Genomic DNA, 72,089 nt, shown 5'->3' with positions numbered 1-72,089 from the left:
ATTGCTCAACACAAGAATTTTTTGAGGTCATTTTTATAGTTTCTTTACTTGTTGGATATTCTGATTTTGTTCATGAATCATTTTCTTGATTTAATTTGTGTCTTTCTATGTTCTGATGTAGCATGTTGAACTTCTTTAAGGCAATTATTTTGAATTTTTTGTCAGGCAATTCATAGATCCCTGTTTCTTTAGGATCAGTTTCTGGAGATTTATTTTATTACTTTAATTGGGCTTTTTCCTGCAGCCAAACCTGGACACAGTTCACAAGCAGAAGCCTTGTGCTCTCTTTAACAGTTGGGGGCAAAGGAGGGAATGTGGAATTGTAGGGTTTCCACTTCAGCTGTCTGTCTGTGCTGGCCCTTCATCCTTGGCAGGTTCCTAGGTGTGATTTATGGTCTCTGAGAGAGGGTGGGACAGAGCTTCAGGAGTGGGTTCTGGAGCCAGACTGCCTGCCAGACTTCCAAATCCTGGCCCCACCCATTAGAGCATTGTGACCATGCATAAACTTACTCATCATCTAGGAACCTTGCAAATAGTTGTGCTACCTCAAAGAGGAAACAATACTACTTGGCAGATGGTAATCCTTTCTGATTCATTCATTCAAAGCTATTCACTCATTGAGCAAGCAATATGAGGATAAAGAGATGTCTCCGTAGGACTGCTGTGACAAGCTCACAGTCACTGGAGCCACAGACACAGACATGTAGACTCCAGAGGGTGTGAAAAGATTATAGGAGAAACACAAATAATGAGGAAGGAGAGGCAGGGTGGTGGATGAGAGGCAGGAGGTAACTCAACTGCAGATGGGACATTTGGGCTGAGGTCAGTAGGATGGTAGGATTGCTACAGTTAGAGATGAGGAGAGAGCCCCCACTGTGCAGATGAAGACAGGAAGGCAGGGCATGTTAGAAGAAGAGAGGGTATCTAATATGGTGGCCATGTAGTGGCCTTAGATGATCAGGGGCAGGGAGTGGGCACAAAGCAACAAGGCCAGATCGGCCTCTCTGTAAGAGGACCCATAAACTAAGGACAAAATTTGGGCTTTTATCCCATAGGCAACAGGATACCATGTGATCAGGTGGTCATTTGGGAAGTTTCCTCTGGAGGACTTGAGCAGTTCCAGCTGGGGGCAGGTCACTGTTACAACACACAGTGGGAAAGCCACAGTCTTTATGATAACAACAAAACCAGCTGTAACCACGTGAGATTTCTTATTGTACAAGAAACTTCAAAACCCAAGGATCCCAAGATATGTTACAGTCCCTGCTAACATTTGTCCTGCTTAGCACCCTCTACACTGTGTCTGAGTCGGTCCTCACACCAGTGCTGTGAGGTGGGGACAATCAGCTCCTGCTTAGAGCACGAGGTCACACAGCTAGGATATGGGACAGTTAGGATTTGAGCACTAGTCTGGGGAGGTCCTGAGCCGGCCTGCCTCGCCGTCTTCTCATAAGAAAGGGTGCTGTCCCTTCACAGGAAAGTGTTCCACAGCTGCAACTACTTCACATTCTACAGTGTGCTGCTGTGCCTGGGGGCCTGCCTCTCCAGGCTGCTCATCAGCTGCATCGAGGGCACATGGCTGACTGCCCTCGTAGACAAGGCCATCATGCAGAATGGCTATGAGGGAGCAGACATGGGTAAGTGGCCCATCCCAACTGGCCACAAACCTGGGGAGGGCTGGTCTTGCACCTTTGTAGAAGCTTCCTGGAGGTCAGGTATCAGCAGTTCACAGTTCATACTCTTCACTTGTGCTCAGAGCTTATCTTCCCGTGGAGGCTATAAAGCTGAGTGGGAAAAACATTCAACCCAGTGGTTAGAAGGGAGTTTAAGTCTACTAAGTAACCAGCACTTTTGACAGACCTTTGAAGTGTAATGGAGGGCAGAAACAGGTAGCGGGATTCGAGCTGAACAATTAGAAGTTTAATTTATGGATGCATGGCTTAGACATTTTTGAGAAAGAATGCCTCTTAGATTTAATGGTGTCAGTTGGAAACTTATTTAGTCAAGAAAATGGTCTGTTCAGTTGAAATACTTCAAAATCAGCCATTTCTGTGCAGCAAAGGTAGTTTTTCTACTTCGGGCCCACGTCTATTCATGCAGTCATCCATTCGTTATGTGACTGATGCCTTCTCTCTATTAGCCACAGCAGCTCCCAGCCCCTTTGAGATTCAAATTCCTCACAAGATGGATGGACTAGAATGTGATCTCTATGAACCCTTGCAGCTTTTTGTACCTCATTTTCTAGATTCTCAGCAAAGACACAGGCACCATTTAGGAACAAATTGATGCTGGGCCAGCCTGTGACCTACTGCCTGGCTTGATTGCCTTTGGGATTTTGGGGGCTCTATGTGGACCATTATCACACCAACCCATGCTCATCAGCTTTTCTCGCATCCTGATTGCAGGCCACAGGCTGTCAAATACTGGGGCCTAAATCAGTCAGCAGATAATGCCTGCTGTTTGAATCCACACTGGGGTTGAACTCCAGGACACAAGTACGCTGACTTCCCTGGTATCCCTGAGATGCTTCAGGTTCCCCCTCCCCTGCCCCCTTTCTCCACACTCCATGCCCTGGGAGCCCTTCTACCTGGGAGATCAGGAGGCTTAGCCCCCTGTCAGCCTGGCCATGGGACCCCTGAAGCCTCGTGTCCTTGCCCTTCCAAATAGGCTCCTCTCTTTTTCCTGGAAATGAACTCTACCTCTGCTAGCTGAGTCCTCCGTCCCCCATTTCTTGGAGTCTCTGTCCATATTCCAGGCTGCAGGCCTGCTGCCCTCCACGATGGGGCTCAGTTTTGCCTAATCTGCCCTGTTGCTCACCAGAAGCTCTCTAGGTCACCAACTCCTGCCCCCTCAAGGCTCTATACTGTCTACTCCCACCCCTTCCACCCCTATTCCTCTGCTCTGACTTCTCCTTGGAAGCTCATAGCCATGTCTTATCTGTGGACATTCAGTGCCAGTCAGGACTCGGCTCATTTCTGTTCCTAACACTGTAGATACCCAGCTCTGTGGGACAACCTCAGATCCCTCCAGCCATCTTCATGTCCCCGGGAGTCCTGGTCCAGCTCCTCCTTTCACATGTCACACCACCCAGAAAGCTTTTCCAACAGGCTCTGAGAAGAACAGAGACAAGCTGCCCCTTCCCCTGGCCCATCTACTCTGATTCTATCTTAGGTTCCTGCCTCTCAGCTAGGTCCAGGATGAGGTGGCTCCTGTTGCAGACTTTGATCCATAACCCTAGACTGGTCATCCTCAGAAAATCAAAACCAGGCCATGGTTCCTGTGAATTTACCCAGATTCTGCAGACATGGTTCAAGAGTTGACACTGTCCTCCAGCATCTGCTCCAAGGCCACTCCAGGATGTCTGCCCCCTAGAGAAGATGCAGACTACCCAGAAGTTGTCCCCTGCAGTGTGATAGCCGGCACAACCACTGTCCATGCAGATAGCATACAGCACTGACTACTCGGGGCTGGCCACGAGCTGAGCTCAGCTGGGCTGAGTGATCAAGTCGTAGGTCTATTTCACTCCCTCGGCAAAAAGATCAGTACTAGTTTAGAGTTCTGTTGATCAAACTTTGCCCAATGATTTCCACCATTCATGGGTAGGAATAGCCTCAGGGAGTTGCATGTTAAGAAGCACTTAGTTTGACTATATGACAGAACTTTGTTTTACTGAAGCAGATGATAAATTATCTACATCAGGGCCTTTTAACTGTGTGGCTCTATTTTTCTCTGGAAGAAGTATGGCCTCAACCCAACAAGATTCCCATTGCTTCCTCCTTTCTATGTCTTATAGTGCATGGGATAGAACATAATTTATGATCCCTTCCTCCAATCTGTTAGGGCAAGCAGGAATACACTGAGCTCTCTCTCCCTTGGCCCTTGGGATGAGGAAAGGATCAGAAGTGACCTGACCTTGGTCACGTGGAAGACACACAGATTCCCTCTGACAGGGTGGAGTCACCTAGGAAATCCACCTGTCTGAGGAGGCAGAGATGGGGTGGATAGGCATTCTATGTGGGGGACAAGAAGAGCAGAGGTGTGGGAGGAGAAAAGCCCTGGGCATGTTTGAGGAGCGTGATCCATCTGGTGTGTTGAGTTTAAGAGTGTTGGAGGCTGGTTAGGCCATTCTGAGGAGGCCAGAATGCCAGGCTGGGAGGCCCAGGGCTTACCCAAATTCTTCACATTTCAAGCATAAGGTCTGTGATGTCCTGGGACCTGCTCAAAGTCTGACCATTCAAAGTCACTCACAAAGCTTGTGCAAAAGCTATGAGGACCCACCAACACGATGAGGGAAGTCCTGTCCACCTCGTGAGTCCCACAGCCACTGAAATTCAGTAATCATTAGTGAGCACCTATTGTAAACTCAGTCGTGTTGCTAGGTGTGTTTTCCTCTTTTAACTTAATCCGCACAACTAAGCTTTGTCATTCTGCTTTCAGAAACTGAGGAAACTGGGACTCAGAGTGTTGGGATCCCCACACCACCAATTTCTAGTTGTGTGACATCCGCCAAACTACTTTGCCTTTCTGTGCTCCTTTTACCGTATATATAAATAGGGAGTGATACCTACCACATCCAAAATTCTTCTGAGGACAAAACGAGTTTATGCATTCAAACACTGTCAATCTAGTATGTGACATGTCCTACACTCCCCATAAATATCAGTTATTGTTTTTTGTAATGTGACACTTTGTGGTGATCTGATGACTGTCTTCCCACCTCTCACTGTTCTCCCAGATCCATGAAGAAAGAGGCCTTCTCCAGTTTTACTCACCATTACCAAGTACGTGCCTGTAACGTGGTAAGATCTTGGAATGAGTAAAAGAACAAGGCTATGATGAATGAATCTTTCAGCCATGAATTCAATACTGAAATCACTACTGGCATCATGGACAAGTGGGAACGAGAAGAAGATCAGGAACACGGGGTTCTGGTTTGAGCTCTGCCACTAGCACAAATCTCAGTTTCCCTGAATGAGAGCTAGTGCTGCCATCACAGTCAGTGCTCCTCACTTGCAACCAGCCAGTGCTTACTGAGCACGTGCTACATGCATTTGCCATCCCAGGGACAGAGGACACCTAAGGAGATGAGGTCCTGCTGCAGCATGTGGCACAGGCCTCTCTTGCAGCTCTTGCTGTGATGGTCTGTCAGTCTCTTCCCTGGACTCCTTGTGAGTTCCTCAAGGGAAGCAATCAGGTGTCTTTCATTCATGATGGCATTATGTATTGATAAAAAGTACAATCCATCAAGACGATGTCACAATTTTAAACACACATATCTAACAGCAGAGATCCCAAAACATATTAAGCAAAATCGACAGAATTGAAAGGAGAAATAGACAGTTCTCCAAAATAATGGAGATTTCAATACTCCACTTTCAAAAAAGGATATTACAACCAGACAGAAAATCACTAAGGAAATAAAGAACTTGAACAACACCATAACCAATTAGACTTAACCTTCCACCCAAAACAGCAGAATATGTATTCTTCTCAAGTGTATATGGAACATTCCCCAGGATAGACCATATTTTAGGCCCCCAAACAAGTCTTAGCAAATTTTTAAAAAAATTGAAATCAAATAAAGTATAATTTCTCATCACAATGGAGTGAAATTAGAAATCAAGAACAGGAAGAAAACTGGAAAAGATCATAAATACATAAAAATTAAACAATACAGCATTAACACCCAGTTGATGAAAGTTGAAAATATGAGGGACACTAGAAAACACCTTGAATAAAATGAAAATGAAAATACAACCTACCAAACTCTTGGAATGCAGAAAAAGAGATGCTCACAGGGAAATTTATAGTTGTAAACACCTACATTAGAAGAAGAAAGATCTCAAAACCATAACCTAACTTTACACCTTGAAGAGTAGAAAATGAAGAGTAAACCAAACCTGAAACCAGCAAAAAGTTATAATAAATATAAGAGCAGAGGTGAAATAAAGAACAGGAAAACAAGAGGGAAAATCAGTCAAATCAAAAGTGTTTTCTCGGAAAAAAGCAATAAAATTGGCAAACTTTTAGCTAGACTAACCAGCAAAAAAGAAAATGGATAAAATTATTATAACCAGAAATGAAAGTTGGATATTACTACAGACTCTACAGGAATAAAAATGATTATAAGATTGTACAGTCTTCTTTGCCAATGAAGAAGCCCTCCCAGCCCTGCATGAGGGGGTGAACTCTGCTTTTCCTAAGGACTCTGTAATGGTCTCCCCCAGGAAGCTGCCTTGCAAGTACTGCTGATTCTCCTGAGGACCTACACCCACCAGCCCCATTTGCTACTAGGCCTAGTAGCCTCAATTCCCAGCATGTCCCAGAGACTGAAGTGTAAAATATGACCCATGAGGAGTTGTGCTATGTTCCAAAATAGCTGCATCCTTTCCCCAGTGTATACAGAAACAAATCTAGGAAAACTGTGTGCAAATGGCTATTAAGGGGTTTGGATAATGGTGGAAGGAACATAAAGTTGGATCCGGTCAAATTTATTGATATGGGCCAACTAGGCAGAGATTCTCTACTCTTTGCTGTGTCTTGAGAGAATACAAAGAGTTCCAGCAGTTTGATTGGTTGCCTGGAATACACTAAGTGAGGCTGACCTTCCTTGGTCTCCTATAGAAGAAGGTATCCAAGGCTTAGGTGATTGGAATGTTAGAATGTATTTATCATGAAAGACATGCCTACCCACCCCAACAGGGTCCAGAGGACACACTTGCACTACTACTGTGGAAATAAATTCATGAGGGCAGCCCCAGAGTCCGTGAAGAGCTCTGTGGCCACTCTCCTCTTTAGGGCAGACATTACAGTGGAATTGCTGCCAGTGACCTGGGATCTTGATATGCAGTGAGGACACCTGGATCCCGGGGCAGCAGAGACCAAGCAGAGGCACTGAATCTCAAGAGACAAGGTGGTTATGGTTTCTGTAATGGATAGTGGAGTCAAGGCAATAATGAGAATCCATTTGACTCACAGAAACCTATGGTGGTAGCTAGTTGATCAGAGTGTCTGTAGAGGGAAAGAGAAGGCAGTTGATGAAATTCTTGATCTGTGTAAGAATAGTTCTAGATCAAGTGAACAGAATCACTGCAACAGTCATGGCCCTTCAAGCATTTCCCAGCCTTGAGCCACTTGAGAGATACAGGAGCCCTGGTGTGAAGGGGAGGCTGAGTCCCTTGAGTAAGGATCTAGATATACTATTTAAAATTAAAACGTTTAGGGGCCGGCCGGGTGGCGCAAGTGGTTAAGTGCGCGCGCTCCGCTGCGGTGGCCCGGGGTTCGCTGGTTCGGATCCCGGGCGCGCACCGAAGTACTGCTTGGTAAGCCATGCTATGGCGGCGTCCCATATAAAGTGGAGGAAAATGGGCATGGATGTTAGCCCAGGGCCGTCTTCCTCAGCAAAAAAAGAGGAGGATTGGCGGATGTTAGCTCAGGGCTGATCTCCTCACAAAAAAAAAAAAAAAAAAAAAAAAAAAAATTAAAACGTTTAATCTTTTCCCAACCTTCCCCTAAAGGATATACATCCTTTTGTGATGGTGACCATAATTAGGGAAAAGGAAATAATCAGAATTATAGGGATTATTGAATACAGGCTCTGAAGTGACACACTAATTCCAGGAGACCCAAAACATCACTGTGCTCCATGAATCAGAGTAAGGCTTATAGGATCAGGTGATCAATGTAGGTTAGCCGAGATCTGTCTCATAGTGGGTCTAGTGGGTCCCTGAGCCCATCCTATAGCTTTTCCCCCAGTCCCAGAATGCTTAGTGGTAACTGACATACTCAGCAAATGGCAGAATGGGGTTCCCTGACCTGTGGAGTGAGGGCAATTATGGTAGGGACGGCCAAATGGAACCCACTAGAACTGCCTCTACTTAGGAGAATAGTAAAATAAGAGAAATACTGCATTCCTGGAGGGACTGCAGAGATTAGGACCACCATCGAGGACTGAAGGATGCAGAGGTGATGAATCCCACTACATCTGCATTCAGGTCATCTCATGGCCTGTGTATAAAACAGATGGATCTTGGAGAAGGATGGAGGATTGTCATAAACTTAACCAGATGGTGACTACAACTACACCTGCTTTCCCACATATAGTTCCATTAATTGAGTCCTGATACCTCGTATACAGCTTTTGATCTGGTAAATGGTATTTTCTTTATCTGTTATAAGAGACACTAGAAATAGTTTGCTTTGGCCTGTCAAGGCCAGCAATAAACTTTCAATGTCCCACCTCAAGGTGTAGCAGCTCTCAAGCTCTATGTCATAACTTAGTCTACAGGGACCTTGATCACCTTTCTCTTCCATGAGGCATAACACTGTTCCATTACTTTTCTGTTTTTTGGGGGGTTTTTTGGTGAGGAAGATTGGCCTTGAGCTAATATCTGCGTTCATCTTCCTCTATTTCATATGTAGGATGCCGTGACAGCATGGCTTGATGACCAGTGCGTAGGTCCACACCCGGGATCCGAACCCGCAAACCCCAGACCAGCAAAACGGTGAGTGAACTTAACCACTCACCACCACGCCAGCGCCTGTTCCGTGACATTTTTGACATCATGCTCATTCAACCTAGTCAGCAAAAGTAGCAGCTGTTTTATTGGAAGACACTTGCATGTCAGAAGGTGGGAAATAAATGAAATGAATCAGGGGCCTCTCACCTCTGTGACACGTCTGCGAGTCTAGTGGTGTCAGGCCTTTTGAGGTGTCACTTTTATGGTTAAAGATAAGTTGCGGCATCTGGCCCTTCCTACAAATGAAAAAGAGGCATACTGCCTAGCGCGCCTTTGTGTATTCTGGAGGCAACATATTCCTTATTTTGGTGGGTAACTCCGGCTCTTTTACCGCAAGATCCAAAAAGCTGCTAGTTTTGAACGGGGCCCAGAGCAAAGAAGGCCCTGGGGCAGGTGCAGGCTGCTATGTAAGCTACTCTGGCATTAGGGCCATGTGATCAAGCAGATCCAATGGTGATTGAAGTGTTGGTGGCATTTGGAGATGTTGTTTTGTGGCTTTAACAGCCTCCTAAGATGAATCACAGCACAGACCCTTAGGATTTTGGAGCAAAGCCCTACTATCCACTGAAGACAACTGCTCAGCTTTTGGCTTGCTGCTGAGCCCTAGGAGAACTGAATGCATAACCATGGGCCACCAACTTAGCCCGTGACCTGGGATGCCCGTCATGAACTAGGTGAGGCAGCACCCCACCGTCCCATGAAGTGGTGTCTACGAGGTCAGTCTGGAGCAGGGCCTCAGGCACAATCAAGTCACATGAGTGTGTATACCCAATGTCTGTGACCCCCAGCCCTGACACATTCCCTTCACTCTCCCAGACCACATCTATGGCCTCATGGAGGATACCTACAATAAGTTGACTGAGGAAAAGAAGACTCAGGTCTGCTTTATATATAGTTCTATGTGATAGGCAGGCGCCACGCAAAACCACACCAGCTGAAGCATTACAGTGTCTGTGTGGGACATCCCTGAAAGAAAGTGACAAGCTACAATACTCCCAGGGGGCCCAGACTTAAGCAATGCACCTGGTTGTTTATTTTGCTTGGAGGGAGAAATGGCCAGAGATAACGAGTCAAGTTCAGTTCACAGAGGCACGATTTGGCTGGCTGGTCAAGAGCTTGGAAGGAATGTGAGAGGAACATTGGTGGCAAGGAGGTGTGGAGAAGAGGCATGTGCCTATACTTCTCTGAATGGGCAAAAAAGGTGAATTTCTTTGTTTCCTATAAGAATGCGCACCAAAGGGTAACCTCAGCAGAGGAGGATTCTAATAGTCAAGTGGACAAGATGACCTGTTGTGTGGGCACTACCCAGCTTCTCTTCCCAGCCACTCCTGTCGAGGCCCAAGGGGGCCATGAACAAAGTGGCTGAGAGGCAGGAATGGGGGTTATGCATGGGTTTAGCATCGTGGACTTCCACTCATCGAGGTTGATCTGTCCACAGCCACTGCTGAGTGCCAAATCTGCCAGGAGCCTAGACCAAAACAGGGTCCCTGATAGGGCACTATTCCCCAGGGTGATCAGGAAGCAACCAGGTGGCAGGTGATTACAATGCACCTCTTCTACCATGGAAGGGGCAGTGTTTTGCTCTTAGTGGGTTAGACACCTACGCTGGATACAGATTTGCCTTCCCTTCACACAATGTTCCTGTTAGCTACCATCTGTAGACTCACAGAATGCCTTATTCACCATAATGGTATTCCACTCAGCATGGCTTCTGATTAAGGAACTCACTGCCCATAAATGAAGTGCAGCAATGGACCCATGCTCATGGAATTCACTGGTCTTTTCCTGTTCCCCACCATCTGAAGCCGCTGACTTGAGAGAAGAATAGGTGTGTGAAGACGCAGTTACAGTACTACTACCTAGGTGGCAATACCTTGCAGGTTTGGGGCGGTGTTCCCCAGGAAGCTGCTTATGCTCTAAATCAGCGTCCATTATATAGCACTGATTTTCCCATAGCTGGGATTCACAAGTCCAGCAATCAAGGGTGGAAATGCGAGGGGCACCATTCACTACTACCACTGTTACCCCTCATGATCCACTAGCATAATTTTTTTTCATGTTCATGTGACCTTATGCTCTACTGGTTTAGGGATCTTCATTCCAAAGGGAGAAAACACATTGATTTCTTTGGACTGGAAATTAAGACTGCCACCCAGCCCCTTACGGCTCCTCTTGCCTCTGACTCTACAGGCAAAAGGAAGAGAGTTTCCATGCAGGCCGCGGTGATTGATCCTGATTACCAAGAGGAAACTGGACTGCTGCTCCACAATGGAGGTAAGGAATACAGGAGATTCCTTAGGGTTTTCTTAGTATCACGTGCCCTGTGATTAACGTCAATGGAAAACTACAAGAAACCAGTCCAGGCAGGACTACGAATGGCTGTGACCCTTCAGGAATGAAGGTCAGGTTCTACTACTGAAATTGAAAAGGGTTTGCAAAGAACCACAACCAGCTGAGGTGCTTGCTGAGGCAAAGGGAATATGAAGTGGGTAATGGAAGAAGGTAGTTATAAATACCAGCTATGAAAGGGTGACTACCTGCAAAAACATGGAGTGACTGTTATATTTCTTCCTTATTCAGGTATGAATAAGTTTGAGTATTTTGTGTATTTTGTACATTAGTTAAATTTACATAAGTTTAAAAAAGCAGTAATACATCTGATAAGGGCTTAATCTCCAAAATATATAAAGAACTCATGCATCTCAACAACAAAAAAACTACCAACCCAATTAAAAAATGGGCAAAAGACCTGAACAGACATTTCTCCAAAGAAGATATACAGATGGCCAACAGACACATGAAAAGATGTTCAAAATCACTAACTATCAGGGAAATGCAAATTAAAACTACAATGAGATATCACCTCACGCCCGTCAGAATGGCTATAATTAACAAGACAGGAAACAATATGTGTTGGAGAGGATGTGGAGAAAAGGGAACTCTCATACACTGCTGATGGGAGTGCACTGGTGCAGCCACTATGGAAAACAGTATGGAGATTCCTCAAAAAATCAAGGATAGAACTACCATATGATCCAGCTATTCCACTGTTGGGTATTTATCCAAAGAACTTGAAAACACCAATTTGCAAAGGTACATGCACCCCTGTGTTCACTGCAGCGTTATTCACAATAGCCAAGACTTGGAAGCAACCTAAGTGCCCATCAAGGGACGAATGGATAAAGAAGATGTGGTATATATACACAATGGAATACTACTCAGCCATAAGAAACGATGAAATCCAGGCATTTGTGACAACATGGATGGACATTGAGGGTATAATGCAAAGTGAAATAACTCAGAGGGAGAAGATCAAATACCGTATGATTTCCTTCATTAAGTAGTAGATAATAACAACAATAAACAAACACATAGGGACAGAGATTGGATTGGTGGTTACCAGAGGGGAAGGGGGGAGGGAGGAGGGTGAAAGGGATAATTTGGTACATGTGTGTGGTGATGGGTTGTAATTAGTATTTTGGTGGTGAACATGATGTAGTCCATGCAGAAATAGAAGCACAATGATGTACACCTGAAATTTTTACAATGTTATAAACCAATAAAAAAATAAATAAATAAAAAAATAAAAAAGCAGTAAAAGATTGAGTGATATGTACCGTTGTGCAAACGTGATTCTCTTATGGATGACTGTAAGTGCACTTTTGACAAATGGATGCCCAAAGGTGCAATAAATTGTCGCCCTTCTGCTATATCATTGGGCACAAGGGTTATTAAATGTTGCCACACGCAGGATCAGTTCTCAGGAGCCTCATAGTCCTACAGTAGAAACCCTGCGGGCACCCTTGACTACCTCCTCGTCCTGATTAGACATGGGAGCTGGCGCTTCTCTTTCTATTTGGAGCTAAAGTATAGTCTTCCCTATCTTTCCTTTAGCAAATCACTTTCCTGGATGGCTGTGCCATGTCAGGAAGGGCCTGGGCTGCTGGGAACCAGGATGTATGCTCAACACCAGCTTGCACTGTAAAGGCCTCCCTGGCAGAGTCCAGCCTGCTGTGTGTCTGAAGGACACTTGCAGCCTTCTGATGGAGGAGGATAGCTCAGAACTGCCAAGCAATTCATCTGGGCCTTGACTTACAGGGTGTTTCCAGACGTGATGTTCAAAAAGCCACGTGGGAACCCTTTAGTTCCTGGTCATGGGGTGGGTTCTCAGGGTGAGCTCAGAGCAGTGTCTGTTCACCACCAGATGGGAAGCACTTCAGTATTTTGATTGGTAAGACTGTGTCCATTCATGGCCATGGATCATCAGTGTGGTGGCATTCCCTCAATGGACCTGCCTACACCCTCCCCTCTCATGCCTCATCTTTCAAAGCTCCCAACAGGAAAGGTTCACAGCCCCCATGACACATAACCACAGCACAAGGCTGTGGCAAATAACACAGCCATCCCAGGGGGCTACAAAATCTATGGGTTCAGGCCCATCTAGCCCTTTAGGACACGTCAGTAAAATCATGACTGAATGTGTAAACTGGCGAATGTCAGAGACCATGGACTTCAGAACCACACAAACCCAGAAGTCACCTTGGTATGCAACGGAGAGGGTGGTGGTTTTCTGTGGCCAAATAGAGGGACCCATAGCCTGGGAAATGAAAACCCATCCCTGATCCACCAGATCAACTCCCTCAGGGAAGAGTGGCCACAATGTACCTGACAGAGGCTGGGGCCTCCAGGACATTTCCTCCTGAAACAGCATTACATAAGTACGTGAAGGGATGCTGGAGAGCCTAGTGTGTAGGCAGCATAGACATGACGGAAGGAGGCCCAGATGTAGCCTTAAAAGCTGCATCACAAATCTTCGCCTGTGGATAGAAAACAAGCAGGAAAAGGAAGTCAGAGACCTGGACAAGGATCCCAGGAGGATTCAAATCTAGGTCAGGGGTGAACACGGAGCCCCTAGAGGGGCCTGAGGAAGGAAAGTCCTGCCTGCCTTTAGACCATTTACAAGTGACCTTCCTCGGGCCTTGTCCTCTCCCTGTGCACGTTTTGATATTTTTACCTCGTTTTCCCCACTTACAGCTGATGCAATTCCAGAGGTTGAACTAGAAAACTACAAGTTCCTAAAATGTGATCAAAAGAAACCTCAACAAGATAAGCAGAATGTAGAAAGGCAGCCCCTGCCTGTAGCACGACATGGTCCTGGGTAGTGCTGTTTTAAAGACACCCACATTTCAGTGGTTGTTGCTCTGCCTGTGAAAGTACCTTCAACCTTTAAATCCCAACAGAATGGGCACCGGGCCGTGTCTGCTCCTGGAGCAGCTGAATGATACTGAAATGAACTTGTCCTCTGACTTAGGAGTGACCCCACTGGCCAGGGAAGGGGCTGGCCCTTCTCCCTTCTCCTACATACAATAAGCTGATGACCCAGAAGAGTTCTTGATTCAAGGAGAAATGTGAGATTCTATGTCTCCCTTACATGCCGACAGAAAGCGACAGAACCACACCACAACTCCCAGGCTATAAAGGGAACAGGACTTTAATATAATATTCAAATATGGCATTTATTATTTACAACACATAACTACTGTCACTCCCCAATGGGTGAATAGGCGCTGGGGTAGACATGTCAGGGAACTGGGGTGGGGTCGTCCCCGCTCTCTTGGGGTTCACGGGGCCCCAGGAATCAGCTTGCAATGCTCCCCTACCCATCAGGTGGGAGGAGCCGGCCCGGTGCATCGCAAGCGTCCCAGCTGTGTCCCCGCTGCTGAGGATGCGGCTGTGATTGGCCACTGGTATGGGGCTCGGTGTTGGGGCCTGGGGGCTGAGTAGAAGAGTCGGGTTATCTTGGGGGCCCTCCCTCAGAACCATGGCGCCACACCCTGTCCCCACTGCACTGGGTGCTCCAGTCCCTGTGCTCAGTGCTGTCAGCCACCAGTACCCCATTTGTCCCTGTCACATGAGCGATCATTTAGTATCACCTATTTTACAGAGGAGGAAACAGAGTCTCAGGAAGCTGGAGAGAGTCACCCCAGTCACAGGACTGCTCAGTAGTGGAGCTGGGATTCCAGTGCCAGCTGTCCGACTCCCAAAGGCCACGCTTAGCCCGAAGCTTTACTGAACCCCTAGGAGTCAGTCACCCCGGCCCAGACACTCACTCACCCCTGACCTTGATGATGGCCGGTTCTCCTTGGCCTTGAGTATTCTGCTGGCCAACTAGGCCTGGGGCCCTAGCTGGCAGGACAGGCTGTAGCTACAGGACACAGAAGCACCTGTGAGCCTACCAGGAGCCACACCTCAGGTGCCCCCCCACTGCCTGCCCAGCAGCTGGAGTCTGGGTGTCCCAGAGGTCGCAACACGGTAAGGCCTGGGGCTGACCAGGGGGCCACGGAGACAGGCTCTCTGGACTGGCCAACAAGGAGGGTCCACCTCTGCCCTCAGCCAACTCCTGCCTGGCCTCACCTATCATTCTCCTTGAGCAGCTCCATGTCCTGGAACCAGGCCCCAAATCGCTCCTCGGGCTCTGGTTCTAATTCTTTGCAGCCACCTGGAGCAACAGGATCTCCCTCATGACTCGGTATTCCTGGGGCCAGAGGGAAGGAGAGGATGGAGACAGGGCCTGGGTGGGGGATGCTGCAGCGGCCTTGTGGGGGGTGAGGAGTGGGGCAGGGGACCAGTCCTGGGAACTATCCTTCCCTCCAGTCACATGCAGGCTCTACCTGTTCTCAGAAGGGGAATAATCAGCCCCTCCTCCAGGAAGTTTTCCTTAACGCCATCCTCCCCTCAACTCACCTGCCAATTGGATGGATCTCCCTCTTCTCTGTTATCAAACTCTTCCTCTCAATCTAAGATACTGGGGGTGGAGCCAGGGACTGTTCTGCCCAGAGGGTCTCTGATTTCCACCTCCTTCCCCTCCCCTGCAGGGAGGGCCACAGCTGCTCACCTCAGTCCTTTTCTCAAGGTTGATCTCATTCCCCTGGAAGGCAGACAGCCAGAGTCCATCAGAGCCCCCCAGCCTGACTGGCCCTCTATGCCCACCCCTTCTCATGGTGCACGACTGCCAGGTCCCCAGAGGGGGCCGGGCATGCAGAGAAAACAGGACTTGGACCTAGGCTGGGCTCTGGGCTCCAGAGGAGGAGGACAGGGGGGTGAGGCTGAGGGATCCTCTCTGATGACAGACATGGAGGCTGAGGCCTCAGGCAGAGGGGACTGCTCAGCCACTTATGTGCTGCCTGACTTGGGGGGACCCGACATCTCTCTCCCCCATGGGCAGCATGGGACGGAGAGGCTGAGTCCAGCTTAGATAAAACCTCACGCAGCTGTGCCATCAGGCAGCTCTGAGCTTCCCCAGCCTGGGGATAGTTTCTCAAGTGAGAAACTATCAAAACCACAGCCTGCCCAGTCCCCCTTTCCCCCTCGCCCCTCCTCTCTTTCCAGACCTCCAGCCTCCACTCTACCTTGGTCATCAATTCTCTTCTCAAGGACTTGTCATGGCTATAGAGCTCCTTAAGTTTTTCTGAGCTGTCCCTGAGGGGAGTGGAAAGAAGGAAGGATAAATTGGGGGATAATGAGAGGGGTCTGAGTGCAAATCCCTTTTCTTTGCAAACCCAAGAGATGCAACCTGCCTGGAGGAGTGTTCTCACTGGGCTCCTCTGAGCGCTAAAGTCTCGTGGGACTGGGCGGGGGCTCTCCTGTTGGTCACTGGGGTCTCCATTCCCCAGCTCTACAGAGCACCTCTGTTTGACCACTTTGAGTTTCAACTGGGCATAGAGTTCTGTTGCCATAAACACTTGAAAATCTCCAATGTGGCTCAACCCTGGCATTTAGGGAAACTGAGTCCTGAAGCAGAACTGGTGCACTAAGGACCCCGGGAGGCTTAGAGACCCCCCCACCGAGGCCCAGGCCCTGTCCCCAGCATTTGCTGCCTCCCAGGAGTTCCCACGTGACTGAGGGGGCAATGGCAGACATACGAGAGATCCCCCATCCACCCTGGTCCTCCTATGGAGAGGGGCCTACCCACTGGGAAACATCCACCCACTTGTTCTTCAGGTGGCTTATGGAGGTTTTCTGCAGAGCAGAGATGACAGCACGGAGTGAGGAGAAGTTCTTCAGGATCTCGCACTCCTGGGGAAGGAAAGAGAATGAGCTGTGAGGTGGGGTGCTGGAGACCCGCTTGCTCTAGCTTCAGTCCCCTTCTATTTAAATCTCTCCTCCTGGATGAGACAGATGCTCAGGGAGCCCCAGAAGGGCACATTTAGGACCCAGAGAGTAACACTCACAGGGAGGAGGATTTTAGCTCAACCCAGGGAAGGAGCCAGGGAGGAAGCGAGCATCCTCCCACTGGGACCTGGAGTCAAGGTCAGCGGGCCCCTGGAAGGAAAGGCCTAGGGACTGTGCAGGGGCTTAGACCACACACTGCAATCCTGGGAGCTGATAAAGGTGGAGAGGCCGTTCCCAAGGCTCCAGAGAGGGGCTCCACTGGGCCTCCCGCAGCACACCTGGGCCACTTGGATGCAGTGTTCCACCACCCTCGCCCTGTCCTGGGCCGTCATGCTCGGGTCCCCGAGGCAGGTGGTGACGACGAGGCTGACCACCCTTCTGAAGTGGTCAACGGTGGCTCGGACGGTGGGTGCCAGGTGCTCATTGCCGGGCTTGTTCCTCTTGCCCCAGGTGGATCCCAGGCACTGAGAGGGTACCACCTTCCGGAAGAGCTCCTGGGGAACAGGGGGAGTGTCACCCAGCCCTGCCACACCCCAGCTCCGTGTCTACCACCCCCAAAGTGCCGCACAGGGGTCACGGTTTAGAGCTGGAGCTCAGGAAGCTCAGGATGTGGTCTGAGCCTTGTGAGAGTCCCTGGGTTTTCTTCTCTGTCCACTGCAGGCACCCAGCACAGGATGACCCAGGACCCAATACTGGCAGGGAAGGGAGGGGGCATTTGCACCCAGCCCGTCCTGGCTAACTCCAAGCTCCAGACGGTGGCTCAACTAGGCTCATCCCAAGGGGGCATCTTCCACCACCCTGATGCCCCCTCTGGTCCCACTCCGATTCTGATGCACATTCCCCTGCGGCAGCTACAACCACAGGCTCTGTCTGTCTCCCTTGTAGTGAAGTACACATCAGGTCTCTAATAAATGCTGAGGCTGTTGAGCCTCCTGAGCAGCCGGTTGGGTCACCAGTGACCTGGCTGCACACAGTGAGTTCCCCTCCCCCACTGATGGGCCAGGCCCCGCGCAGCTTTCCGTCTCTTCTACCTCATGGAGCCGGCACAGCCACTCTGTGCAGCAGGTCCTGTTAGTGTCCACCTCTACGGTCTGCAGGTGGACAGCAAAGCCTTGGGGGTTCAGAAAGTTGCCCAGGTCGTACGGTTGGTAAGGGGGAGCACCAGGATTTGGGCCCAGGTCATAGGAGTCCGGATCAGGTCTGGGGCACTGATGGCAGAGGGAAGGCCTGCCCCTCCGCCCTGAGAGCCCAGCTGCTCACCACATCCATCACGGTCAACAGCTCCGCCACCAGCTTAGGAGGGAAGGCCGTGAAGTTAGGCTTCTTCTCATCCTCCTTAATGGCCACAGGTGGAGATGGACTTCCCACTAGAAATGATGGTCCAGGTGACTCCAGCTCAGCAGCTCCCACTCCTGCTGGAGCCGACGTGGGCCCTTGCTCCAGCTCCAACACTGCTGATGGAGGGGACGCTGGCTCCAGCGCTAGAGGGGGTGGTATTGACGGAGCTGGAGCCAGCTCTACCTCCACCACTGTCCACTGCCCTGCTTCTGCCGCCGGCTGGAGCTCTGCAGCTGGCGCTGCAGCGGGATAAAGAGAAAGGTTCACCCACATAGCTGACTTTCCACGTGTCCTTCCAAACACAGGAAAGATCCCACTTCCCTTCCGGGAATACCCAGCCTGCAGGCCGCCTTACCCTCTGGCTCTGCCTCAGTGGCCTCCAGAAGCTCACACCGGGCAAGGGAAAGAGGGTCACGGCAGCTCATCTCCTAAGCAGGCAAGGTGACCTGCATGTACATCCCCTTTAGCTTGAAAAAGGGACAGCCCCAGTCTGGTCCCTCCCTAGTTCTGGTCCAAGCCCGGCATCTCAAGGTCCTGAGTGTGGAGACCCTCTGCTCCTGCTCTCATCTCAGAGCAGCACTGGATGGTGCGGGTGGCCTCGTGCACCTGCCCCTTGTCTAGTGAGTTGGTGGAGTCGAAACCATTGGGCAGCTCCTCGACGACCTCCTGAGTGGAGTTCTGCAAAGACTGCCCGGAAGCTGGGCCAGAAGGAATCAGGGGCTGCTTGCACACTGCCACTGGGGCCGACCCCCAAGAGAAAGTCTGCTCCTCAGTTCAGGCACAGGGGGCATCCCTGCAAAGAACTGTGGTCAGGGAGGGAAAGAGATGAAACCTCTAGGGCTCGGTAACATATGAGAAGAGGAGCTCACCTTGTCACGCTGCCAGCCATGACCCTGTATGAACATGACAGACCCACCAGGCTTCCGACACCGAACTACCAGCTCCTGCCTAGGAATGACCCACCCCTCATGCCCTGCCTTCCCCCCTCCACACAGACACATGCACACACACACACACACACACACACACACGAAGAGGGGCAAGGAGTGTGGGGCTGATCAGGTGGGATCACAGTTGTGTCCTGGCCTGCACTAGCCTTTCCTGGGCTGCCCTGTTGTTATCTTTCGCTGCCTCCTGCCAGATGCCCAGAGGCATCGGGGATGAGGGCTGAGCCAACGTCGGCAACGACGAAAAAGATTCTCTTTCTGGGCTTTTTTGAGCCAGATCTTCCAAAAATCGGGACACAACAACTAAACATCTTTGTCTGTTGACCGTCGCCAGTCAAGTGAGCTGGATGGGGGTCTGTGGGTGCCTGGTTACCAGAGTTCTAAGATCTGTTGAGGTCTATGACCAAAGAAGTGAGGTCATTTTTCAAGATTCCATTACCTGGGCCCCTTCCCTCAATCAGACTTGCCCAGAGCTGCCCCCTGCCCCCAGGCTGCTCACCCTCCTCCCCCATGTCATCTCCTGAACTGTACACAAGGAGCCCACACAGCCCTAGCCACAGCTCCCTGGAAACCTCACTCGGGTCCTAGCTTTGAGGAGACAGAGATGAAGGCAGACCTCCTTTTTCTTACCAGTTCTGCATCCTGGGAAAGTCACTGTGCCTCTCAGGTCCTCCCCAGTCTCCAAACCTGTACCATGGGGATCAGGCTAGAATCTACTTCCTAGGGACGTCACCCAGTGTATATGAGATAATATCTATTACCCCTGTGGGCTAGTGTCACTTGTACCTAAGGCCCAAACTTAGAGATGGAAGAATAATAATGAGGGGTGACACGCAGCACAGAACACCACTCAAAACAGGCCTGGGTTCCAGGAATGTGATATTGGGACAGTCACATCCAACTTGGCCTCATTTTCAGGTCAGCATCATGAGGGGGTAGAAACTAATGGAAATTCAGATATTGCCATACTGTGGCATAAAACCATTCAATTGTTTGCTGCTTTATGTAGAATCAGATCCAAGAGCCTCATCTTGGCCTATGAGGTGGACAGCCTCCACAGTGGTACCCAGTAAGCCCCACCCATGTTATACACCTCCCCGTGGAACCACTAAGTGGTTAGTCACTGGCTTCTGAACATAATAACAGCCAAAGTGACGGGATGTCTTGTCTAGATTTTAACTAAAAAAGTCTCTCACTTCCACTTACTCCGTGTCTCTCTCTCTCTGTCGAATCCCTGGAACTGCGGAATCAAATACCGGTGTTTTGGGACTGCCCAATGTGGAGGCCCATCGAGGAGAGAAGCAAGGGAGTGCCCAGGCCAACAGACAGAAGGGAACTCAGGCTCTCAGTTCAAACTGAACCCTGAAGGCTGAGAGTGAACTTGGGGGCCAGTCCTCCCCCCGTCGAGCCTCAGTTGAGGCCAAAGCCCCAACCTGTTAAACTCATTGAGGCAGAGGCACCCAGCTAAAACCTGCCTGATTGCTGATCCACACAAATTGTGAGGTAGTCAACATTTGTAGTTTTGAAATGCAAGGTTGCGGCAATGAAGTCAGAGAGGGAAAGGTAACTGACACAGCCCACCAGGCCCTGGCCCTACCTTCCACCCCAGCTCCTGTTCTCTCCTCCCAGGCTCCCTCCAGCCACACTGGCCACCTTTCTAACCTCTTCCGGCCAAACTCACTCTTGCCTGCAAGACTCTGCATCAGTCGCACCTTCTCCCTGACACAATGCTACCAGGCTCATGCAGGGCTGGCTCCCCCCTGTCATTCTGGTCCCAGCAAATGTCACCCCAGTGAGGCCTTTCAGACCCTCCTACCAGTGACCCCCAGCCCTCCCTCACAACCCCCTGCTGTGTTTCTCTACAGCACTTGCTCTTTTCTTTCTCATGTCTTTGCTTTTGTCCCTTTCTCCTCTAGATTGTGAGCTCCTGGCGGGCAGGGACCACTTGGTCATTTTCATCCTGCGCTTCGGCCCACCAGGGCACCCAGCACAGGGTGAGTGCTCAGTGCACAGTTGCTGAATCAGTACATGGGAAGCTCTTGCACCCCTCCCCCTGCTTATGACCAATTTTGATTGTGGAGATGAACACTAGTAAGAGGAGGTACAAGTTGTTTCTGAGGCAGGGGGACAGCCAGAAAGACCTCTGCTTGACTCTTCGCTGCTCCAGGTGCTCAAGAAAAGTTCAGTGGACACTGTGTAAATTCCAGGTTTACAGCAGAATGACTTGATATATATATATTATGTAACGGTTACCAAAATAAGGTTAGTTAACATCCATCACGAAACAGAAATAAAAGCTTTTTTCCTGGTGATGAGAAGTTTTAGGATCTACTCTCTTAGCAACTTTCAAATATACGACACAGCAGTGTTAACTTGCACAGTGCTGTATATCAAGTATGTCTCAGTAGAACTGAAAAAACATAAAAACAAAAACTCACTGGCAACCACTGACACAAGAGGTTGCCTGCCTCCTGGTGGCCAGCACTAGCGCTGCAGCCCTTGCCAAAACTCCACCAAACAGAAAGGAACTTTTCTTCAGGTGTCCTCAAGGCAGAGGCTCTCCAGGGTCCCAGGGGTAAAGGAGCAGGACCTGTCGGCTTCGAGGGAGTGGGAGCAATCTCGGGAGCCTACCTTTCCCCCCATCTTGCTGTCCTGCACCAGGTGTCCTCTTCACTCCTGAGGCATCCAACCTCAACCAGGACAATGAATCTCCCCTCCCTCCAGATGAGGGCCCCGACGGTCCAACAAGGACTGGTCTTCTCCCTGGACTCTGGACTTGGTGTCCAGTGCTCTAGCATCTTCTTCCTTATCCCCAGTTCTCATCCACCCAAGCCCCCAAGCCTCCTCAGTTCTAAAGGATCTCCAGGGGGTGGAAAGCATTTTCTCAGCATTGATGACAGTAGGTCATCGACGGAGAACCCACTCCAACAGACATGTTGCAAGCACATGGAACGCTTGGAGTCACCTGCGGGATGCACTCCACTTTATATAGAAGGACCCTCATTGAGGTCTTCTCTCCTGTTCCCAATGCCTACACTAGGGGAGGATGGGCTCATCACAGTTCTGGGTGCCCGCAGAGGTGGACTGCAGGACCCCAGTCCTGTGCTCCCCAGGCTGGGCCAGGGATGGGTCTGGAACAGGTAGAAACCTAGGAACCTTACACATTCCTCTGCCCATCTCTGCGCCCCTGGACACGTATCTAGGAGAACGGATGTTACTGCCCCGTGGGAGAGCTGCCTGCAACCTCTCTCCCTCTTGCCTCCTGTCACTTCCCCGGTGTCAGCTCTTTCTTGACTGCACCTCCGTGGTCCCCACATGAGAAGTCAGTGAGAGTGGGGGTGCCTGTGCACATGCGATGATGAGGGGAAAATGACCCCATATGGAGAAGGGTGGGCAGCAATCCCCTGGGATCTTAATGCCTCTCATTGCCAAAGGAAACCTGAGGGAAGGGGTGGAGCCTTGGCCAAGGAAGCTGGAGCTCTCTCTAGTCTTCGGGACCCGGACTACCTCCCGTGGTCTGGGCCAGTACCTGCCTCTTCCTGGGCCAGTTTACCAACTGTACAGTGAAGGGTAAGATGTGCAACAGCACAAACATGTGCTCGGCCAGGACAAGTCATCAGGCCCCATAGATACATTAAGTACGCTTTAAGTGTATTGAAGACATTAATATTGCTGTGCAATCATCACCACGATCCATCTTCAGAACTCTTCTCCTCTTGCAAAACTGAAACTCTATACCCATTCATGAATAACCCCCCATTCCTCCTCCTCCCAGCCCCTGGCAAACACCATTCTACTTTCTGTCTCTCTGAATCTAGCGACTTCAGGAACCTCATAGAAGGGAAATCACACAAGGTTGTATTTTTGTGACTAGCTTATTTCATTTAGAGTAATATCATGAAGGTTCATCCATGGTGTGCCATATCTTAGAATTTACTTCCTTTTTTAAGGATGAATAATATGCCATTGTATGTATATACCACATTTTGCATATCCATACATCCCTGGACAGAAACCATAACCGGGCCCAAAAGCAAGCCCAAAATAAAATGGGGCCCCAGCCCGATTTTTATCAACTGTCCCCTGGAGACTCCTTTCTTAAGGCACGTCTCATATGATGTTTACTAAGGATCTAATCTTGAGCCGTGAGTTGTTTTTTTCAGAAACTCCGTTTTTGCTCCTTGAGCAAGTTTCAACTGGTTTGAGCCAACGAGACCACAAGATGGCTGGCAAGACTCAAACCACGAGTGCACAAGTGACTGGAGAATGACCTGGGGGACCAAGAACTCCCCTGTCGATGATGTTAAGGACACCGCCTTTCGAACGGAGGATGTATGACAGAACATGAAAATCTTCTGCGCTTGCAGAAAATGCCTAGGACTGCCCCCAACCTTCCTGCACCTGCTGCTTTGCCCTTAAAAAGCCCTTTTCAACAGCCCATCGGGGAGAAAGATTTAACCTTTGTCTGCTGTCTCCTTGCTGGCCAACCACGTAATACAGCTTTTTCCCTTCTACAAGAGTGGGTATCCCATGTTTGGCTTAAGGGGTGCATTGGGCAGCGAGCCCTTCCTCGGTTACAATACTTGGGTGGCTTCCATGTTTTAGCTGTTGTGAATAATGATGCTATGAACATGGGTGCTGAAATATGTCTTTGAAAACATGCTTTCAACTGTTTTGGGCTGGGGTATATGCCCACAAGTGGAATTGCTGGATCCTATATAATTATATTTTTAATTTTTTTTAGGAATTGTTATACTGATTTTTACAGCAACTATATATTTTATATTCCTGCCACAGTGCACAAGGGTTCCAACTTCTCCACATCTTGGCCAACACTGATTCTACTCTTTTTCTTCTTTTTTTGATAGATGTCATCCTAATGAATGTGAGGTGGTCTCTCACTGTGTTTCTGCTTTGCATTTCCCTTATGATTACTGATGTTGGGCATCTTTTCATAAGCTTATCGGTCACTTGCAGATCTTCTTTGAGGAAATGTCTATTCAAGTACTTTGTTCATTTCTGATTTGGGTTGTTTGTTTTTTATTGTTGAGTTTAGGAGTTCCCTATTTATTCTGGATAGTAAGCCCTTGTCAGATACATGGTTTGCAAATATGGTCTCCCATCCTGTGGGTTGTGCTTTTACTCTGTTGATAATGTTTTTTGAGGCACAAAACTTTTTAATATCCATGAAGTCCAGCTTGTGTATCTTCTTATTTTATTGCCTGCTCCTTGGTGTCATATCCATGAAATCATTGCCAAATCCTATTTTGTCAAGTTTTGTCTTATGTTTTCTTCTAAGGCTATTATAGTCTTACATTTAGGTCTTTGATCCACTGGGAATTAAGCTTTGTATATGGTGTTAGATAAGGGTCCAAGTTGATTCTTTTGCATGTAGATATCCACAATTTCCAGCACAAGTTGTTGAAAAGACTGTCTTTTCCTCATTGAATAATCTTCGCGCCCTTGTCAAACATCATTTGGTCATATGGGTGAGGGTTAATTTCTGGGCTTTCAATTCTGTTTCCATTGGTCAACATGTCTGTCTTTATGCCATGACAATGTTGTTCCGATATTGTAGATTTGTAGTAAGTTTTCAATCAGGAAAGAATGAGTCCTCCAACTTAGTACCTCCTTTCAAGATTGTTTTGGGTATCTGGACTTACTTGAGATTCCATAAGAATTTTTGGATGGGTTTTTTTTCTATTTCAGCACAAAATGTCCTTGAGATTTTGATAAGGACTGCACTGCATTTGTTGATCTCTTTGGATAATATTGACACCATCACAATAAGGAGTCTTCCAATCCATGGTGATGGGATGTCTTTCAGTTCTGGTAGTGCCGGGTGGTTGTTCAGGTTGACGAGTGCTCGAGGTAGTCATGCAGAAACCCACAATTCCTCCTCACTGTGCCTTCACCATTTCCTTAGAACCCATCGACAGTCAACAGAAGGCAAAATGCATGTAAAATGCACGTGGGAAGTTTTCAAGGACTGGGTGTGCATGGAGCACACATTTCTTCCACTCCTCTCCATTAGCAAGAACCACGGACTGAACTAGCAGACCCTAACACAAGGGGCCTGCAGACTCAACCAGCAGACCCCAACAAATGGGGACTGTGGACTAACCAAGGGCTAAGACTGATGCTCTCTTAGAGCATCTTGTCAGTCTAGACTGACCCATTGACCCTGGACTGAAATGCCAGTTAGATCGGGAGCTCAACACAAAGACAGTGGATCTCAGATCCGAGAGGAACTTACCCACGGCCCTCAGAAACAGCGAAAAAGATGGAGACCTCAAAGGTTTTGCAGGTACCAATGCCTGTGTTTCTCATCTCCGAAGCCATCAGATGAGTCCTTTGAATCCCACTGCTGCCACCAAACTGTTACAAAACAAAATTTAACTGAGTAAATTTTAAACATCTTATTGGCTTTATTCAACAATTCATGAATCAGGCAACATCCAGTCTAGCAGAGAGAAAGGAGCGCCAAGGAGCTGGACAACATGAAGGACTTTTATAGGCAGAAGGGAGCAGGAACAAGGAAGTTACACTAGACACAACAGCGGGTTGGTTACTGCAAGGTTACCTTCCTTTAGGGGATGGCAGGGCTCCATCAGGAAGATGACCTACCTGCTGCTCATCAGGCGATTCCCCACTGACTGGTTTAAGATTCCATTCCTGGGAGGGCCAAAAGTCTAATTAAGTCTCAGCTTGTTGACATGGGGCTTAGCCTAAGCGGCTCCATTTGGGCCTGGTGTCTTGTTTTAAACACATGACTTCTGCTGGTCCCTGCTTTCCCCAGTTACCCCCCGGCTGTCCCTTCACTGACCATTGTTGGTCACACACCCACTGCACCTGCCTCCAGTCCTTCCCCCCCAACACCGTAATCTCACACACAGCTCCTCCCGACAGTATCATGACGTCTCCCACCACACGTCCCCTATACTTTCCACACTGCCAGCCAGATGCTTCACAAACACCACCACCATTTATGTCCAATGGGCTGAGAGGGCTGCCCGTGCACTGGGAATCAGGAGTCGCAGGGTCTGTCACTTGGCCTCCAATAACCTATTGTACCCCAGCTGAAGTGCTTACCCTGCGGAGAGACTCAGTTGTAGCCAACTCCATCGAACAACATCATCTTTGCCCCAGGCTTCCTTCAAAATGCTCCCCCCACTTTCTGCCCCAACCGCTCCTTGAGGGGTCATTTTGGGGTAGCCTTCGAGGCCACCCTGGTGATTTTGTGCCCAGGCACAAACATCCCTCGGCCCACAAACACTTTAACCATACCCCCTGAAATCATATAGCACAGGTAACCAGTCAATGGATGCAAATTACTGGTTTTACCTCCAAGACCGCTAATGAATACTTTACACCAGGAGCATCCACATTTGGGTTTTACTGTGGGCTGATATCACAAGGCTCTCACCCAGTGAGCTTCTCTCTTCCCCAGCCCTCTGAGCAGCTTGCTCCAGGATATATTCTGCAATACATCATTGTCTGTCTCTCAGACTGCTTCCCTCAGGTCGCAGGAAACTTCCCCTGAGTTTCCTGCCCTGACTGGCTACCACCAACCCATATAGACACTGTCAGTCCTATAGCACTGGGTGTTCAGTTCTACTAGGACTGACTGACTGGACTGGGCACAGGTGCGGTGGCCCTACCCACACAAAATCAGGAAACTGAGGCAACCAAGAAGTATCGACAACCTTAACCCAACATGGACAACAACTCCGTAAGACCCTATCCTAGCCCTTTTACAACACTCTCATGAGTCTCTTGCCTAAATGGCTTTAGAAAACGGCCTGGCCCTAGAGTGTCTATACCAGCTAAGGAAGGAGGGGTTTGTGCCTTTCCTGGAACCACTTGCTGAATGTACATCAACACACAAGTCCAAACCTACCACCACCAGATGACCCAAGAGGTTAAAATATTGCATAATATTACCCAAATCTTGAACAGATACCCAAGGCCCCTGAGATCACTAACCTACTTTCATGGCTGGTCTCTCCAAGTTGGGGACAATGGAAACGGACTGGATTTTAGACTGTTGCTTGTACAATCACAGGACTTGTTTCTATAGCCCTCATCAGATGTTTACTCTCTTGGCTACAAGATGCCCTACCCCTAATAACTCCATTAATTGCCCTTATTAAATATCCCAACCAACTTAAAATTAACTAAATTAAAATTAATCAATACCCTGATTAATTTAAAAACTGTAAAATTTTTATCCAGGAAAATCTGCTTAACATAGAATACACCGTTGAGAGCATTTTAAAGTATACAGTTCAGTGGCTTTTAGTACAATGATTATGTCGTGTGGCTATCACCACTATCTAATTCCAGAACATTTTCAACACCCCCAAACAAACCCATACTCATTCGCACTATTTTCTCCTAACCCAAGCCCATGGAAACAACACATCTGTTTTCTCCCCCTATGGATTTGCCTATTCTGGACAGTGCATTCAAATGGCATCATGCTATCTGTGGCCTTTGTGGACGGCTTCAGTGAGCACACGTTTCAAGGTTCATCCATGGCTGAGCATGTAGCAGTATCTTATTCCTTTCTATGGCTCTATAATATCCTATATTATGCATAGGCCACATTTGGTTTATGCAGTCGTAACTGGATAGAAATTTGGGTTTGTTTCACCTTTGGACCATTGTGAATAATGTTGCTTTGAATGTCCATGGACAAGTGTTTCTTTGAACATATGTTTCCAATGCTCTTTCGGACATACCTACCATGTGACTCTCCAGGTTAATGGTAATTCTAGGTTTAAGATTTTAAAAAATGCCAAGCTGTTTTCTGCAGTGGCTGCATCATTTTACTTTCCCACCAGTAATGTTATGTGGGTTTCCCGTTCTCCACATCTTTATCAACACTTGTTATTTTCCATTATGTTGAGTATAGCCTTCATTTTGAGTGTGAAATAGTATCACACTATCCTTTGGATTTGCATTTTCCTAATAATTTATGATACTGAGCATCTACCTAGTGCTTATTGGCCATCTGTGTATCTCCTGGAGACATGTCTATTCCAGTTGGTTACCCATTTTCATTGGTTTCTTTGTTTCTTATAATTGACTTCCAGGAGATCTTTATATAGTCTCAATATTAGAGCCTTCTCAGTTACATAACTTGCAAATAGAGGAGACATCAGTACCCCACTTTTAACACTGGATAGAATATCCAGACAGAAAATCAGGAAACAGCAGACATGAAAACATTAATGGACCTATCAGACATACACAGAACATTTTACTGAACAGCAACAAAATGCACTCTCTTCTCAAGGGCACATGGACTATTTTCCAGAACAGATCAAGTGTTAGGTCACAAAACAAGTCTTAACAAAATTAAGAAGACTGAAACCATACCAAGTATCTTTTCCAAATACAATGGCATGAAACTAGAAGTCAATAACAGAAGGAAAACTGGAATATTCATAATACATGGAAATTCAACAACAAACTCTTAAACAGCCACTAGATCAAAGAAGAAATCAAAACGGACATTAGAAAATAGCTCCAGAAATACAAAAACAAAAATAAAAACACCAAAACTTACAGGATGCAGCAAAAGTAGTACTAAGAGCAAAGTTTGTAGTGATAATCTTGTACATTATAAGAGAAGAAAGATGTCAAAGAAACAACCTGACTTACAACGCACAGCATTAGAAAAAGAAAAAATGAAACCCAAAGTTAGCAGAAGGATGGAAGTCACCAAAAAGAGAGAGGGAAAAAATGAAAGAGAGTATGAAAGATCAATAAAAGTAAGACTTGAGTTTTTGGAAAAAAATAAAATTGACAAACCCTTAGATAGAATATCGAGGAAAAAGAAGAGAGATGACTCAAATAAAGTAAATCAGAAATGAAAGAGGAGGCATTACAACTGATGCTTCAGAAAGAAAAAGATCAGAAGAGACTATTCTGAACTACTGTACACTCACAAATTGGGTAACCTAGACAAAATAGATAAATTCCTAGAAACAACCTATGAAGGCTAAATCATGGAGAAACAGAAATCTTGAACAGACCAGTAACAAACAAGCAGACTGAATGAGTAATCAAACACCTCCCAACGAAAGGAGAGTAAAGTGAATGCCCGACTTCACCAGACCCCTGAGCCAGCCTGCCCCAGCCCCAGGCTGACTCCCGTGGACCTAGCTGGCTCCCTGCAGGCTTCTGCAAATCCAGGCCCCTGGCTCACCCTGGAGCATGCCAGCTCTGGTGGCCTCAAGCAGCATCCTTGACACCAGGCTCCCACCATGCTCCTGGGAACCCAGGGCCCCATCTCAGCCTAGGGGCTGCCATCTTAAACAGCCCAAGGTGGCTCCTGTGACCACAAGTGGTGTCCTTGGCACCAGGCTCCTGGTGGGCTCTGGTGAATCCAGACCCTTGCTCACCCAAGTTCCTGCCTACTCCAGGCAGCCACAGGCAGCACCCACAGCCACAGGCAGCTTCCGCAACAGGGCACGCAGTGGGCTCCCACAAACCCAGGACCCCAGATCACTGCAGCACTTACCGGCTCCAGCAACCCCAGGTAGATTCCATGGCATCAGGCTCCCTCAGGGCTACTGGGAAGTCAGGCCCATGGCTCACCACACCACCTGCCAGTTCCAGCAGCTGTAGACAGCTCTCATGGAACCAGGCTCCTGGCAGGCTCCCAAAAACCAGGCCCCCTGCTCACCCAGGTGCTTGCTGACTCAGGCAGCCCTAGGCAGCTCCCACGGCACCAGGCACCAGCAGGCTCCCATGCACCCAGGCTTCCATCTTGACCCAGCACCTGCTGGCTCCTGCAGCCTCAGGCAGCTCCTGTGGCACCAGGCCCCCAGCAGGCTCCCAGGAATCCAGACTTCTGGCCTACCCCAGCACAAGCTGTCTCTCATGGCGCCAGGCTCCTGGCAGGCTCCCGTGAACCAAGGCTCTCAGATCATCCCAGCACTGGCCAACTCCCATGGCCCTGGATGACTCCTGTGGCTGCAGGCTCTCAATCAGGACCTGCCAAACCAGGCTCCAGTGGAGCTACTCATGAACTCAGGGTCCCAGCTGTGCCCAGGGCCAGACACAATACCGTGGACCCAAGCTCTCCACTCACCCCAGTACCAGGCTGCCCAAGGACTCCAGCAGCAAGCCTGCCCCTGGACACCACCAGATGGCCTACCCAGGACCCCTAGATGGGCTGACTGTGAAGGCTTTGGTTTGCTAAAGCCAGTCTGTAAAGAGTGGAAGAGGTGTCTACTTCTTCAAATTTGCAGACACCAATGGAGGCCACAAGGATCATGAATACTCAAAGACCCATGACACCACCAAAGAAAAAGAATAAAACTCCAATGACCGACCAAGAAATGGAGATATAGGAACTATGTGACAAAGGCTTCAGAACAACCCTCTTTGAGAAACTCATAAAACTATAAGGAAACACAGATAGACTACTAAATGAAATAAGGAAACAGCACATGAGCAAGTGAGAAGTTCAACAGAGAAACAGAAATCTTTAAGGAAAAACAAACAGAAATTCTAGAGTTGAAGAACACAATGACTAAACTGAAAAATTCAATAGCAAGCTTCAAAATCAGATTCAACCATGTACAAGAAATAATTAGTGAACTAGAAGATGTGTCATTTGAAATCATCCAGTCAAAGAAGCAAAAAGTAAAAAAAGGAATGGATGGGAACGGGGAAAGGCAGTGTGAATTACGGGATACCGTGAAAAGAAACAGATAAGCATTATTAAAGTACCAGAAGAGAAGACAGGGAGAAAGGAAAAGAAAGTTTACTTAAAAAAATAGCAGGGGCCGACCCGGTGGCGCAAGCGGTTAAGTGCGCGCGCTCCGCCGCGGCGGCCCGGGGTTCGCTGGTTCGGATCCCGGGCGCGCACCGACGCACTGCTTGGTAAGCCATGCTGTGGCGGCGTCCCATATAAAGTGGAGGAAGATGGGCACCGATGTTAGCCCAGGGCCGTCTTCCTCAGCGAAAAAAGAGGAGGATTGGCGGATGTTAGCTCAGGGCTGATCTCCTCACAAAAAAAAAAAAAAAAAAAAAATAGCAGCTGGGCCAGCCCCAGGGCTTAGCAGTTAAATGCGTGTGCTCCGCTACCAGCGGCCCAGGTTAGGATCACGGGTGCGCATCGACACACCATTTGTCCGACCATGCTGAGGCTGCGTCCCACATACAGCAACTAGAGGGATGTGCAACTATGATGTACAACTATCTTCTGGGGCTTTGGGGAGAAAAGGGGAAAAAAAAAACCAAAAAAAAAAAAAAAGTGATGACTAGAAGAAAGAAGTTAATTATGGGAGGGAATGGAGGTGCTAACTCACTGTACTGTGGTAATCCTTTCACAAATCATCATTTTGAACACGAAAACTTACATATGTTATATGTGACTAATATTTCAAGAAATCTAAAAAAAAAATCTCTCAACAAAGTACAACCCAGGACCAGATGACTGCACTGGTGAATTCTACCAAACCTATAAAGAAGTATTAAAAACAAGCCTTCTTACGCTCTGTCAAATGTTGAAAAAGAGGGAACACTTCCAAACTCATTTTACGACGCCAGCATTACCCTGATACCAACACTAGACAAGGACACTAAAAGAAAATAAAATTACAGACCATTACACCAGATGAACATAGATGCAAAAATCCTCAACAAAGTACTAGCAAACTGAATTGAACAGCGTATTAAAAGAATTATACACTACGACCAAGTGAAATTTATTCCTGGTATACAACGGGAGTTCAACATAGAAAAATCGATCAGTGTAATATACCACATCAATAAAATGAAGGGGAAAAAACATGACCATCTCAATGGATGCAGAAAAACCATTTGACATAATTCAACACCCTTTCATGATAAAACACTCAACAAACTAGAATAGGAGGAAAGTGCCTCACCATAACAAAAACCATATATGAAAAACACACAGCAAACATAATACTCAATGACAGAAGGCTGAAAGCTTTTCCTCTAAGATCAGGAACAAGGCAAGGATGCCCACTTTCACCATTTCTATTCAACACAGTACTGAAAGTTCAAGCCAGAACCATGAGGCAATAAAAATAAATAAATAAAAGCCTTCCAAATTGGAAAGAAAGAAGTAAAATGGTCTCTGTTGGAAGACGATATCATCTCATATGTAGAAAACACGAAAGACTCCACAAAAAAGCCGTTTGACCTGCGGCCGGCCCGGTGGCGTAAGCGGTTAAGTGCGCGCGCTCCGCTGCGGCGGCCCGGGGTTCGCTGCTTCGGATCCCGGGCGCGCACCGACGCACTGCTTGGTAGGCCATGCTGTGGCGGCGTCCCATATAAAGTGGAGGAAGATGGGCACCGATGTTAGCCCAGGGCCGTCTTCCTCAGCAAAAAACAGAGGAGGATTGGCGGATGTTAGCTCAGGGCTGATCTCCTCACAAAAAAAAAAAAAAAAAAGCCGTTTGACCTAACACGAATTCAGGAAAGTAGCAGCATACAAAGTCAACACAAAAATCAGTTGCATTTCTATACACGAACCATGAGCTCTCTGAAAAGGAAATTACAAAAACAATTCATTTATAATAGTATCAGAAAGAATAACATGCTTAGGAATTAACTTAACCAAGGAGGTGAAAGGCTTGCACCATAGAAACTACAAAACATTTCAGAAAGAAATTAAAGAAGACATACATAAATGGACACATATCCCATGTTCATGGATTGGAAGGCTTACTATTGGTAAAGTGTCAATATTACCCAAAGCAATCTATAGATTCAATGTAATCCCTATCCAAATCCTAATGATTTTTTTTGCAGAAATAGAAAAACCCATCCTAAAATTCACATGGACTCTCAAGGGACTCATAATAGCCAAAACAATCCTGAAAAAGAACAAAACTGGAGGACTCACACTTCCTGATTTCAAAACTTACCACAAAGCTACAGTAATCAACAGTATGGTATTCGCATAAAGACAGACATAGAGACCAATGGCATAGAATAGGGAGCCGAGAAACAAAGCCTCACATATACGGTCAAGTGATTTTTCACAAGGGTGCCAAGACCACGCAACGGAGAAAGGTTTCTTTTCAACAAATGGTGCTGGGAAAACTGGATATCCGCATGCAAAAGATTGAAGCTGGACCCCATCCAACACCATATACAAAAATTAACTGAAAATGGATCAAGGACATAAATGTAAGACCTCAAACACGAAAACTCTTAGAAGAAAACATAGGACAAAATCTTCACGACAGCGGACTTGGCAATGATTTCTTGGATATGACACCAAAGGTACAGGTAACGAAAGAAAAACAATGGACAAATTGGACTCCATGAAAATTTTATAAGTTGGTACATCAAGAGGCACTGTCCACAGAGTAAAAAGGCAACCCAAGAGAGGGAGAAAATATTTGCAAATCATGTTTCTGACAAGAGACTGATATCCAGAATATACAGAGAAGTCCTAAAACTAAACAACTAAAAAACAAGCCAAGTCAAATATGGGCAAAGGACTTGAAGAGACATTTCTCCAAAGAAGACTTACAAATGTCATATAAGCACATGAAAAGATGCTCAACACCACTAATTATTAGGGAAATGAAAATCAAAACCACAATGAGACACCACCTCACACCCACTAAAATGAGTGCTATGGAAAAGACAGAAAACAACAAGTGTTGGCCAGGGTGCGGCAAAATTAGAACCCTGGTACACTGTTGACAGGAACGTAAAATGGTGCAGCCGCTATGGAAAACAGTATGGATGTTCCTCAAAAAATTGAACATAGAATTATCACGTGATCCAGCAATTCCACTTCTGGAGATACATCCAAAAGATCTGAAAGCACAGCCTTGAAGAGATATTTGTACACCCATGTTCATAGCAGTATTGTTCACAATAGCGAAAACGTGGAAGCAACCCAAGTGTCCACTGACGCATGAATGGATACACAAAATGTAGTATATCCACACAAAGGAACATTATTCAGCCTTAAAAAGGAAGCAAATTCTGCAATATGCCACACATGGATTAACCTCGGGGACATTATGCTAACAGAAATAAGCCAGTCACAAAAAGATAAATACTGTATGATTCCACTTACACGAGGAACTGAGAGTAGTCAAAATCGTAAGAGATACAAAGTGGAATGGTGGCTGCCAAGGGATGGGGGGAGGGGAGAAGGGAGAGTTATTATTTAATAGGTATAGGGTTTCAGATTTATAAGAGTTATGGGGATGAATGGTGGTGATGACTGTACAATAGTGTAAATGTATTTAACGCCACTGAAGTGTACACTTAAAAATGGTTAAGATGGCACACTTTTTTGTTATGTATATTTTAACTCAATATACAAAAAGGGAAAAAAAAAAAGAGAAATGAGCTATTAAGCCACAAAAAGACATAGTGGACCCTTAAATACATATTGATAAGTGAAAGAAGCCAACCTGAAAAGGCTATATACTCTGTTCCATAGTTTTCATGTATTCCAATTACACGACATTCTAGAAAAGGCAAAAGTATAGAAACACTATAAAGATCAGTGTTGCCAGGAGTTGGGAGGCAAGGAACGAAGAGGCAGAGCACACGGACTTTTAGGGCAATCCAACTCTTCTGTGGGATACTGTCGTGGTGGACACATGAGATTATGCATTTGTCAAATTCCAAGTACATGACAGCGAGACAGCGAACCTTAATGTAAACTACGGACTTGGTTACGAACACTGTAGCAGCATCAGCTCCTCACCTGTGAGGAATGAACCGCACTAACACAGGTGGTCATGCAAGATGTTAACAGTAGGGGAAACCGCAGGGGAGGAGGGAGAAATGCTCTGCACTATCTGCTAAATTTCTCTGTCCATCTAAAACTTTCCTAAAAAACAATCTATTAATTAAAAATTAATCAATGGAAGGTAGGGAGTGGGTAGAAATACGCACGAAACAAGAATATCAGAACACTGATAAATGTTGAAGCTGGGTAATGGGGACATGGGGGGCTATCACACTTTTCTGTTTAATTTGTGAATGTTCAAGGTTTTCCACAATAAAACATTTTTAAAGCTCCAGATTAAATCTAGATTATATATACAAGGAATCAAAGAATATGAAGAAAGCAGATATTTTTGAAGCAAGTACTCAAGGGGCACACTGAGGGAACGTGCAATCACACTGGATAGAGAGTGAACGTCCTGGTTCCACCAGGAAGGTTTGGAGCTCAGTGAGCAAGGCAGGCGACAGCACAGTCAGGCAAGTGACTGATAATGAACACGGAAAATGTTCACCCTCACTGGTCACAGAAATGCCAACGATGGGCCCTGACAGAACTGCCCCAGGATTTACAACGTCGAGACACCCAGAGTTAGAGCGGGCTCAGGGACAGAGCACCACGTCCTGTGAGAATGCCAATCAGCACCGGCTTTCTGGAGGGCAAACCCCCCGAACCCTGGAACCCGCAGGCCACTGGCCCGGCTGCTCTGTTGTATGGACTCTGTCCAAAAACAAAGTGATTGGGTAAAGATGATGGACTGAATAAACATATGTAGAGCCCCTCTGACATAAAATCCCTAAAAAATGACCGAAAGATTCCTTCATTGATGAACAAATTCATAATAGCCCTGGGAACCATCAAGAGAGCCAAAATTTGAGGAAGACATCAAAGAGAGACAACAGCTGGTGACCGGGGACCCCAGTGGGGGGCTCTGGGTGGGCCATGGAGACCCAGCCAGGGCGCCCTCTCTTCCTCCCCCTCTTCCCCCTGCCGCTCACCTAACACCTCCTGCATCGCCCCTCCACTCCCAGCCACTGCCCACCTCACGCTCCAGGAATACAGGAGCAGAGGCGCAGGGCACCCTTTCCACTAGCACAGCTGTCCTCTTGCTCTCTGCGCCTCCCCAGGCGGCGGAGCCCAGCCCTGCACCTCCTCAGGGCCCAGCACGCTCCTCCCGGGCCCTCAGCCTCCTCCTCTCCATCTGGTCCTCCCTGCAGCACCTGCTAGCTCATCTCCACCTTACAAACAAACTCTCCCTTGGACCCATGCTCCCTTCTGGCTACTGTCCACTTGCCCGACTCCCCTTCATGGCGAAACCTCTTAAGTAAAGGGCCTCATCCCTACTGCCCTCCCATGGCTCCCCTTCCCCCACTCTAGACCCAGCTTCATTCCCACCCTCTCAAGGAGACTGAGGTCACCAGTGATCCCACGTGGCCAAGTCCAGCCATCTTCTCTCCATTCTGATCAGAGCTGTATCCCACCCAGCTGAGCACCCCTCCTTTCTGCAATACCCTTTTCCCCTCGTGGCTCCTGCAACCTCATGCTCCACCATTTCAGTCCCCTTTCCTGGACCCTCTTCAGCTACACCTCTGCAAACACTGCCTGCTCCTAGGCTGGGCCCGGGGCCCTTCCACAGCTGCAGTGTCTCCAGGAAACCTCATTCAATTCCACGTTTTTAAACATCTCTGACCTCATCCTCACTCTGCAGACACACCGATGCAACTTCAAGAGCTTAGGTGCTAGCTCCCCAGCATCAGCACCTAAGGAGTATCTCAGACTCGACTCCTCTCAAAATTTCACTGTCATATGAGTTCCAAAATAGCATCAAATATTTCCAAAAAGGAGGAAAAATTTGCATACAATAAATAGTGGTGAACAAAGTAACCGATAAAACGTATACTTACACCCAACCATGGTTGCTTGATGGGGAAAATAAGAACACAGAACTGTGATCAGACAGTCTCAAGCTGGGGAGCGGAAGGTGAGGAGCTGAGAGTGTAGAACACAGGAACTGATCAACTCTAACCATTTCCAGAAAGAAAGGCAGAAACTGTTGTTCCTAAAAGCTGAAAGACACCCACTAGAAGAATAGAAAAATCATGAGAAAACCTAACAAATTAAAAATTAAATTAAATGGTAGACTCAACTTCCAGTTTATCAATAATCACGATTGCGAATGGAGGAAATTGCTCTATAAAAAGACGAAGGCTCTCAAGTTGAGTTGAAATATAGTCATAAAATAAAGGGATATAATATGGTTGAAAATGAGGAGATAAAGAAATAAGATTTTAAATGGACAAAAAGGGGTTTTCTGTGTTGCTGTCAGGAACACTTATGCACCCAACAATATGGTCTTGAAACATAAAGCAAAACTGGACAAACAAGAAGACACAGGCACCTCCAGAATCACAGGGAAACCTACCTTACCTCTCTTAGAAATCCACAGGTCATGGGGCGGCCCCATGGCTTAGCGGTTAAGTGCGTGCGCTCCGCTGCTGGCGGCCCAGGTTCGGATCCCGGGCGCGCACCGACGCACCGCTTCTCCGGCCATGTTGAGGCCGTGTCCCACATGCAGCAACTAGAAGGATGTGCAGCTATGACATACAACTATCTACTGGGGCTTTGGGGGAAAAATAAATAAATAAATAAATAAAAATTAAAAAAAAAAAAGAAATCCACAGGTCAAGTGATACAGTAAGTTAGGAAACAGATCTGTTGACGAACACAAAAAAGCTAGATCTGGCCTCAGCCCGAGGGACAACAACGTAAGCAACTAGTGGAGAGGATGCATTCTCCTCAAACCACAATGAAACAATCACCACAATGGACTGTGTGCTAAGCCACAATGAAATCTCTAAATTGTCCACAAAGCAGAAATCTATAAGTGACCATATTACTAGACCTTCAAGCAATAAAAGTAAAAAATAATCACAAAATATTGGCTCCCCTCCCTCAACCTATCCACTTGAAAATCTGTCCACACTCTTCTAAATCTCTCAGGTTAAAGGGCGGATCCAGACAGACAGACAAACTCTTTAGAAATGAACAGCAAGGAGAGCAGCATGAGGCAAATCCATGGCGTGGGGACAAAGGGACAGACGAAGGGACACAGCCTCCACTGCAGGTATCAGGGAATATCACCTGTACACGAAGAAGCTGAGCACTTCCCTCCAGGAGCCAGAACAACACCACAATAAAACCAAAGACAGAAGAACGAAGCGAGGATTCACGAGGCAGGAACAACAACGTAGACCTGAGCAATGGAGTCAAGGGCTGGCTGTCTGGAAAGACCTGTAACAGTGAGAAACCTTGCGCAGTCTGACCAAGAGGAACAGACAAAGGCACCAAACTGTACCATCAGGTATGACAAACTACAGAAACAGCTTTAACGTGATAGGAGAACATAGCAGATAACTCTGACCAGGACATCAGCGGTCCTCAGCTGGAGCTGTCCTTCCCCCAGGATGCATCTGGAAACACGCGGGATGGGTTTTGTTTCTAGCTTTGTGTTGTCCTAATGGTTGTTGCCCCGGGGGTCCAGGAGGTCCTGAACAGCCTGTCACATAGAGCCATTTCCCACCTGACGTGTTACTGACATCTGGAAAGACAAGCACTGATCCAGATTAAATGAACAATGTGGCTGAGCAGCCCAGTGGCGTAGGGGTTAAGTGCATGCACTCTGCTGTGGTGGCCTGGGGTTCGGATCCCGGGCGCGCACCGATGCACTGCTTATCAAGCCATGCTGTGGTGGCGTCCCATATAAAGTGGAGGAAGATGGGCATGGATGTTAGCCCAGGGCCAGTCTTCCTCAGCAAAAAGAGGAGGATTGACAGATGTTAGCAAAAAAACAAAGAAAGAAAGAAACAAACAAATCAATCAATAAATAAATAATGTGGTAGGGAAATGTTTTCCATGGATGTATAACAGGCAAAAGATGGTACCCTCAGTACGTAAGGAATATCGAGAAACCAATGTTTACAACTACTAAACTGTAAAAGAGTGGGAAAATCAGAAACATAGCCAATAAATACATCAAAAATATATCTAACCTATTTGTACAGGTGGAGAAATATGTATGTAAAGCACAGGAAACAGTCTAGGAGATGACACACCAAATTTTACCATGGACAAGGACAAAAGTTGGGAGATAGGTGAGAAATAGGAGTTTTTACACTTCTTAGTTTATATATTTCTGTAGTTTTAATTTTTACAAAAGTGAACGTATTCTACTCAAACAGATGTTTAAAATTTTAAAGAAATTATTAAAATATTCAAAATGACTTCAGTTCAAGGATATTCATTAAAACATGAATGGGAGGAGTGACGTCAGCGTCACGGCGGAGTGAGCTTTCCCGTAAACTCTTCCCCCGATAAGATACAACAAAAGGAACAGTCACAGACCAACAACAGAATCCTAGACAGTGAAAAGCAAGATCAGAAAGATCCACACTGCTGCACATCTCAGAGAGGAACGTGCTAGGCCCCCAGAGGAAGTGAGGAGAGGTAAGGAGAACTCTTCTCCCTCCCCATCAGATCAGCGATCCCAGTCCACATGGCTCCCAGTGAGGGGATAGGGGCAGCCCTCTGCGGGGAAACCATAGCCCTTCTGGCTCTCTCCGCCAGTGGGAAACTCCCACACAGAGTACTCAGAACTGCTACGGGGTACCATCAACATCTGAGCACCCCAGGAGAGCGGATACCGAGGGGCGAACGAGAAGCCCCCCACACCACGGACCCAGCAGGCAAAAGAGAGAGCACCTCCCCCGCCCGCAAGCTGGACCCTGCGGATCAAAGCGAACAGCTAGGGCAGAGTGCAGGGGGCACAGATTACACAGCCCTTTACCCCCACACAGTGGCAGCGGGTGGAAATTGCAACCAGATATTTCCAGGATGAGGAAAAACAAAGCCAATACAGGAACCACAATGCAATGGTACAGGAAATCACCAGACCAGAAGGAAAATGACAAGCACCCAGAAACCAACGCTGAAGACACAGAAATCCATAACCTAAACGACAGAGATTTCAAAATAGCTATCATTAAAAAACTCAATGAAATACAAGACATCACAAACAATTCAATGAGATTAGGAGTTTCTTCACAAAAGAGATTGAAATCATAAAGAAAAACCAATCAGTGCTGATGGAGATGAAGAACACAATGGAGGAGATAAAGGAGAACCTGGAATCTTTAAAGAACAGAGCTGACAACATGGAGGAAAGAATTAGCATTATAGAGGATAGGAATACAGATATGCTCCAGATGGAAGAGGAGAGAGAACTAAGACTAAAAAGAAATGAAGAAAGTCTCCGAGGAATATCTGACTCTATTAGGAAATGTAACATAAGAGTTACAGGTATTCCTGAGAGAGAAAAGAGGGAAAGAGGAACAGAGAGCCTATTCAAGGAAATAATAGCTGAGAACTTCCCAAATCTGGGGAAGAAGCAGGAAATACCAGTAAGCGAAGCCAACAGATTACCTAAATATGTCAACAGGCAAAGGCCCACTCCACGACATCTAGTGGTAAGGCTAGCCAGAGTCAATGACAAAGAAACAATATTAAGGGCAGCTAGACAAAAACCAAAGATAACGTACAAAGGAACTCCCATCAGGCTCTCAGCGGATTTCTCAACAGAAACTTTACAGGCTAGGAGAGACTGGAATGATGTATTCAAAATACTTAAAAACAAAAACTTTCAGCCAAGAATAGTCTTATCCAGCAAAAATATCCTTCAAACATGATGGAGAAACAGTAACTTTCCCAGATAAACAAAAGCTAAGGGAGTTCATGGCCACGAGACCCCCCACTACAAGAAATACTCAAGAAGGCCCTCAGGCCTGAAAAAAAGAAGAGAAAGGGAATACAAAGCTTGGAGCAAGGAGAAAAATAGGTAGACAAACTCAGAAAAATAGTAGATCTTTACCAGAATAGGTTAGCAACCACTTAAATACCAAAATCAAAGATCAAAGGAAGGAATTCACCAAAAATAAATTTAACCTTATCACTGTAAACACACAACCACAACACAAGATAGAATAAGGTATAACAAGAACGACTTAGAAGGCAAAGAGGAAAGTGATTGAATTGACTTAGTATAAGGAAATAGGAGGCCATCAGATAATGGACTATCTCATACACAAGATTTTTTATACAAACCTCAAGGTAACCACTAAACAAATAATCAACACAAAATCACATATGATAAACAATGAGAAAACTAGAAGAGTCATAAGACAGAAGAACCAAAACTGAATTGGCAGTCCGAAACAAATGGGACAAGAAACAAGGGAAATGCAAAAGAACCAGAAAATAAGTGACAAAACAGCAACATTAAGCCCTCATATATCAATAATTACCCTAAATGTAAATAGATTGAACTCTCCAATCAAAATATATAGAGTGGCAGGATGGTTTAAAAAGCAAGACCCAACAATATGCTGCCTCCAGGAAACACATCTCAGCTCTAAAGACAAGCACAGCCTCAGAGTGAAAGGATGGAAGACAATACTCCAAGCTAATGACAAACAAAGAAGGTGTTACCATACTCATATCAGAGAAAGTAGACTTCAAGATAAAACAGGTTAAGAGAGACAAAGCAGGGAAATATATAATGATAAAGGGGACACTCCACCAAGAAGACATATCACTTATAAATATATATGCACCCAACATAGGAGCACCAATGTACATGAAGCAACTATTAACAAACCTAAAAGGAGACATTAACAACAACACAATAATAGGAGGGGATCTTAATACCCCACTTACATCAATGGATAGATCATCCAGACAAAAAGTCAATAAAGAAATAGTAGACTTAAATGAAAAACTGGATGAGATGGACCTAGAAGACATATACAGAGCACTCCATCCAAAAACAGCTGACTACACATTCTACTCAAGCGCGCATGGAACATTCTCAAGGATAGACCATATGTTGGGAAACAAAGCAAGCCTTAATAAATTTAAGAAGATTGAAATCATAACAAGCATCTTTTCAGACAATAATGCTATGAAACTGGAAATCAACCATGAAAAAAAACTGGGAAAGTGACAAAAATGTGGAGATTAAACAACATGCTACTGAACAACCAATGGATCATTGATGAAATTAAAGGAGAAATCAAAAAGTATCTGGAAACAAATGAAAATGAAAATATGCCATACCAAACCACATGGGATGCAGCAAAAGCGGTCCTGAGAGGGAAACACATAGCGATACAAGCCCACCTTAACAAACAAGAAAAAGCCCAAATAGGCAACCTTAAATTGAACTAGAAAAAGAACAAAGCCCAAAGTCAGCAGAAGGAAAGAAATAATAAAAATCAGAGCAGAAATAAATGAAATTGAGACCAAAAAAACAGTAGAAAGGATTAATGAAACAAAGAGTTGGTTCTTTGAGAAGATAAACAAAATTGACAAACCCTTAGCCAGGCTTACTAAGCAAAAAAGAGAAAGGGCTCAAGTAAATAAAATTAGAAATGAAAGAGGAGAAATTACAATGGATACCACGGAAATACAGAGGATTATAAGAGAATACTATGAGAAATTATATGCCAACAAATTGGACAATCCAGAAGAAATGGATAAATTCTTAGACTCATACAACCTCCCAAAACTGAACCAAGAAGAAATGGAGAATCTGAATAGACCAATCACAAGTAAAGAGACTGAAATAGTAATCAAAAACCTCCCAAAAAATAAAAGTCCAGGACCAGATGGCTTCTCCGGTGAATTTTACCAAACATTCAAAGAAGATTTAATACCCATCCTTCTCAAACTATTCCAAAAGATAGAGGAAGATGGAACACTTCCTAAGTCATTCTACGAGGCCAACATCACCCTGATACCAAAGCCAGACAAAGACAATACAAAGAAGGAAAATTACAGGCCAATATCGCTGATGAACATAGATGCAAAAATCTTCAACAAAATATTGGCAAACCGAATACAGCAATACATTGAAAAGATCATACACCATGATCAAGTAGGATTTATACCAGGGACGCAGGGATGGTTCAACAACCGCAAATCAATCAACGTGATACATCACATCAACAAAACAAAGAATAAAAACCACATGGTCACCTCAATAGACACAGAGAAAGCATTTGACAAGATACAACATCCATTTATGATAAAAACTCTCAACAAAATGGGTGTAGAAGGAAAGTACCTCAACATAATAAAGTCTATTTATGACAAACCCACAGTCAACATCATACTCAATGGGGAAAGACTGAAAGCCATTCCTCTGAGAACAGGAACGAGGCAGGGCTGCCCACTCTCACCACTCCTATTCAACATACTGGAGGTTTTGGCCAGAGCAATTAGGCAAGAAAAAGGAATAAAAGGAATCCAAATAGGTTACGAAGAAGTGAAACTCTCACTATTTGCAGATGACATGATTTTATATATAGAAAACCCTAAAGAATCCATTGGAAAACTATTAGAAATAATCAACAACTACAGCAAAGTTGCAGGGTACAAAATCAATCTGCAAAAATCTGTTGCATTTCTGTATGCTAATAATGAACTAACAGAAAGAGAACTCAAAAAGATGATACCATTTACAATTGCATCAAAAAGAATAAAATATCTAGGAATAAATCTTACCAAGGAGATGAAAGACCTATACAATGAGAACTACAAGACATTATTGAAAGAAATCGATGACGACATAAAGAAATGGAAAGATATCCCATGCACGTGGATTGGAAGAATAAACATAGTTAAAATGTCTATATTACCTAAAGCAATCCACAGATTCAATGCAATCCCAATCAGAATCTGAATGACATTCTTCACGGAAATAAAAAAAAGAATACTAAAATTCATATGGGGCAACAAAAGACGCAAATAGCTAAAGCAATCCTAAGAAAAAAGAACAAAGCTGGAGGCATCACAATCCCTGACTTCAAAACATACTCCAAAGCAATAGTAATCAAAACAGCATGGTACTGGTACAAAAACAGACACACAGATCAATGGAACAGAATTGAAAGCACACAAATAAAACCACACATATACGGACAGCTAATTTTTGACAAAGGAGCTAAGAACATACAATGGAGAAAGGAAAGTCTCTTCAATAAATGGTGTTGGGAAAACTGGACAGCCACATGCAAAAGAATGAAAGTGGACCATCTGCTACCGCCATTCACAAAAATTAACTCAAAATGGATCAAAGACCTGAAGGTGAGACCTGAAACTATAAAACTCGCAGAAGAAAATATAAGGAACACACTATTTGACATTGGTCATAGAGGAATCTTTTTGGATGACATGCCTACCCAGACTAGGGAAACTAAGGAAAAAATAAACAAGTGGGACTTGATCAGATTAAAGAGCTTCTACAAGACAAACGAAACCAGAATCAAGATGAACAGACAACCCACCAGCTGGGAGAGAATATTTGCAAAACATACATCTGACAAGAGGTTGATCTCTGTAACATATAAAGAACTCACACAACTGAACACCAAAAAAACAAACAACCTGATCAAAAAATGGGCAGAGGAAACGAACAGACACTTCTCCAAAGACGATATACAGATGGCCAACAGGCACATGAAAAGATGTTCAACATCACTAATCATCAGGGAAATGCAAATCAGAACAACACTAAGATATCACCTCACACCCGTTAGAATGGCTATAATCACCAAGACAAAAACAACAAATGTTGGAGAGGATGTGGAGAAACAGGAACCCTCATACACAGCTGGTGGGAATGCAAAGTGGTGCAGCCTCTATGGAAAACGGTATGGAGATTCCTCAAAGAATTAAAAATAGAGATGCCCTATGATCCAGCCATCCCACTACTGGGAATCTATCCAACGAACCTGAAATCAACAATCCAAAGAGGCTTATGCACCCCTATGTTCACTGCAGCATTATTCACCATAGCCCAGAAGTGGAAGCAACCTAAGTGTCCCTCGACTGACTATTGGATCAAGAAGATGTGGTATATATATACAACGGAATACTACTCAGCCATAAAAAAAGACAAAACCGTCCCATTTGCAACAACATGGATGGACCTGGAGGGTATTATGTTAAGTGAAATAAGCCAGAAAGAGAAAGACAAACACTGTATGATCTCACTCATATGTGGAATGTAAACCAACACATGGTTTACTGTGTTACCAGGGGCAATGGGGGTGGGGGGTGGGCACAAGAGGTGAAGGGAGACATATATATGGTGCTGGACAAACAAAAATGTACAACCCCAAACTTCACAATGTTATAAACTATTAAAACATCAATAAAATAAATTAATTAATTAAAAACATGAATGGAAAGAACCTCCCCATTACTTTAAGAGTCTCCCATAACTTTTCTAATAGTTTATTATGTCGATATTATTTCACATTTAGATCCTAACTCATTGGAATTTACATTTGTGTGAGAGATGCAACAGAAGCTGACTTTCTCCTGTTCAAGTGGAAAACCAACCATCCAGGCACCATTCATTGGGTAGGTCTGGCTTTCACAGCTGACCTGCAATGCCTCCTTTCCCACCTGCTAAACCCTGACAGCTACCGCTGCCTCTCCAGTGCCCTAGAGCAAGCGGGGTGAGCTCTGCAACCTGGGCTCCCTGTCTACGAAGGGCGGCTACCAGCAGAGCCTTCTCCCAAGACAGCAGCAGGCATGCTGCACACAGAAGTGCTCAGGGGCCGTCTGCTGCATAGCAGGAAACCCCTCATGATGAGCAGGCAGTGGGGGAGCCCCGAGCCCCGGGACTGACCTTGGCTGGGGGCAGCAGGCTGCTAAGGCAGGGAGCCCCCTCCCTTCAGCTCATCTAGCTCCTCCTGCAGCGTCTGCACCTGGCTGTCGGCGGCTGCCCCTCTTCAGCTCGCCGTTCTTCTCCACCTGCCCCTGCAGGCGGCACCCGTGCTCCTGTTCCCCCGGGAGCAGAAGCAGTAGGAGTGCAGTGAGTCGAGGAGTTCTTGGGCCCCCAGTGCTGACAGGATGAGCCCGCTGAGGGACGTGGGGCCGGTGTCGCTGTGCTCGCCCTGCACAGCTTCTGCGGCTGGCTTCGGGGTGACGTCTGTTGGAGTGGAGGGGCTCTGGGAGGGTTTCTGAGGCATCATTGTGAATGATGAACTTGGGGGCTCTGGGCCAAGCCCTCGTCAGGCCTCAGGCTGGTCCCGCTGCAGCTGGGCTCCGCGTCTCTCTTCAGCCTCCTTCGCTCGACAGGCTCTGGGGGACAGATGGCCTCTCTCGAGTGTACACTGAGGAGAAACTGTAAGAAGGAAACCAGCCAATAAATCTGCACGCCCCAGATCCTGGGGGTAAAGTCACCCACGGAAATGCCACTCTTACCCAGCAGCCCCTCGCTGGGAAGAGGGGGTTTCATCGCCAGCATCTACAGCAGACGTGTTTGCATCTCCCTGGCTGCCTGATGCTGTGGAGGCCACACTGTCTCCTGGAGTTCCTTCCAGAGACTCTGCGCCCGCTTCTGACTGGCGGCTTCCCGGGCAGCCCTGGCTGCGGGTTCACCCTGCAGAGGGGCTCGCTTCAACTTGCGGGACCCCGGCTAGGCCCTCAGGTTTTCCCTCGAGGACGACGATGAACCTGCAGCTCCTTTCCCATCTGCCTCACTCACATGTTCCCTCAGGCCCCCGGCGGCCTTCCTGGTGTCCTTTCTCCTGGGGCGGCCAGGGCCTTCAGCCCCCTCTTCTCAGTCAGGTGGAAGATGGAGGGCACGGCCGCAGGTTTGTGCACGTAGTACTGATCCTCCAGCCTTTCCGAGAGCTTTTTTTGCTGAAATGTTCGCTACAGATGAAAGAATGCTTAGTGGGGTCCAGTCATCCCTGTGAACAGCTTTTAACCACTGGACCACACATTTTGAGCTCTTTATGCAGAGCCTGCAAGGATAAATGAGAAAGTAATTAGAAAGAAAGAATTAAATGTCTCGCCCTAAAATGATCAACTATGAAAGCAAAACAAGTGTTTCTGCGGACACCCAAATCTGTAGCGACTTTGCCCATTAAACCTTTAGTAAAGATTTAAGGACTCTTTAGTAAAGATTAAGGCACCTTCTGCTTGCAAGTTATTACTGGAATAGAAAGATGAAAGACCCACTGTCTACCTTAAGAAGCTCACCATCTGTAGGGCAGAGAAGAAAGGAAGGGGAGGACCTCCTCCCAGGCTGTGGTAAGTGCCCTGTAGGGACACAGATGCTCGGGCAGATAGCACAGGATGGCATCAAGACAACAAGAAAGGCTTCAGGAAGCCCCGGACATAGTTCCTAGAAGCTCATGGCTGCCCAAACCTCCTGCTGTCCCTGGGATGCAGGACTTGGGCTGCTAAAACAGAGATGGTTGGTCCCCCCATTTCAAAGCCAGGCCAGGGGTCGGCCAGCAGAGCCTCCCAGGCACTCAGCAGGGCGCCTGGCCCCAGCTCTGCGCAAGCAGCTGAGGATGCAAGACCGCCGCCAAGAGGAGGTCAGCCCCAAGAGCTGCAGTTCCGTGTTCCTCCTGTCCTTCCACTACCAGGAGAAAAGCTGCTCCCTGTACAAAGCAAGCAGCCCCTGCAAGACACCGACCAAGACACTTCATCATCTCTTCTCCTCATTAAGGTAAAATCTCTATTTAGACCAAACTATGCACATGGGTGGGGGCGGGGGGTTGGAGGGAGTCTCTCCCGAGGGCTGTCTGCTCCACCTGAGGTCATCTAGCCCCCTGAGGCCGCTGTGGACCAGACCAGGTGGATAGTAGGTCCTCAGGGAGTTTCAAGCAACATGACCTTCTAACCTTTCTCAATGCTTTGTGACTAGTTACCAAAGGACCCCCACCTCCTTTGCCCCCAGACCACGTTAGACCACCACACGTGCCAAGAGCAGCCTTCTCTGCAGTGCTTTGCCTCATTCTCAAAAACAGTAACAAAACTTTTGGGACACAGGCTCTGAAGGAAACTGTCAAGAAAGCATGGTGGCTAACCTCTGAAACAAGCTCATGTTACTAGTTCTTTGGATAGATTGTAACAACTTCCGACTTAGAACAAACCACTGTAAACTTTCAATAAGATTACAGACAACAAGTGCCATTCAGGTCTTTCAAACTTCAATAACAACCTGCAACACGAAACAAAAGGATCTGCCAGGTTTTCAAAGTAGAATGTCTTCAGCGCACTGTTCTGGGACCTCCAGTGTGGAGTCCAAAGGACTCGGTGAACTGGCTGAATTCCAGAAGCCCTCCTGAAGGGAGCCAGGCCAGGAGGAAGGCAAACCCCTCACCCCGCTGTGGGAGCCCAAGGAAGATGGTGGAGAGAGAAGCCCCTTCCCTGAGCCCCCAGGGTAAGTCTCCCTGTGAGGAGTGGGCTGCGCCTGGCTCTACCCAGGATGCTGTCAGATGCCCAGTCTGCAGGGTCAGCCTCCCCGTAAGGAGTGGGCCGCGCCCTCCTCCACCCAGGATGCTGTCAGATGCTGAGTCCGAGTCCGCACCATCAGCCTCCCCGCGAGGAGTGGGCTGCACCCTGCTCCGCCCAGGATGCTGTCACATGCAGAGTCCGAGTCCACAGGGTCAGCCTGGCCCGCAGGGTCAGCCTTCCCGTGAGGAGTGGGCCGTGCCCTCCTCCACCCAGGATGCTGTCACATGCAGAGTCCCAGTCCACAGGGTCAGCCTGGCCAGCAGGGTCAGCCTCCCCGTGAGGAATGGGCTGCGCCCTGCTCCGCCCAGGATGCTGTCAGATGCCTCTCCAGGACTCACCTCCAGCACAGAGCCACCTTTCTGTGCACTGCCAGGACCCTTCTGCACTGCCAGGACCCTTCTAGCAACAGAGCGCCGGGAGGGACGTCCATCAAAGAGGTACAAGCTGCATTTGCTCAGCCGCATTCCTGATCGCAGAGATCAAGGCAGGCTCCATGCCATCAGAAGAGCAGAAAAGTCACAGCAAATGCAAAAAGATAGTGACCTAAGGAAGAGCGTTTCCAGAACACCCTGTTTCTCGACATTGTTGGCCCCAGCCGGAATCAGTGGAGACCAGGGTGGCCGCGGGGTGGGGGTGAGAGGGTGGTGGAGGCCATAAAGTGGGCGCCAGTGGCCGTGGTGGCCCGAGGCGCCCGGACTAGAGACAGTGGCACAGACAAGGCCACACAGCGCCCGGCGCTGACTCACCCGCTGGACCGGCCCGAGGACAAAGTGCCGCACGCCTCGGGCTGGACCGCGCGGGGGTGCTGACTGGGCGGCAGCGGCCGGTTACCTGCGGAAGGAGACGGCGGTTTCTCCTGCTGCCCGGCGATGGGAGCAGTTCGCGGCCGCACAGCGATCACCATCCCGGGCCTCAGGCTATCGGGCCTCAGGCTATCGCGCCGCCATGCTCAGGCCCCCTCCTCACCACCCCACAGCGGGACCGCCACAAGGGTAAGGGCTCGCTGCGACACTCTGTGGGACGTGGAGCTGATCCCCGAGGCCTGCAGGACGGCAAGATGGCGGCGCGCTCCTGCCCGTCGGCCGTAAAGCAAGATGGCTGCGCCCATGAGCCTAGGCAAAATGCCGGCCAACGCGCCCGCCCAGGGTCGCGCTGCCCAAACGCGTCTGTTCCGCTGCCCCGATAGGTCGCTGCTGCGGTGTTCAGAGCAAACGACCCAGACCGCGGGGGAGCTGACTGTGCGGGCAGGCCCTCTACGCAGGGACCTGCCGTACGCCAAGATGGCGACCCACGCACTTCTGCCTGCACTTCCGGCCTGGCCCGCGTTGCTCGGCCGGATTGGCCCCAGCGGCTGCCCGTCGCGTGGCGCTCATTCTCCAGGGCAGCGGAAAGAAGAACGCGGGTGAGGGCGTGCCTGGGCGGGGCGGCCTGGGAGGCTGCGCTCGCCTGGGCCCTCGGCCGCCAGGACTGGCCGGCGCGGTTTGGGGCGGGGCCGCGGGGCGGAGCATGGTCCTCGAGCAGAGCGGGTGGCGGCGCCTGTGGTGAGACCGGCGCCTCTGACAGCCCGCTCCCTGCGGGTCTGGACGCTCTTCCACTCCGCCCGCTGCGCTCGGGCGCCGGCCTGACAGGACAAGGCCGCTGGGGCGGGTGGGGGGCGGCGAGGGGTAGTGGGGCGTTGGGGAGGGGAGGGGAGGGGAGGGGTGCGCCAGCGGGGCTGGGGCGCCGGCCTGACAGGCCAAGGCCGCTGGGGCAGGGGGCAGCGGGGCGTTGGGGAGGGGAGCAGAGGGGAGGGGTGCGCTGGCGGGGCTGGGGCGCCGGCCTGACAGGCCAAGGCCGCTGGGGCGGGTGGGGGGCGGCGAGGGGTAGTGGGGCGTTGGGGAGGGGAGGGGAGGGGTGCGCCAGCGGGGCTGGGGCGCCGGCCTGACAGGCCAAGGCCGCTGGGGCAGGGGGCAGCGGGGCGTTGGGGAGGGAAGCAGAGGGGAGGGGTGCGCTGGCGGGGCTGGGGCGCCGGCCTGACAGGCCAAGGCCGCTGGGGCGGGTGGGGGGCGGCGAGGGGTAGTGGGGCGTTGGGGAGGGGAGGGGAGGGGTGCGCCAGCGGGGCTGGGGCGCCGGCCTGACAGGCCAAGGCCGCTGGGGCAGGGGGCAGCGGGGCGTTGGGGAGGGGAGCAGAGGGGAGGGGTGCGCTGGCGGGGCTGGGGCGCCGGCCTGACAGGCCAAGGCCGCTGGGGCGTGGGCGGGGAGGCGGAGGCAGCGGGGTGTTGGGGAGTCTGTGGCTCTTTTCCACGAGAGGGGAGCAGAAAATGGCTGCCTGGAATCCTTCGTATGAAGTCCCTGTGCCCCTCCCAGGCTCTCTCCTGGCACAGACATCCTACGGGAAGGCCTTGGAGTGGAGGTTCCTCTGTGCAATCTTTCTTGGGTGTTCTGGCCTGTCAGCACTGCTCCTCCCTGGGTTTGTCACCTTGAAAAGATTTACTCACTTAGTGGAGCTTCAGGTTTTCAAAAGTTAAAGTTTATGTAATCAGTGGCCTTGAAAAGCAGTATAAAATATTTCCAAAGAGGCAAGAAATAGGTACTTCAGAAAAAAATAAAAGATTCTAATATTACATTGAATGTGTTAAAAATTCTGGTTTCCCCCTTGAGCGTGTGTAGTCCTGTTCTGAGGTCAGTTATTTTCTTTGGGATGGGGTGTTCCAAATGGAATTCCAGGGCTTACGTTTGAACAGCAAAAGTGTTAAGTATGATTAATTGTTTATAAAACAGTGTTTTGCCATGGAAATAACAATTAATAATATTTTCTGAAACTAATAAATACATGTGGCTTTTCTCATTGTACCAGAAAAATGTTGTATAACTTTCTTCCCTCCTTTCCACATAAACCGTGGGTTTGTGTGACCTTGCTGGATTCTTCAAACACTGGGCTGTGCCATTTACAAGATCACTGTGGTCCAAAGCGACGTGACTGGGAGCAGAAGCCTGGGGTCAGGGTCTCTAAGCTAAGCCCCCCTTGAGCCTGCACAGGGAAGTACTTGAGGGCCCACACGTTCTTCCTGGGTGTCCTCCCTGGTCATACCCACTGCAGAAGGAGCCTTTCTGCTGAGAGAAGCTGCAGAGCCCTGGAAAGCTGGGAAGGCACCTGCACAGGGGGAGGGAGTTGCTGCCCTTCCTGAGGTTGTCCCTGTGCTCCCCTTGGGCCTGTGTCTACACGTAGGGTGGAGTTTTGCACCCACAGTGCAGGTGCCTGCAGAGGGTAATTTATGCACATTGGGAAAGTCTGTGAAGTCAAGAGTTCTGTGTCTGGATTAGGGTTTATGAATTTAGGGTTCATTTGGGTCACAACCTTAAACCGCATCCTGCCGAGAGTCTCCTCACTTGTGAGAGTGGAAGCTGAGAGAGGGAGCCCTTCTCTTCCTCCCCGGGCGGAGGAGGGTGTGTGAGCTCCCAGAGTCCATTCCTGTGGCTGCTCAGGTGTCCCCACCCTCCTGCACCAGGAACTGACCCACTCAGGGCTTCTGTCCCCACCAGGAGAGTTTAGAATGTGTTTAACTTTCTGAATGTGGCTTTCCTTCTGTCCCTGGGAAGCAGGCTGCTTATCTGTCCTGATTCCAATATTTGTGTTTCTTTGCTTTGGATTCCTGTATCGATTGAACAGTGCAGCCCTGTGCCTCTGGTTTCCCTTAGCACCTTGTAATTTTATTTCCTATATAACAAATAACATTTCGAGTTTCTTGGGCTTAAAAATGTGAATTGATGGAGAGATCTAATGTCAGTAAGGCAAGAAAATTGTGGAACTAAATAGAATTTTTGTCCCTTTTAGGCAAGAGACTCTCAAGATGTGAAAAGAATGTGTTGAAGTTTACAGGTGCAGTTTTCGTCTTTACATCAGTGTTTGCGTGTGCATGTCCCTAGAGAACACTGAGATTTAAAAAGCTAAAGCAATGGAATTTCTATTTTAATTGATGTGAAGAAAACTAATCAAACTAATCCTACTATGTTTAAGGAGCTAAACCCAAACCCCTGTTGCGTTATAATATGCCACTGATTCCTGAAAATACTGCCTGTGTGAGATACAGTGGAAGGACAAACTAGGATGCACCTTGCCCTTTTAGTTAGCAAGCGATATGAAAATTTCATTTCCTCTGGTTTACTCTTTTGTAACCGTTAGTGTGCTAAAGGAATTAAATCTTAGAATGGTTTCCTATGTACAAAAGTTAAAATTAAAGAAAAACTATTAAATGGGAAAACATGGTATGTGTAAATTTCTGTTTATATTAGATAGATCTGTAAGATAGAAAAGTCTAACTTCAGAAGAGTCACTGCCAACACTTCTGGGTCCCCTCCAGCGCTGTTACTCCAGCCACCCCCAGTACACAGTTCTGATCATTCTTGAGCTTCCTGTTGGTGTTTCTTTATATAAAAACAAGCCATTGTGAATGCTTATATAAAAACCAAAAAAAATGTTTATATAAAAACAAGCCATTGAGAATGCATATTTTTGTACGCATGTTAGTCCTTGTAATGAGCGGTCAGACTCCACACGTTTTGATGTGTGCTGACAGCTTACGCCTCTCCTCTCCCTCTTCCCCTCGTGTCCACACCTGGACAAGCTGAGGAGAAAGTCCATAGGCTCCCTTCTCTGGCATTGGCTTTGGATCCAACCACACAATCCCCTGTCTGTGTGCAGAACTCTTGCCCTGGTCTCACCCCTGGCAAAGATTTCTTGCTTTGACCAAACTTTAGTCAGGCTCCTGAATCTTCTTGTAGGCCTGTCTGTGCACTTCCTTGTAAAATCCAGTTTTAGCAAGAACCTTGCTAAGTCAGTTTAACCAGAACCCACACCCGTATGTCTGATCGCCCTGGCCATCTGCTCAGGCTCCTCCTCTTCCTCCACCATCCCTCAGGTGGTGTCTGATCACTCTGGCCTGTGTTCCGTAAGAATCCTGTTAGGTCAGGTTAGCCAGTAACCCAACACTTGTTTTTTCTCTTAGTAATTTTCCATGCCCTGACCCCCACCATGCTGCCTTCGCCGTGAATTCCCACTCGCCCATGCTGCATTCAGAGGCGAGCCCAATCTCGTTTCTCCCCCACTGTGAATCCCATCATGGTGGTCTCTACGTATCACAGTGGTTCTGAATAAAATATGCCTTACCATCTTTGACAAGTGTCATTGAATATTTTTCTTTAAAACCCCCAACCACAATAAAAACCCAGGCCAGGCTCCTTTCCTTGCTCCCTCAAGCCATTTCAGAGCTGCTTGAGATTCTGGACCTGCTCTCCTGGGAGACCTCTATTATGTGAGTCATAAGACTTTTCCTAACTTCTGTGTGTGTGTGTGGAGAAAGGCACACACCAGCATCAGTCTCTACATGGGAACCACAGCACTTGCCAGTGAGCAGTCATATTTTGAAAGGAAGCTCTTTCTCTGAGTGGTAGGTTTCAACAGTGGGCTCAAAGTATTCAGTGAACCATGTTATAAACAGATGTCCTGTCATCCAGGTTTTGTTGTTCCATTTGAGCATTGACTTTAACTTAAAGTCACCAGATGCATCACACCTAACAAGAGAGTAAGCCTGTAGAAAGGCCCGGGGTGGGGGTGGGGTGGATTGGAGGGGGAGGGGAGAGAACAGGATCAGTTAGAGGAACCAGAGGTCAGAGTGTGAGACAGGAGTTGGAGAAGGGGCCAGAGCAGTCCGTAACAGCACAGCAGCCAGGTCAAGGCCCTGTGCACCAAGTCTGGGAGTCAGGACCTTCTCCTAATTGCAGTCAGTGGGGGAGCCCCACTTCTGGTTGGATCCCTGGGGGACAAGAAGGCAGTGTCTTACCACGTCTGTCTGTCCACAGTTCCCAGACCCTGGCCAGGGAGCACGAAGCACTGATGCAGAAGTACCTGCACCTGCTGCACATCGTGGAGACGGAGAAGACAGTGGCCAAGCAGCTACAGCAGCAGATCGAGGATGGGGAGATCAATATCAAGCGGCTGAAGGCAGAGGTGACTGCTGGCTAGGGGTGCAGATGAGGCTGGCCAGGGGGCCCAAGGCACAGGCCCAACACCTCACATTCCGGGCTCCTGCAGGATCGGGGGGCACATGACAGGCAGGGAGCCAGCTTCCAGTCACAGCTAGGCCAGCCTCCAAACTTAAAGTTAGTGATGCTGGCAGAGTGGGAAGGGCCTTAGTCAGATCTGAGTTCAGATCCTACCTCTGCCACTTGACAGTTGCAACCTGGAGTACGTCCCCCCATCCTCTGTCCCTGCATTCCTTCATCTATAAAACAGCCTTTCTCTACTTGCCTGACAAGAGTGTGAGGATTGAGTGAGGTTATTTATGGGCGAGTTTTTAATTACTCTGCTGATGACCACATTGACTAAGCATTCCCACATTATCAGCTGAAGTGTCCGAGGACACAGGGTCCTGGTAGGTCATCATAGTGTGGGCTCCTGGCTCAGTTCCAAGCAGTCGTTCCCTCTGACTGTTGTAAGAGCTCCTACAGGGGCTCACTGGACATCAGTCTGGAGGCCACACTGTTGCTAGGTTAAGCCTTCCAAAACTTCACTACTCAAAATGTGGTCCATGAAGCAAGAGCATGTTAGAAATGCAGAATCTCAGGCCCTGCCCAGACCTCCAGAATCAGAATCTGCACTTTCACAACATCCCAGTTGATTGCCATTTACATTAAAGCTTGAGAGGCGCTGGCTCTCTGTCCCTTAGACGCCCCTCACCAGCTGTCTACCCCAGCGCCGAATGATGTGATTGCCTCTCCCCCCTCATCTCACCATGCTCACCAGATGCTCAGAGCCATTTGGCCATGTCACACGAGGACCGTGGACGCTGAGCTGAGGACGGGAAAATGGAAACATAGATTCTAACCAGGTTCAGCTGCATGATTTGTAGGGCCTGAGGCAAGGGAAAAATGCAAGGCCCTAGGGAAGTCGACCTCCCCTTCTCACATCCCACCAACCCACCCATGGCAGACAGGCGACCCCCCAATATCAACCTCCAACCTCCTCTAACCTCTGTGCCATGATACACTTGGTACCTAGATGAGGGGTGGGCAAGAGGCCCATGCTGAGTCACCCACCTAGTGCCCAGGTATTGTCTCCTCCCCCTGCTCTGAGACAGCATTGGGTGTGCACTGCACCCACCCTTTCTGCACCTACCCCGAGGCCCCTGCAGAGGGTGGAGGGTGACTCACGGTGGGATGTGAGTCTTCCTGGCTGACTCAACCCATTTACTCCCAGACAGAGGGTAGAGGAGGTCATGGGTTCTGGGGTGCCAGCATGTGGGGAGCGAGCAGCTGAGAAACAATCCCAGGGAGGCAGCAGGAGGCAGGAACACATGAGGGCTGAGTCCCACTCCCCTGGGGCGTGCTCAATTGTTCCATCAGATGTTACTCCTGAAACACAAATTCAAAGAGAAATGGTTAAGAACTTCAAGGTGGCAACCACAGAACTTGAAGCCCCAAGCATGGGGCCTTCTGAGCATAGGACCCCATCACACGCCCTTGAAGCCAGCTCTGCCTGGAATGTTCAAAGATCTGAAATTGCCAATTCCATCTTATGGTGCCGCTGCCAAGCTCTGAACTATGGTCACATTAGCTTGGAACTTGAGTTTGAACAAAAGTTTCAGATTCCACACACCTCTTCTACCCTGCACCAGGCTCTGTCAGACATGCTTCCTTAGTCAGTCCCCACAACCATCCTCATAGGATCGAACGAGGAAGCAGGCTCAGAGAACTCAAGTCACCTGCCCAAGCTCACACAGCTGGGAGGTGGCAGAGGCAGGACTAGAACCCAGGTCTGCGTGTCTACTTGCCAGTCTTCCCACTCTACTCGTAGCCTCTTCCCACATGGCTCCTGGGATGGGGGCTTGTCCCGTGTCTAAACCATCTGGTTCATTCTGAGATCTAGCCTAGCCCTACACATATCCCTGAAACCAAGCTGAGTCCTTGCTAGGGACCAGGGAATAGGTCTAGGGACCAGTATCAAGTTAGTGGCATCATGATCAAGGGTGTTATTCACTCACTCACTTGTTCACTAACTGCCTAAGATCAGCTGACCACTGCCTAATCCTGTTCCCCAGGCTCCTCTTCCCTCAACACTCGGGGCTCCAGCCAGTGATCCCTGGTCATGAGCTGAGCACCTCTTGGCCTTTGCACATGCTGGGGCTTCTGTTTGGAGTGCCTCTGCCATCCCTAGGCTTCTCTGCCTGGTAGAATCCTACCAAGCTCGAATGCCTCCTCCTGGGGACTCTCATCCCAGAATGTGCTCCATGCCTCCTGCTCCAACGGCTTTCCCACTGTAAGCATGCCACATCAAAGCCAGCTCCTTGGGTTTCTGTACCCCACCAGGCATGGTGGGACCTCCATGAAGGCAGAGTCATTTATCACTCTGTCCCTTCTGCCTCTCACATAGTGGGTACTCTGTAGGGGCTTGATGAATGAATGGACATCAGGCTCTGTGGTAGACAGTAAAGAGATGGAAGTTCCTACCCTTAAGATCTGATTGTGGTAGAGTGTGCTTGGTGACATATTAGAGCTTGAGGAGTGAATCCAGGTAGATAATGAGTCATTTTATGGCCAAAGAGGGTATGGGTTCATGTCGCATATGGCCTTGAAAGATTTTGGGGGTTGGTAGGCCAAAGAAGGGGTGGGTGCAAAGGTCAGGGCCCTCTCTGGTGCTGGGGAGCACAAAACTGGTCAGTTTTGACTGAAAGTGTGTGTGTGCTTGTGTGTGTGTTTGTCAGTGTGGCAGCAGAGGCCTGTTTGGTGGGAATTTGGAGCAATGTTTCCAACTGAGTGCATTACTCTCCAGGGCAAATAAATTTTTTAAAGAAGACTTTGAAAGATCAGCTTGGTAAAGCTTTCTGGCTGTAGTCTCTCTCTCCCTCCCTCCTTCCCTCCTTTTCTCTCTTTGTCTCTCTGTCTCTCTCTCTCACACACACACACAGACATATCCTGCCGGGCAGAGGGCACCTGTGTGCTCTGGAGGGGCTCCAGGATGGTGAAACAGAGCCCATTTCCCAGGAAGTAGGCCATCAGGTAGGCAGGAGGCGCTGACGAGCCAAATAAGTGAGGAGTGACGCCCATGACAAAGACAGAGGGTCTTAGAACGTCAGAGCTGGGAGGGATCTGAGAACTCTGAGGTCCACAGAAGAGGAAGGGACTTATGCAAAGTCACTCTAAGGTCACTTCCAGCGCTGGAATCCAGGCTTAACCTTGGGTCTCCTGGTGTAGATCCTTGGCCTGTGGCTGACCCACAACTTATTCCTTCCTTGCTGGGGAGACGGGCCAGATAAAAGGTGCATGTTCGGGAACCACTGCGTCACCTGGATGGCTTCAAGCTCTCTTGGGCCACATTTGCTCTGATAGCCAGAAAAATTCCTCAGGCACCATCCCACATATTCCTGAGGATTTTCTAGGGTCTTCCATTTTCCTGGCCACATCTGACTTCCAATTCTGCTCTCCTGACTTCTTGTATCACTTCTCACAATGGCTGTCTTCACTCAGTCTTGACTGCTCCTTACCCCCGTGTGGTCACTCCATGTGTCCGTCAGGTGGAGCTAGATTCTACTGCAATTACAAACAACCCCCAAGTCTCAGTGTCTTAAAACAACAAAGATTGCTTTCTCTCTCACACTGTGTTCATTGTGGGTTCTGCTCCACCACATTCTCAGAGACAGGGACACAGGCTGACGGGGCTCCACCATCAGGAAATTCACTAGTCCCATGGCAGGGGAAGCAATGTGGCAAATGGTGCCTGACAGCTCTGCTCACATTTCATTGGACAAAGCGAGTCACATGACCACACCCGACTTCAGGGTCCTGGGCAGTACAGTCCTGCCCTGTCCCAGGAGGAGAACCAGAGTATCCACGAAAGCCCTAATGACATCCGACTGACTCCTCCTTCAGTCCCCAAGACCCCGACACTGGCAAGTATGGACCAGACTCTCTGAAAGGCTTAGATACAGTAGAGGGGGTTTCCAGTACTGAAACAGAAAATGGCTTACAGGTGAATAGAAGACATCCTTGCCCTCCTGTCACTCAGCCTTTCCTGCTACAGGGATTTCTTGCTGACCTCCTCTCCTGACACTGACCTCTCTCCACATGCTTCCAACTGCCATTTTGTTGGTGGTGGGAGTGTTCATAATCCCTTTATCTGTCAAAACCCTCGCCCCCGTCCAGTGATGTACCAGAGCTGGCTCATATCAACTTGCAAGTTGGTTGTGAAATTTTCAAGAATCTTGCAAGCTTGTTATTCACCCTTTGGTAGATTAAAATGGGCCAAGGTAAGAATGTTTACACCATGGAAATCGGCCAGTGCTACCAGTCAGAGTTTTTCTTTCAGAGAGCTGGTCGTTAATCCTTTACCAATATACCCTTGTCTACACCTTTTTTGAGGACCAGCTAAATACTTTGCTGGGCCCAGTGCAAAATGAAAATGCAGGGCTCTTAAGAATTTCAAGGCAGCAACAGCAGAGCCTTAAACCAGGCATTAGGCCCTTCTAAGCAGGCTGTGCACAGGTCACACATCGAGGACACTGGCCCTGTCTCTACTCCTTCTATACTCTCCACCCCCAGAGCCCGCACCCACAGCCATCTCTCCCTAGAGGTAACAGGAGATCACACCCAAACAAAAGTCTGCACAAAATTTATTATCGAAACTATCCAGCTCTGCTCAGTCTCTTCTCTTCCATCTAAACAGCCCTCTTGGGCCCCATCTTTGGTAATCAAAAAGCTCCAAGGACCATCTAAAGCAACGGGACCATCCTCCTCTAGGAAGAATCCTCTGCTTCTCTAGAATCCTCAGTTTGCCACCATTTCATTGTTTTAATAGCTATTTTTCTCCCATTTATGATTGGAAGTAAGTTGGGATGGCTTAGGCAGCCCTAAAGGGCAGGGTAGGAGTTTAGAGACGGTTGTGGTATTTTCCTGGCTTGGGAGCACTCAGAATCCTGGAAGGCTGACTCTGCAATAAACTGCAGCGATCTTAATTCATGGTTTAAGGTAAAACTGTAGCCGTGGAATCAGGGTTGCAAACCAACTTTGACATAGAGAGGGCCGCCTTGACCCCTTCTGAGGCAGCCCCTCTGCAGGGCCCACTCTATGCCTTGAGTCCTGTTTCCCATGTTCCTCCTGCCATCCACACCCCTGCTGCCCTGCACTCAACACCCTGTCATACTCTGCATCTTTGTTCACACCATCCCCTCTGCTCCAATTCCTTCCATCCTATAGCACACCTATTGGGCACCTTTTTTTTTTTTTTTGTGAGGAAGATCAGCCCTGAGCTAACATCCATGCCAATCCTCCTCTTTTTGCTGAGGAACACTGGCCCTGGGCTAACATCTGTGCCCATCTTCCTCCACTTTATATGGGACGCCGCCACAGCATGGCCCGACAAGCGGTGCGTCGGTGCAGACCCGGGATCCAAACCTGGGCCGCCAGCAGCGGAGTGTGTGCACTTAACTTCTACACCACGGGGCCAGCCCAGTTGGGCTCCTTTTTTGTCCTGCAAAACCTCTGGGTAGCGCTTGTGGCTTCCATGGTGAGACCCTCCCACTGCAGTAGGGGCACACCTCTGTTCTGGCCTCACCTTGTTGGAGTATAAGTTACCTCTGTGGGTATCTGACACCCTTCTTAGGCTGGAAGCTCCTCCAGGGAAGGGATCTGACATCCACCTCCGGCTGTGTCTCACCCATGCCCAGCATGGTGCCCACCACAGAGACTCCATCAGGACATGCTGACAGGATTGGCGCAAAGGGAGACAGAGATGGGCATCTCTTAGGCTTGTAAGAGGCCAGAGGGGATGGAGAATGAAGGAGAGAGAACTGAGTTGTGTGGCAGCTGTTGGAAAAGCAAGAAGTACAGAGATGTTTAGCAAAACCTTGACTGCTAATAAACAAGAGAAAACCCTGGACTAATTCCCCCATCAATGACTGCACTGACTAAATGCATTCTGGATTAAAGACACTGTCTCCAGACAGGGGACTGGGGTGTGGCAGGAGCCAATGAGCAGTGCTGCTAATGGGTGTGGCAAATGAGGATTTGCCTCTGATGGGCCAAGAAGGCCAGACTGTTGGATGGCAAGTGGGCAGGGCTCAGCTGAGATGCCAGGCATTGAGCCAGGTTGGGTAGCCAGAGCTGGACTCTAGCAGGCGAGTTGGGGTGTAAGCCCGAGTCCCAACTCTCCATCGCCATCGTTGACAAGGGTCAACTGAGCTAGCCTTGGACGTCAGCCAAGCCAACCCGGATCCAAAGCAAATGCATCCCCAGAAGGGACCTGCAGGGTAAGAGAAAGGCAGCCTCTGCGAGCCCAGCAGGGCTGGGGCTCTTGCCTCCATCCTGACACTGGTTCATAGCAGGGATGGGCTGTGGCCCAAGGCTTCTGCAGGGTCCCCAGGCTCACAGCTCTCCAGAGCTTTGCCCACCTGGCCCGATCTTTAAATCCGACTCCCAGACTACTGGTGTTGCCTGTGCAGGGAGCAGAGCGCCTGACCTGACTGCGTCTGGTTTTTGCTCTGGTCCCTGTGGAGTAGATGTCCTGTAGATGTCTCTGAGAAGAGCGCCATCAGTTTTACATACAGACTACTTTTACCCACACACTCACCCACACACACACACACCACCATCCTAAAGAGAAAAGGATACCACGTCCAAATCCCAGAACTGGCAAAGAGAGCAGACTGGCATGGGGGTGATGACATCAGGGCAGTGAGGGTGCTGACTGGGCATCCACGTGTCTCTGAGCTCTGCACAAGCCTGTGTGTGTAAGTCTCTTAGCTCTTTAGAGGTCAGATCCAAGAACAGCCATTATTTCATGTGCCAAGGTTCTCAGAGAATCGAAAAAATAGAAAAGCCTGCATCGGCCCTGAATATTTCTCCATTAGATATTTTCAGCCGCTCTTCAAGCACAGGCCGGGGTAGTTTTAGCAACCCGGAAGTGGACAGAGGGTAACTGTCCCATTTTGCTTTTAAAGTGCTCCATTCGCTCAATTGTCAGAGCCCATGCATCCTGCGGTTCAGCAAGTGGCCTTGAGGGGACAAAGCCACATGCCCTGAAAAGGGAGCAGAGCTGGCTCTGTGGCACATTTGTGATTTCCTGAGCTACTATCTTTGGATGTGTGCCACTTAGCTCAGAGGTGTCTCTGCGCCCACTCAGCACTTTCCACCCCCTGCTCTTGTTGTACTGCGCGAGTGAGACCCCAGGTGGGGGTTTGCCCTCAGGGCACAAACTGCTGTGAGAAGGCACAGTCCCCTGTGACAGCTCCCCTTGGAGGACAACACTAGGGGCCTCCAACAGCCAAAGTGCTGGGTCATCACAGAGAGATGGAACAGAGAGCACACATGGAGAATGGGACCAGTAAGGGGCATCTGATGTGGCAGAGAAAGACAGAGACCACTGCAGGGAGATGGGGACAGGCTCCTAGGCTGGGGCTACCCTGACTCCTGGAGGGGTTCACTCTTTCTCTCTGGGCTTGTTTTCCTGTCCACAAATGGAGTGCATGACAGGGTCCCTTTGGCTTCCCCTCTGTCATTCAGCTGAAACCCCAGACACATTGGGGAGGTTCCCAGGTCCCCAGGGAGGTAGGAGCTGGGAGTGATGAGCAGGGGCAGAGGAGGAACAGTTGGGAGGGGAGGGGGCTGCAGGAAGTAGAAGAAGTCTCTCTGGCATCCTTACAGCTCATCCTGGGAGAGGAGACTCGGGCTGTGTTCTGGAGCTGGCTGGCTGGGGAGTACGGGCGGGGAAGAGGGTGCTGGGAGGGGAGCCATGGCAAATGTGGCTGCCAGGGTTGCTCAGGGGCCCCTTACCCAGCCTGGTGCTAAACTGACAATGAGAAGGCATGTTCCCCAGGTCTCTTTAGGTGGTGACAGAGCAGGTGCTTGGGAGAATCCAGGTGTTTTTGCTTTTCTAAGTTTCCCCCCAAAAGGGAGTGGTGGAGAGCTAGCATTTACTGAGCACCTTCTCTGCACCAGGCCCTGTTTTGAGAGGTTCAGGGGATTCGATTGGAGATGTAAAAGAAACTTGCCACTCCAAACAAATGGACTGAAGGTATATTTTATTATACAGAAGAGAGTAAAGGTGATAGTCCGCAAACAGATCCGAATAGGTCAAATAATAAGAGGGAAAAACACTAGCTCAATTGGAAAGGGAAACATCGACATCGACTGAAGGGAAATGACACAAATCAATCAGAAATTCAGACACCAGGTTGACTGAAAAGAGTACACATCAGATTGGTTACTCACAACATCCACTCCCCACTGCTGGGAGAGTGCCTTCAATTGACATGGCTGGGCGGGAATCCAATCATCAAAAGTCCTGGGCCAGGTGTCCCCTTCACAGGTGAGACTCTCACCAGGCCTCAGTCTCCAGCGGTTTATATAGCGTCAGTAGTTTTCAGAGTAAACAGTTACAGAGTTTACAGAGCAAGCATTCAGTGTTCCCATGCACAAATGGTTATCAGTGGCATATGTGCACTGAGCCTCCTGGTTATTGTCCCAGCCTGGCAGTTGTGCATGTGCATTGTTTTCCCTGGTTATGGTCCCAGCCCAGCACAGATGGCCAGTCTGTCCCAGGCTACAATGCCCAAAGGACCTTGAGATGTTACAAATTGCAACTATCTCCGTGGGAGAAAGGCCAGTTCCCACCACACAGAAAGCAGCTTTATATTTCTTTGTGTGCTGGTGGCTGTAGGTCAATGGAACGGCCAAACATGGCTGCACTCATGTCAAGACAGGCCCTCAAATTGTCCCATTACTTGCAGGAGTGACCTCATTTCACCTTCATATTTTACAGAAAAGAGGTTTTCTGAGGTTCAGACATGTTAGGCATCTTGCTAGAGGTCACACAGCTGAGAAGCAGCTGCAGAAGAAGAAGCAGCATAGGGCAGATTTGAGCCTGCTCTGTGTGGGTCTCAAGCCCTAGCTCTTTTCACATCATCAGTGGCATTTCCTCTGAATTCTCCAGAGCCCTGAGTTCCTCTAAGATCCCTCAGGGTCACCCCAGCAGGTGGGCACTGAGGGTGCCAGGAAGGCTGGCAGTGAGAGCAGCTCCTGTCCTCTGCCAGCTTCTGGGGTGTGTGACCATGTTTAGAAAAGCTTGTGTTTGGTTTAGTGCTCTGCTGTCACCATCTTGAAATTTTGTCATTTTTTAAAAAGGGGTCCTGCTTATTTGCTCTGCACTGGACCCCACAAATTACATAGTGTATCCCGCTGATGAGGTTTTCACATAAGGTGTCACATGAGAAAGACATTTGCTGCTAGAGTCCCACGGGTGGTGGCAACCTCTGCCCTCTCCCTGGGCCCCTAAGCTCTGCTGGACTTGGGGGCGGGGAACCCTTGGAGGGGCAGGAACTCCATGGCCGGAGCTTACCCTGTGCCTCCTCTGTCAGTGAGGCCATCGTGTGTTTGCACCAGGTCTCTACCAAGGCCTGAAGGCCTGCATCTCCAGCTGGCCCACTGGGGCCTGGGTGAGCAGGAAGCCCTGGCAGAGGTCCCCAGCCCCACCTGCACCCAAATCCACCTGAGAAGTCCCTCTCCAGGGTCCACTCCTCCAGGCTGGCGGCACTTCCATCCTCCCGGGGTGTAACAGCGGCCCCTTAAAAACACACAGAATCCCTCAGAGGGAGCAGAAGAGGAAAGACAAGTTGGCAAGCTGTTTTTCTAGGACGAAGCGAGGTATTTTTAGTTTCTTATCTACTTTTCCCCTTTTAAAAATTATATATATGAACCCATTTGAGAAAATTTGACAATCTAGGAAAGCAGAAAATGTTAAAAGCTATAACAGCCATAGTTCTGCTTCCCAAAGAAAACCACTGTAAAGACTTTGGTGTGTTTTCTTCAAAATTTTTTCTGTGCACAGGTCTTGGGGTTTTTACCCCCATTTTATTTACATAATGTCACAGGGGCCGGCCCGGTGGTGCAAGTGGTTAAGTGCATGCACTCTGCTGCGGTGGCCCGGGGTTCGCTGGTTCGGATCACGGGTGCGCACCGACTCACCGCTTGTCAAGCCATGCTGTGGCGGCATCCCATATAAAGTGGAGGAAGATGGGCATGGATGTTACCCCAGGGCCAGTCTTCCTCAGCAAAAAAAGAAAAAAAAAGAGGAGGATTGGCAGATGATAGCTCAGGGCTGATCTTCCTCACAAAAAAACAATAATAATAATAATGTCACACATGAATATTGAATTTGAATCTTGATGTGTTTTTTTTTACTTAACATTATAGCACAAATGTTTTCTCATGCTGAAAGTATGCTTTTTGATGGCTGTATGATGCTCCAGTACCTGTGAGCATGCCCTCATCCATGCAGCCATCTCCCATCATTGGCTCTTAAAGTTGTTGCAACTTGTTGCTACTACAAACACTCATCTCTGCATCTGAAATGTTCATATGGGAGAGCATCTCCTTGGGACAGGTTTCCAAAAGTAGAATGACTGAAATAAAAGGTAGAAGCACAGTCAAGGCTCCCACTCCGTCCACCCTGCGTCACTGCTCTCCGAGCTGGCTGTACCGCCATGACGGCCCCAAGGGCTCCACAGCAGGACCCCTGCATTGCGCCTCTCCCATACTGAGTGTGACATTTTGTTGTTCACTTCCCTAAGTCAGAGAGCCCCGCTTTTCTCCAAGGTCACAATGAGAAGAGGCCCTAGAAGGACGAGGTCTGCACTTCCTGTAGTTGCGTGGTTGAAGGTGCTGTCCCTTGGGTAGTGGAATGCCCTGCATAAGCTCCCACTTAGAGTTCATCGCAAAGAAAGCACATTTTTCTTTTTTAATGGAGTTTGTAAGCAGAGGTTTCAGTGGGTCCATCCCTGCCAATCAAATACTGAAGGACAGGTTTGGGGAGATTGGCTGGTGTTTCAGGGGCTGGAAGGCAGGGTGTTGTGTATCCAGGAGATTGGGACAGAGCGGGCCAGCAGCAGACCCAAGTTGCTGAACCAGGGGAGGCATGGAAGGACAGGGACACATGGATAAAGGGACAGACAGCTGATGGGACGTGACTCGGGAGGACATGTCATATGGGGGAAGCCCTGGAATGGGGGACTCAGGAGACCTGGTTCCAGGCCAGCTATTGACTCACCTTATGACCACGGATGGGTCACTTCTGTCACTGGTGGGGCACTCTGGGAGGGAGGCCTCTTGGGAGAGCCAGGGCCAAGGGGGATGTGGAGCTGCAATTCAGTTACCACAGAGGCCTCAGCCGAACCCCCAAAGCTCCGGAGCTGAGTGGCCCTTCAGACCCTCAGGCGGCGAGGCACACCACAGCACCCACAACAGCCCTCTCTGACCTTCCAATACACAGGTGTTGGACTAGACACGGCCACATCTCTATAAAGATCTGTGACTCTGATGCAGTCCCGATGCCTGGGGCCACCTATCTGGCCCTGGATAGGGCAGTGGTGCCAGAGTCATCCACAAAGGCAAGGGTGTCTCTGGGTGGGAGCTCTGAACCTGGACCTGACCTCCGTGGGTGGGGCTGGGTGACCGAGGGCTTGTGGGGCATCTCCCGAGCAGGTCCGTTGGCCATCCTGCTGCTGATGGTCAATTTCTATCAGGAGTTGGTCTCCAGCCACCAGTACAGCCTGCAGATCCTGGCCCACTGCAAGCAGAACAGCGACGTGACTTTGACAAGCTGCTGAAGCACTATGAGGCCAAACTGACTGCAAGGAGAGGGTGCTGGAGGCCTTCCTCACTGACCCCATGTTCCAGCTGGCACCTAGCCCTGTCCTTGAGGGCGCATGCCTGGGGAGCCTACTGGGGACCAGGGCAGTGAGGGCCCTAGCTGGGAGGAAGCCACACCTGGGGGCACCAGGGGGCCATGGCCGGGACAGCCCAGGCCCTAACAGGCCCCAGCTCTGGGCTGCCTGGAGAATGGGGTTAGAGCCAGACCCTGACCCAGCGGATGGCAGGCCTGTCCAGCTCCACAGAGCAGGCAGTGTGGGAAGGTGAGGGGGAGCTCCTGGTCCTGAGCCCACTTCCAGGCCCTTCCTCCTGCTAGCTTAGAGCCTCAAGCTTTGGGCTCTTGGCCCAGACAAGACCCTGGAAGAGGCTCCACGTTAGAGTCTGAGATCAAAAGTGCTGTGGGTGTCTATCCTCAGCCCTGCTGGTGGGAGTGCTGGGAGCTGAGAGAACCATTCTCTGTCTCCTTTGTCTCTCTCTCCCTCGCTACGTTGCTGCTCTGTCTCTGACTTGCTTCATCACTGTCTCTCTCCTTGCCTCTGTCTCCCTGTCCCTCTGTCCTTCCCCATCCTTGCCTCTGTCCCTGACCCCTGCCTCTCCCTGCTGCAGATTCCCAACACATTCTGACACTGCACGAGCTCCTGGCCCACTTTTCATCAGCACATCGAGCCAACAGCCTGGACGACGCCAGGGCTAAATTGGGGGGGCTGTCTGGGTGAGCCCGGCTCCCAGGTGCCCCCACCAATGGACAAGCCAGGACTGAGGATGCTCCCCAGTGGGAGTTTGCTGAGCCCCAGATGGTAAAATCTCTTGTTCAGGTTAGGATCCCAAGGGGTGGTGGTTGGGGGACCCCCAGCCTGCCCCACCTGGAAGCAGGGCCCCTGGAGCAATCTGAGGAGTTCACAGCTCAAGCCCAGGGGAAAGTTGGTGGGATGGTGTGGGTGGTGTGCTGTCCCTGGCACAGATGGGTTTCGAGGAAGGGCCCTGAGCACTCACGTGGGCCCATCTGCCAGGACGGGGATCCGCCCAGTGACTCGCAGGCACTCTGCCAACTTCCCCTGTTCTCCAGTGTCAGTGTGTCACAACGTGTGGTATAGGAGCCCCAGAGGGGAGCCTGGGTGATGGGCCTTCATGTACCCAAGGCTGCATTCAACAGCAGGCAGTGTCATGGGTGGACAAGCCAATGACTTGTCCAGTGTCAGAGGCCCCAGCCCTCTGGTCAAGGCCCCTCTGCTGCCCCTCTTTCTGTTCCCAAAGCCCAGAGGGAACCTTCCTCTGCCAGGGCAGAAATAGAGGGACCAGGGAAGAGGCCACTACAACAGCCCAGGCAGCAGTTGACGGTGGCCTGCACCAGGTGGTGGCACTGGAGGTGAGGAGGAGGTTCAGATTCTGGGTGTGTTTTGAAGATGGAACTAACAGGAGTTTCTGATGCATTAGATGTGAGGTGAAAGAAGATGGGACTCAAGGGTGATTCCAGAGTTTTTGGCTGAGCATGCAGAAGGTTGGAGTTACTGCTAACCGAGATGGAAAAACTGGCAGGATGGGTAGGTGTGGAGGGGAAGTCTTTCTTGCTTCACTGGAGCTTGACTGGGGGCATGTTGAACTTGAGATGGACAACAGTGGTGGAGGGGACAAGAAGGGAGGAGGGCGTTTGAGTCTGGAGTGTAAGGGAGCGAGCCATTCGGGAGCCATCAGCTCGGAGATGGTATTTAAAGTCATAAGACTGGTGAGATCACCAGAGGAGTGAGTTTAGGCAGGATCGAGATGTGTACCAAGAGCTGAGCCCTGGGGTCTCCACTTTGTGCAAGCCAAGAGATGATGAGCAACCTTGTAGTCAGTGATGGGCTGCCAGAAGCTGCAAAGGAGGGTCGGTCTGCAGCGTGTAGGGTCTAGTCCCCAGACCTGCCAACCACTCAGTGCCCTAAATGGCTTCCTGAGTCCAGCAAAAGGCAGCCAGTAAGGCCACGTCTCCCAGCTGGGCAGAGGGAGGACCAGGCTGGAGCAGGACAGGGCACTTGCCCCAGAGTGGAGGTTCATTCAGGGAGCAGATGTAATCAGAGTGTGATTGCAGACTAACAAAAAGCATTGTGGGGTGGGGACCCCAGTCCTCTCCTGCCCCAAGGAGCCAAATCCTGTACACTTCCCCAAGGAGAAGACTTGGGGCTCCAACGAGGCTCCTTGTCCCTGCGGGATGCCCTATCCCGGTGTGGGCAGTGGTGAGGAAGCTACATGGGTGCCAAGACGTTTGTCCCAAGACCCTGATCCCCTTTCCCGAAGCCTACTCGTCTTTTGTCCCACCTGATCACCTGCACCTGGCCTGAACACAGCCCTAGTGACACAGATGAGGGTTTTCCTGTCGCCCTGACAGCAGCCCTTTCATCCTCCTCTCTCCCTCCCTTGGGGGACTGAGGAAAGCTCCCAGCCGGGCAGGAAGCCAGCAGATAACAAATCCTCCCTGGCTCTGCTCAGAAACACTCCTCCCCTGGGGCTGACTCTCTCCTACCTCTGGCCTTTGTCCCGCTTTTTCTCCTGAACCTCATCTCTTGGGCTCACTGTAACCCAGGTCGTCAATTCCAGCTCCCCCGGCAGACTGCGGCCCTGGGCACTCCTCCCCAGCTGCGGTGACAGTGTGGCTCTCAACACAAACCCCAGCAGGGGCTGGCAGCAGTCCTGAGCAGCTGCATCTGGCACTTGTCTAACAGTGAAACTAGTGTTGCTACTGTGGGATCGCCCCCTTGTTTGTAGCAAATACAGCCCTCCTCAGCAAAATCCCCACCCTCGTCAAAAGAAATGGTTCTGCTTACCTTTGCTAACCTGCAAAAATGAGTCCATATCCAGGGAACTAGCATATCCTTGAAAGGTGCCTCCCTGTACCCTGTCCCTTCCAGAAGAGGGCTAGGGCCTGGGCTGCTGAGAAGAGAGTTGCTGGGATGGAGGGACTGAGGCTCCTAAGAAAGAGACCCCATCTCCATGCTTCAGTCTGATAACCAGAAAACAACGATAACAGTAGTTTTATAATAACACCTTTGCAACCAGTGATACTAGAAACAGTGATCACTGCCCTTTACTCAAGCACCTGCCATATGCTGGGCCTGAGGTCAGCACGTGAAATGCATTCTCTTCCATCCTCATCCGACCTTCTACAGATGAGCAAACTGAGGGTCAGAAGGGCCCAGTCATTTGCTCATCACGCTGAGTTCGTTAATCACCGATCCAGCTCGACCAGTGTCATCTCTCACTGCTGGGAGAGTTAAGTTGGACAGTGTCTACTAGAGAACTTCGTTAAGCCACGCATATTAACCAGCCCTCTTGGTGATCTGGTCGTGGTTGTAGAATTTGAGGCATCAGTAGACAAATAAGGGGTTTTGTACTTTTCTTGGAGTAGGTGGAGTACTTTTTCCAGACGCTCCTCCCGCCAAAATTACTAACTTCCTAAGACTCCTGAAAACCCATCAAGGCTCTTAGCAAAGTTGGCAACTCAAACACCTCTTTTCCCAGCAATGCTAGTTTTAAAAAGCAGTTAAATGGCGCCACCTTCTGGAGGAGGGGTGTTGCGGCAGTCAGAAGATGACAAATAAGAGTGTTGTCATTATTCTCAGATTGAGGGGCAAGGTGTGTCTTGCTCCCCCCAAGACGTGCTGGAGCCTACTGGAGTCAGTCTTTCTGTGAGCCAGTGGGATTGCCAGGTGTTCCAAAACTAAGCCATTCCAGGGCCTGAACATTAAGGAAGCAACTGTATAAAGTGCATTGGGGGAGGGATGGAGACAGTAAGTGCAAAGGCCCTGAGGCAGGATGGGTGGGTGGAGTTCTATGGATGGAGATAAGGCCAGTAGTGGTGTGGGGGGCAGAATAGTGAAGAAAGGTTCTTTCCTCTACTCCGGTCCTCCTCCTAGTTTTTCCATCTCTGTTCCACGAGGTTTAGACTTTTAAATCAGACCTGTTTTCTAGCTATTAATCTCCATTTCCTTCACTCTGAAATAAGAACACCTTTCTCTTTGGCCTGTCAGAAGGATGATGTGAGCTTATGCCCATAGAGTGCCCAGCACGGTGGTCATTCAATATGCATTCTCTCTCCCCCTTTGTGACCACAGGCTCCACCTGAGAATCCTGGGTGCCAGGCCTTCTTCCTAGGTCTGGCCAGAGGCCCAGCATTCCCTTCTCCCTGAGAGACGGGGGCAGCCTGTCTCTGACTTATTTTCTGTCCCCACAGGATAATGCACAATGAAGTAAATGAGACAGAGAGCATCCAGGAAAACATAGCCATGGAGGGCATGATGGTCGAAGGCTGTGAGACCCTCCTGGACACCAGCCAGACTTTTGTGAGATGGGGCATGGCACCCTGCCTCCCCCCAACATCAAGGTAGGCCCCAGCAGTGGTGGCATTCGGGGACACCACCAGTTGGTTTGGCTCCCATGTGCCAAAATCTGCCAGCGTGATTGCGGAGTATTCCGGGGCTGCTGGAGGAATGTGACAGCTGTATGTAGATGTCGGTATCTGCACACATGGATGCAGATATTACTGGTTTTCACAGTGCCCTTCTCTCCAGATGTACACATGATTCTTCCCAGATGCCCTTGATGTGTCTGTGGATGTCATAGTAAACACTGACATGTCCTTTTGGGGAGAGAGGAGTGGAGGATGAGGACCGATACTGATTGGCCCCATGAATCACAAGCATGTTCAGCATCTGAGGGGAAGTCGTGTGGGTCAGTCCCTCTGTCCCTTGCTCATCATCCTTGGCCCCTTGCAGGAGGCTGTGATCACAGCGGTTCTCACGGGTAGGAGTTTTCCTTCACCCTCAGCCTCCACTTGCCTTGGGAGCTGTGTTTGAGAGGCACAGCCCTGTGAGGGGGCAGCTAGAGGCTGTGACTGAGGGGACTGACTTCCAACTTGGAGACGTTAGAGCTGCACGACATTTGAGGTCACCTCTTCAGATTCCACTTGCTGTGGGACCCTCAGCTTCTGCTTACATGCCCCCGAGGTGACCTCCACCTCAGATGGGCCTCCTGAGTTCCTTCTATCCAGCCCTGGAACACTCTGAGCAGATGAAAAGCTCAAAGGCTGTGCAGCTGCCTTTGGCCCCTGCTGCCCTTAGCAAGGGTATCGTCGACTTGAAGTTTTGTCCTGAACCCCTGTGTGTGGCCCCCTGTGCCCTTTCCCTAGGCCGACCCTGTGACCTGCTGAGTGCAGGGCCATCCTCCCTGTGTCCGGCCCCCTGTGCCCTTTCCCTACGCTAACCCTGTGACCGCTGAGCGCAGGGCCATCATCCCTGTGTCCTGGCTCCCCCTGAGCTGCATTGGGCCTAAGCTGGAAGTGACCAAAGAATGACCTCTCCTGGGGTGGGCAGTGTCACCACAGTCTAGGAATCTGCTCCATTGCCCTGAGCCTAAGCATTTCCTCCCCTCCTGATGGGCTGGGCTGGATGTGGAGAACAGACAAGGGAGCCCAGCAAGGTTCCAGGCAGTGATGGACATGGGCAGAAGGCAGAGTGGTGGCTCAGAGCAGGCCTGGGGAGATGGAGCGTCAGGGAGGGCTTTCCGAGGAGGCATCACTGGAGTCGAGTCTTGAAGGGTAAGTAGGAGTGCACAGGGTGGATGGGGTGAAGGAAGGGCCTTCCAAGCCAAGGAGCAGCACTCAGGAGCCACAGGTAACTTGCCCTGGAACTAGAGTGGGAGCAGAGAGGGGAGGTGATGGGAAGGAGGGAGAAGAGCTGGAGCAGCCTGCTGGCGGGCCTTGAAGGCCTAAGTCCCGAGGACAGTGAGGAGCTGGCGGAGTAAGTGGGGAGAGGAGGCCTGGAGCATGTCTTAGGGGAGCTGGGTTGGCAAATGGGTTCATCACAGTCCCCTGCTCTGCCCGGGAGTGGCTTTGGAGAGCACATTGTCGAGGACTGGGGGCTCTGCAGCCCAGCACGTCGTGACTGATTGGTGATGTCTGCTGCGGCTGTGTGTGGCAACAGGTGCCCTGTGTCTCTTGCTCATCCCTCTGGGACAGAGCCAGGTCCACACTTGTTCAGCCTCCTGCTCACCCGACCCAACCCTAAAGAGGTACAGCCTTTTAGATACAGGCTACAACCTTCCTTAGAGAGGGAGTACAAACAATACCCTAGTTGGCCTAAATTCAGCTACAAATTAAGAAAGCCTTCAGGTTCAACAATATACTTATCTTAATTTCAATCACAGAAACTAACTCCTAATCTAATGCTGCATTAATCTATTAATTCATAGAAGTAGTACTGTTACTATGAGGAACAAGAATTATTTCTCCTTGCATAATCTTATATCAGAACAGATAATCACCGAAAGTTGACAATA

At 49.1% G+C, this 72,089-nt stretch overlaps 1 long non-coding RNA gene and 1 pseudogene across 1 annotated transcript in view; one reads left to right on the top strand and one right to left on the bottom strand.

The window, feature by feature from the left end:
• Positions 1–16,469: 16,469 nt before the first annotated feature.
• Positions 16,470–49,011, bottom strand: LOC131402967 (peroxynitrite isomerase THAP4-like; annotated as a pseudogene).
• Positions 49,012–53,939: 4,928 nt separating this feature from the next.
• LOC131402966 (uncharacterized) overlaps positions 53,940–72,089 on the top strand; it is an 18,723-nt gene continuing 573 nt past the window's right edge. Inside the window, exons 1-2 of the long non-coding RNA XR_009219099.1 lie at positions 53,940–54,093; positions 69,988–70,137. This is a non-coding gene — a long non-coding RNA (uncharacterized LOC131402966). The remainder of the gene's footprint in view (positions 54,094–69,987; positions 70,138–72,089) is intronic.

Source organism: Diceros bicornis, unplaced genomic scaffold, assembly GCF_020826845.1.
Source record: "Diceros bicornis minor isolate mBicDic1 unplaced genomic scaffold, mDicBic1.mat.cur scaffold_397_ctg1, whole genome shotgun sequence".
Classification (NCBI taxonomy): Eukaryota; Metazoa; Chordata; class Mammalia; order Perissodactyla; family Rhinocerotidae; genus Diceros; species Diceros bicornis.
This window is presented reverse-complemented; position numbering and strand designations above follow the sequence as displayed.